We start from the raw sequence: 59,573 nt of genomic DNA on the forward strand, positions 1-59,573 counted from the left end.
GACCTGAATTACTGTGCTGGGCCAGGGTTTTTCCTTGTGTTCTTTATTTAATACAGTCTGCTTCTTTCCCCCAATCAGCTGTAGATGCTCGAGAACACATCTTGCTTTTTTTACTGCTTGTTCAGCTACCCCAATAGATGACAGCAAAAGAGATTTTACTCTCCAGAAAACACCTAAAGAAGATCTGAAATTTCTTGTTGCAAACTCTAAAGAACCTAAACTTCTTCAAGAAACACAGTCTGCTCTGTACCTTCCTGTGTATGGTTTCACTTTTGTCTCTATTTCAGCCTGTTATCCAGAGAAACAACCAATTTACATTCCTCCATCATCTCCACTTCTCCCATGATGGAAATATACCATTTCATTCATAATTTAAAGCTGATCATGATAATGTCTAAAGCATCACAATTTTTTAAATAAAATCAGGATCAAAAATATTTATAAAATAGTTTGATCTAAATCCCAATTTAATAATTATCTGTAGGCTTATAGTTAGAATTCATACAGTTGAGGTGATTTGCAAGAGAGTTCTAGCCTCTACTGGCTTTTTTAAGGTATTGCTGTCCATGTCGGAGGTCGCAGTGTTATTTCACATTTTTCTTTGACCTCCACAAATCTGTGGGCAGCAACATTTCTGACAGTGGAGTCTTGGAGATTAGCACAAGGCCTTTACATTCTTCACAAAAACATCTTTCTGCTCTTTTCCAAGGCTGTGAGCAGAACACATCAGTTGGCCAGAACCTTTTACATGAATGGTGCCCAGCAACTATTGTGTGCTTGGTCAGAATTTTTTAAGTGTGTATGTTTTCTACATGGCTGTATGCTGCAGTGGGAGAGCTCTGTGAGAGTGTCCCAGGAGTTCCACATTTGAGTTTCTCCTGAAGTATGACATTTTCTGGCCAGAAGGAAATTTGTTAATATTTTTTGAAATCTCAAGTAAAAAAAAAACAACTTTGTCCTTTCAAAATATGTACAGTCCTTCATTGTCAATCTGACATGTTTATACAATTAAACCATTAAAGTACCATTAAAGCTCAAAAGTGTTGCCTGTCCCCTTCACTGATTACGAGTGTCACCAAACTTGCTCTGGATTGATAACAAAAGAGCAGAAACTGCAATTTGATACATTTGCTAATTTATTTCACCAGGAAACAGATCATTGGGGGCTGTGAAAATGTGAATAAAAGTAATTCAATTGAATTCAATTCAGTTCTATTTATATAGCGCCAATTCACAACACATGTTGTCACAAGGCACTTCACAACAGTCTGGTACATACATTCCAATTAGTCCTAACCATTGAACAGTGTAGTCAGATTCTGTTATTTGTTCAAATTGGATAAAATGTTTTTCTGTCTAAGGAAACCCAGCAGATTGCATCCAGTCAGTGACTTGCAGCATTCCCTCATACTGAGCATGCATGTAGCGACAGTGGAGAGGAAAAACTCCCTTTTAACAGGAAGAAACCTCCAGCAGAACCAGGCCCATTGTGAGCAGCCATCTGCCACGACCGACTGGGGGTTTGGGAGAACAGAGCAGAAACACAAAGAGAACAAAGAAGCACTGATCCAGGAGTATGTTCTATGGGAAGGAAAAGTAAATGTAAATGGATGTACAGGGGTTGGACAATGAAACTGAAACACCTGGTTTTAGACCACAATAATTTATTAGTGTGGTGTAGGGCCTCCTTTTGCGGCCAATACAGCGTCAATTCGTCTTGGGAATGACATATACAAGTCCTGCACAGTGGTCAGAGGGATTTTAATCCATTCTTCTTGTAGGATAGTGGCCAGGTCACTACGTGATACTGGTGGAGGAAAACATTTCCTGACTCGCTCCTCCAAAACACCCCAAAGTGGCTCAATAATATTTAGATCTGGTGACTGTGCAGGCCATGGGAGATGTTCAACTTCACTTTCATGTTCATCAAACCAATCTTTCACCAGTTTTGCTGTGTGTATTGGTGCATTGTCATCCTGATACACAGCACCACCTTCAGGATACAATGTTTGAACCATTGGATGCACATGGTCCTCAAGAATGGTTCGGTAGTCCTTGGCAGTGACACGCCCATCTAGCACAAGTATTGGCCAAGGGAATGCCATGATATGGCAGCCCAAACCATCACTGTTCCACCCCCATGCTTCACTCTGGGCATGCGACAGTCTGGGTGGTACGCTTCTTTGGGGCTTCTCCACACCGTAACTCTCCCAGATGTGGGGAAAACAGTAAAGGTTGACTCATCAGAGAACAATACATGTTTCACATTGTCCACAGCCAAAGATTTGCGCTCCTTGCACCATTGAAACCGACGTTTGGCATTGGCATGAGCGACCAAAGGTTTGGCTATAGCAGCCCGGCAGTGTATATTGACCCTGTGGAGCTTCCGATGGACAGTTCTGGTGGAAACATGAGAGTTGAGGTGCACATTTAATTCTGCCGTGATTTGGGCAGCCGTGGTTTTATGTTTTTTGGATACAATCACGGTTAGCACCCGAACATCCCTTTCAGACAGCTTCCTCTTGCGTCTACAGTTAATCCTGTTGGATGTGGTTCGTCCTTCTTGGTGCTATGCTGACATTACCCTGGATACCGTGGCTCTTGATACATCACAATGACTTGCTGTCTTGGTCACAGATGCGCCAGCAAGACGTGCACCAACAATTTCTCCTCTTTTGAACTCTGGTATGACACCCAAAATGTTGTGTGCATTTCAATATTTTGAGCAAAACTGTGCTCTTACCCTGCTAATTGAACCTTCACACTCTGCTCTTACTGGTGCAATGTGCAATCAATGAAGACTGGCTACCAGGCTGGTCCAATTTAGCCATGAAACCTCCCACACTAAAATGACAGGTGTTTCAGTTTCATTGTCCAACTCCTGTAGCTCCTTTATTCGTTTCACCTAGAAAGAAAGAACAGATAAACTCTGAGCCAGTTTTCAAGGTTAGAGTCTGAAAAAGAGCACATATAATTAGTTACACTAAAGCTCAGTCAATCGCCATGTCTAGGAGAGAGACTGGGTTAAACACTAAAAGACAGGGCCATGTGGATCATCGGTAGAGGGTGAGCAATAAGTTGTTGCCAGCAGAAGCTTGGACGATGCCCCTCTCCAGAAAGGTGTCACAGAGCCAGGCCAGGTGTAGCTTCTAGCAAGAGAAAAGAGGGAGAACAAAGTTAAAAGCTGTAATGTAATGCTGGGAAGAAATTATGTTTGCCAAGAACAAGCTTACAAAAACTCTGGAACCAGGCCTGAAAAACCAGAATAAGGCATTTTTTTCCTTGCAGGCCTGGGTGTTACGATGGGGTTTTGGGGTGGACCAAAGTGCAGACAAGAGCTTGGAAGCAGCATTTTGAATCAGTCTTCAGTTTTATTTAGCAATTTCAAGACGTAGAAAAACATAACAAAATACACTGAAGGTTCAAGTATGAGATCAATGAAAAACTTACATGAGTTCTCTCACTGCAGGAATGTAGCAAAACACAGAACTTAATCAGGGTTGTGAACGTAGGAACCAGCAAGGAAACTAAGAACAAGACCAACTAAAATACTGAGGGAGAACAAAGGCAGGTAATCAAAGGAACTAAGAACAGGTGTGACAAGGAGGCAGGGATGCTGAAGGGACAGGTGGAACTAATTAACAATAAAGAGAAACATAGACCTAAGCAAAACAAAGCAAAGGCTGGGGACTCGGGGTTAGACTCTTTCATCACCCAGGCTGAAGTCACTGAGGTGGGTAAGAGGTTCCACAGTGGCAGGGCTTCAGGGGAGGATGAGATCCACCCTGTGTACCTCAAGTCTCTGGATGTTGTGGGGCTGTCATTGTTGACACGCCTCCTCAACATTGCGTGGCGGTCAGGGACAGTGTCTCTGGACTGGCAGACTGGGGTGGTGGTTCCACTTCATAAGAAGGGTGACCGGTGGGTGTGTTTCAGCTTAGGGGGATCCCACTCCTTAGCCTCCCTGGTAGGGCCTAGGCCAAGGTATTGGAGAGGAGAGTCTGGCCGACAGTCGAACCTCGGCAGCTTGCCGGGTGTGGTTTGGGGACCAGTGGATTTCATCTCTTCTTTTTGCAGATGACGTGGTCCTGCTGGCCCCCTCTAGCCAAGACCTACAGCATGCTGTGTGGCGGTTCGCAGCTGAGTGGGATGAAGATCAGCTCCTCCAAGTCCGAGGCCATGGTTCATGACCGGAAAAGGGTGGCTTGTCCTTTTCAGGTTTACGATTCAGCTGTTGTCTCCCATCCTTTAGAGAACAATGTTTTTGTAAATAGGGACCCCCAAAGATAATAAAAAGAGAGGTGCGGGCAGATGCTGTTCAGAACGGTGTGGGGTTTGTAACTGAGCACATCTTGACCGTTCTCCTCGCTGTGAGTATATAACTAATTCTTTGTCTTTCTCTTCTTTTTGTGTTGTTATAAGTATTGTAGGTTGTTTAAACCTGACAATGAACTTTGGGTCATAACCGAAAGAACGAGATCCCGGATACAAGCGGCTATAATGAGCTTCCTCCGTTGGGTGGCCGGGCACTCCCTTAGAGATAGGGTGAGGAGCTCGGCCATCCAGGAGGGGCTCGGAGTAGAGCCGCTGCTACTCCACATCGAGAGGAGCCAGTTGAGGTGGCTCGTGCATCTATCCCGGATGCCTCCTGGACGCATTCTTAGGGAGGTGTTCCAGGCACGTCCTACCGGGAGGAGGCCCATGGGACGGCCCAGGACATGCTAGAGGGACCATGTCTCTTGGCTGGCCTGGGAACGCCTTGGGCTCCCCCCAGAGGAGCTGGAGGAGGTGTCTGGGGAGAGGGACGTCTGGGTGTCTCTGCTGAGTCTGCTGCCCCTGCAACCCAGTCCCGGATAAAGCGGAAGACGACGAATACGAGTATGAGTACGAGTATTAGTATTATTATTACCTCCAACTCTATGGCTTCAAATGTCACCTTTCTTATACGGCCACTCTGTTCTCCGATACTCTCCGTGGTGACAGGCAGGAGCACATGCACATGCACATGCAAAATCCTCATTTAAATAGGGAGGTCTGCACCACTTTTGCACTTGTTATCATTTGCACTGGATCACCTGCAACACACCCTCTAAGTGTATGTGCAATTTTTGTTTTGCACATGCAATTTAGCGCTTCTTATTTGGGATATTAGTAAACCAGACCCTAAGATCATGACACTATGAAGTTGTTATAATAAATTTTTTTTAAATATTTAGTAAAATTGGAATGCTCTTAAAAGTAACAATCTTTGGTCTCTCAGTGCGTGGGAGACCTTGAAATACACTGGCTCTGATGGTGATATTCTTGTTTGGCATGTTATGATTTCTCATTCTATAAAAAGAAAAGCAAACGTTTTTGAAAAAATAGTAGAATCTGTTTTTCCTAATATATATAGACATGTTAAAAACAGTCTCCAGACTTCTGTGTGGGTGATGAAAGGAGCTGAAAGTACTGGACCAAGCCTGGAAAAACTTGGTTAAAATGTTACTATTTCACTCATCAAAATTTTCTTTAATGTTTTCCCAAGATATATTTTGAAATTGCTTACCATTTAAGTCGAGGTGAGGGGTCCACCATGCCATTCCATAGCACAGAGACGGCCAGCCAATGGGTGACCTTCCAGGCTGAACTGTGTTGAGGTGACACCGCAGTCTGACATTGGACCAAACAAGAATCTTCTTAGCATCGGTGCAAGATGGCTCCCTGGGAGGTCATTCCTTTAATTCTCTTTCCCAAACTTTTCTTTTGGTTAAGTCAGGTATTGAAAATCCAAATTATGTGTGTAAATCGTGAGTTGGCCTATTCACAGAGAGAACATTTGATAAGGTTAAATCTTTATCAGCTACAGAAATCTGAAGGCATATTCTCCAACACTTTCAGTTTTCCTTTTAGGAAGTTAGATTTTATGTTTGTTTGTTTATTTATGTCTTATTAATTAACAAATCAATATATTAGTGTGATTACTAATAATTTAACTATGTATTCTTTTAGTGACTAGATGATTATTCAAATTCTAATTTAAGTGTTAAGATTGTGATTATGAGAAAAAATATATTGTAAAATATATTTTTCTCTTTCGCTTCCTGAAGTGTGCAGTTTAGGCTCCCTGGAAAAGAGAATTTACAGACTGCTAAAGCTGATGTTTTTATTTAATGAGACTGGAATGATTTTTAATACACACTGGATGCATTTCATACAAACTTTAGTAAGGCCTTTCTCTACAGTCCTATTTCATTACACATCCTAAAGCCTTTAATAACTGTTTTTATGGTCCCTGGTGTTTTGTTGTTTTTTTTTTTTTTTCTTTCATTGCTGGTAATGGAAAAAAAAATCCTACTGTTTTCAATATGTTTAGATTAAATTTACTAATTTATTTATTCACTAAGTATACAAACAAAAGAAAATACAGTCCATAAAGTTAAACTAATTAAGGTTACCTTAATAAGTCCATATTTATTCTGCCAAAATACGTGTATTAATCATACCTAGATAAATAACGGAGCCTTTAAACCTTAAACAGCCAATAGACGGCAGCATTGCCTGAATAACCATACACAAGTTAAAAAATTGTGTGTACAGCACAGTCGGGCACCCTACAGAAGCCCCGAAGGCAACTAAAATAAATCTTATAAGCATCTCTTCACGATTCGTCGGCGCATGTTCTCCGCCTAAACAGCAGAGGCGCTGCAGCCTGCCCCCGCATCTTACTTCACTTAGGTACACGTCACGCAGTGAGCTCTCAGTTTTTGCCACGGTTGCTACTTCGCTGCAGCTTCAAGGAAAATACTGAAGGTAACAAACAATCTTTTAGTTGTTTGTGCTGTTTTTGTTGGTTTGAAAATACAACGTTCATTAGAATGTTTATATAGTTATCGTTACATTTAGGTTTATAAGATAAAAGTTTGAATGATTATGGTTGTTACCAAACTGGTTGGTCCACGTAAGCTTTTCACTTTGATTTGGTGCCGGCTAATATAAGACTTATAGTCTGCTGTTCTGTGAAAAGGTAAAGCAGGATCCGTATGTAAGTGATATTCCAGCTGCTACAGCTTTTATTCAGCCGTCTCTTTATTTTTATTATTCCAGTCCATTGTTCCTAGGCTATTCTCCCGACTGACTGAGAATGAACTGAATGTATCTTTTTCCGGTAGTCTGTAACTTTGTCCAGGATGACCGCGATGCTGCGCGCATGTGTGCTGCTGGTTGTTCTCGCGCTGGGTTCAGGAGAGGAGGGCGCGCGGCTGCTGGCCTCCAAGTCCCTGCTGAACCGCTACGCTGTGGAGGGCCGGGACCTCACCCTGCAGTACAACATCTACAATGTAGGCTCCAGGTCAGTCCAGGGTTGTTGCTACACATAAAGCCGTCCTGGGGCCCTGCTCCCGGCTATGGCATGGGTGATAGTAGTATTCTACGATGGATTTCATTCCAGAGTGCCGTGTTCACAATTACAGGTCCTTCTCAAAATATTAGCATATTGTGATAAAGTTCATTATTTTCCATAATGTAATGATGAAAATTTAACATTCATATATTTTAGATTCATTGCACACTAACTGAAATATTTCACGTCTTTTATTGTCTTAATACGGATGATTTTGGCATACAGCTCATGAAAACCCAAAATTCCTATCTCACAAAATTAGCATATCATTAAAAGGGTCTCTAAACGAGCTATGAACCTAATCATCTGAATCAACGAGTTAACTCTAAACACCTGCAAAAGATTCCTGAGGCCTTTAAAACTCCCAGCCTGGTTCATCACTCAAAACCCCAATCATGGGTAAGACTGCCGACCTGACTGCTGTCCAGAAGGCCACTATTGACACCCTCAAGCAAGAGGGTAAGACACAGAAAGACATTTCTGAACGAATAGGCTGTTCCCAGAGTGCTGTATCAAGGCACCTCAGTGGGAAGTCTGTGGGAAGGAAAAAGTGTGGCAGAAAACGCTGCACAACGAGAAGAGGTGACCGGACCCTGAGGAAGATTGTGGAGAAGGGCCGATTCCAGATCTTGGGGGACCTGCGGAAGCAGTGGACTGAGTCTGGAGTAGAAACATCCAGAGCCACCGTGCACAGGCGTGTGCAGGAAATGGGCTACAGGTGCCGCATTCCCCAGAACTGGGTTACAGAGAAGCAGCACTGGACTGTTGCTCAGTGGTCCAAAGTACTTTTTTCGGATGAAAGCAAATTCTGCATGTCTTTCGGAAATCAAGGTGCCAGAGTCTGGAGGAAGACTGGGGAGAAGGAAATGCCAAAATGCCAGAAGTCCAGTGTCAAGTAGCCACAGTCAGTGATGGTCTGGGGTGCCGTGTCAGCTGCTGGTGTTGGTCCACTGTGTTTTATCAAGGGCAGGGTCAATGCAGCTAGCTATCAGGAGATTTTGGAGCACTTCATGCTTCCATCTGCTGAAAAGCTTTATGGAGATGAAGATTTCATTTTTCAGCACGACCTGGCACCTGCTCACAGTGCCAAAACCACTGGTATCACTGTGCTCAATTGGCCTGCCAACTCTCCTGACCTGAACCCCATAGAGAATCTGTGGGATAGGGAAGGGAACGCTGAGAGACTCAAGACCCAACACTCTGGATGAGCTAAAGGCCGCCATTGAAGCATCCTGGGCCTCCATAAGACCTCAGCAGTGCCACAGGCTGATTGCCTCCTTCCCACTGAGGTGCCTTGATACAGCACTCTGGGAACAGCCTATTCATTCAGAAATTTCTTTCTGTGTCTTACCCTCTTGCTTGAGGGTGTCAATAGTGGCCTTCTGGACAGCAGTCAGGTCGGCAGTCTTACCCATGATTGGGGTTTTGAGTGATGAACCAGGCTGGGAGTTTTAAAGGCCTCAGGAATCTTTTGCAGGTGTTTAGAGTTAATTCGTTGATTCAGATGATTAGGTTCATAGCTCGTTTAGAGACCCTTTTAATGATATGCTAATTTTGTGAGATAGGAATTTTGGGTTTTCATGAGCTGTATGCCAAAATCATCCGTATTAAGACAATAAAAGACCTGAAATATTTCAGTTAGTGTGCAATGAATCTAAAATATATGAATGTTAAATTTTCATCATGACATTATGGAAAATAATGAACTTTATCACAATATGCTAATATTTTGAGAAGGACCTGTATATGCTCTTTGTAGGGGCAGGATGTTACCTTATGGGGTGTCATATATTTTAACATAGAGCCTCAACCTAACACATTCGTTCACTTGACCCGTCACCTTTAATCCCACAACTATCATCATCCTGAATAAACATGTGCCTAACAAATTATGAGCTACTCTTATTAATTGCAGATTAATAATTATTAAATGCTAGAAAGCATTATTTGAACAGAACATAGTCCGGCTTAATACGTATAGCCTACCGGTGAGAGGTTTGGACACACCTTCTCATTCAATGGTTTGGCTTTATTTTTATTAGACTATTAGAAAACCACTTCAGGTGACTACCTCATGCTGGTCATTTAGAGAATGCTAAGAGTCTGCAAGCAGTAATCAGAGGAAGGAGGGGCTATTTTTAAAGAATCTAAAAGATGTATTGAGTTATTTCACAATGTTTTACTTACTGTGTGTCTACAATGTAGAAAGTAATAAAAATAGGGAAAAGCCATTGAATGACAAATGTGTGTCCACTACCTTTAACTGTTTGTGTATTATGATCACATGAAAAATGATAAAGCAATTATAAGTACTGTTCTATTGTGACTACTTATTATTTTCTTTATAGTACTGAATCTTCTAACGTTGCAAGTATTATGTTTACTGTAACCCAACCCAGAAATATCAGTCAGGCAGACTTTAGATCACTTTTCATACAGCCATGTGTAACACATTGTCTTACAGTGGTTAAAAACATGTGCAGCCTTAAAACCATTAGAGACACACAGAAATGATTAAAGTGCAGCATTACTATACCTAAGAGAATTTAAGTGCACCCTTCCATCAAACATTTTGACAGGTGGGCGGGACTTCCGGTGAGGGCGGGACTTCCGGTGGGGGGCATATGGGCGCCATGTGGTTGCCATGTGGGCAGGGGGGGTGTGTCCAAGGGGCGTAACAGTGGATGTTGATTGGTTGTCGTCATTAGGGGCGATACCTTAAATGAGTCAATTAAAACACAGGGGTGTGTTTAAGGGTGTTACGGGGAAGGCCTTAAATGAGCCAATTAAAACACACAGGGGTGTGTTTAAGGGTGTTATTAATAATCTGTATGTTTTTTTCAGGCGTTAATACATCTAAAAAACAAAACAACAAAAAAAAAAGACATGCATCCTTTTATATTTTTAAAGGTATAATCAACTTAATGTTGACCTATCACATGAAATCCTAATAAAGGAACTGTGTAACCTGACAGAATTGTAAGTTAATTTTTGCTTTACAGCAGGACCTATTTGTTGAATATATGAGCCAGTCTAAATCCGTTCAAAATAGAAAAGACCTAAAAAAGTAAATAAAAAAGAATTGTGCTTCACTACATCGATGGAACGAGAAAAACCTTCAGCTTCTGCGTCAACATACTGGAAAAGCAGCTGAAAATAGGTAAGACGAATATCAGATTAACAGAAAAAAAAAAGAACATCAGTATACTGTTTCCAAGTTACAAATTGACTAGCAATGATGTGTTTGTTTTTGAATCATGAGAGACTCCATTTTAGGAAAAAAGGAATGATAATTTAAGTTACCTGTAGCTTTTCTAAAAAACATTTTTACTTTTTCATCTTAGAGTTACAGGGGGTTACAACTGTTAGGGGCGATGTCAGGAAAGGGGCAGTTACGTCTGTTTCTTAGATAACATATCACCTTTGAACTCAAGAAGGGTTTTGGTCTTAAAAACATAGGCAGCTGAAATAGGTAAGACGAATATCAGATTAACAGAAAAAAAAGAACATCAGTATACTGTTTCCAAGTTACAAATTGACTAGCAATGATGTGTTTGTTTTTTGAATCATGAGAGACTCCATTTTAGGAAAAAGGAATGATAATTTTAGTTACCTGTAGCTTTTCTAAAAACATTTTACTTTTTCATCTTAGAGTTACAGGGTTACAGTTATTCTATATCCCAACTGTTAGGGGCGATGTCAGGAAGGGGCAGTTACGTCTGTTTCTTAGATAACATATCACCTTTGAACTCAAGAAGGGTTTTGGTCTTAAAAACATAGTCTTTGCAGTTGAGATAACACTGTCATGTTCTGGTATAAATACTGTGTGTAAATGTTGGGGGCTCTGTTTCACTGGCTAACCTCAGTGTCAGGGTCTTCAAATGCTGAATGTCTTTGAACCATAACACTTGTTACATTGAAAAATACCAGTACTGACAAGAAAAAATGTCGGTAAATATTTCAGGAAACCCGGAAATTGTGGCTTCTTCTTCTGATAATTCACAAAAGCACAATGACATCTTAAAACGTAAGTAAGTAAGTAAGTATCATTAAATGCATGTGAATGTTCTCAATTTTTGTTTATATATATTGTTTATATATATATATATATATATATATATATATATATATATTTTTTTTTTTTTTTGTTTCTTTGTCATAGAACCCACCGCTGATGACCTCGATGATTTCATCTTGACACAATCAGATTATGGTAAGTAAATGTTAAATGCAATAATATATATATATATATATATATATATATATATATATATTATAGTTAACCCTTGACAATGTTTCAATTTATAGATTTGATGAGAGAGGTAAACCCGAATGATCAAGTTGGAGATAATTCGCCTTCTCAATTTAGAGTGTCTATTCCAGCTGCTGAATCCTCCAACTTGATCATTCGGGTTTACCTCTCTCATCAAATCTATAAATTGAAACATTGTCAAGGGTTAACTATAATATATATATATATATATATATATATATATATTATTGCATTTAACATTTACTTACCATAATCTGATTGTGTCAAGATGAAATCATCAAGGTCATCAGCGGTGGGTTCTATGACAAAGAAACAAAAAAAAAAATATATATATATATATATATATATATATATATATATAAACAATATATATAAACAAAAATTGAGAACATTCACATGCATTTAATGATACTTACTTACTTACTTACGTTTTAAGATGTCATTGTGCTTTTGTGAATTATCAGAAGAAGAAGCCACAATTTCCGGGTTTCCTGAAATATTTACCGACATTTTTTCTTGTCAGTACTGGTATTTTTCAATGTAACAAGTGTTATGGTTCAAAGACATTCAGCATTTGAAGACCCTGACACTGAGGTTAGCCAGTGAAACAGAGCCCCCAACATTTACACACAGTATTTATACCAGAACATGACAGTGTTATCTCAACTGCAAAGACTTATGTTTTTAAGACCAAAACCCTTCTTGAGTTCAAAGGTGATATGTTATCTAAGAAACAGACGTAACTGCCCCTTCCTGACATCGCCCCTAACAGTTGGGATATAGAATAACTGTAACCCTGTAACTCTAAGATGAAAAAGTAAAATGTTTTTAGAAAAGCTACAGGTAACTAAAATTATCATTCCTTTTTCCTAAAATGGAGTCTCTCATGATTCAAAAAACAAACACATCATTGCTAGTCAATTTGTAACTTGGAAACAGTATACTGATGTTCTTTTTTTTTCTGTTAATCTGATATTCGTCTTACCTATTTCAGCTGCCTATGTTTTTAAGACCAAAACCCTTCTTGAGTTCAAAGGTGATATGTTATCTAAGAAACAGACGTAACTGCCCCTTTCCTGACATCGCCCCTAACAGTTGTAACCCCCTGTAACTCTAAGATGAAAAAGTAAAAATGTTTTTTAGAAAAGCTACAGGTAACTTAAATTATCATTCCTTTTTTCCTAAAATGGAGTCTCTCATGATTCAAAAACAAACACATCATTGCTAGTCAATTTGTAACTTGGAAACAGTATACTGATGTTCTTTTTTTTTTCTGTTAATCTGATATTCGTCTTACCTATTTTCAGCTGCTTTTCCAGTATGTTGACGCAGAAGCTGAAGGTTTTTCTCGTTCCATCGATGTAGTGAAGCACAATTCTTTTTTATTTACTTTTTTAGGTCTTTTCTATTTTGAACGGATTTAGACTGGCTCATATATTCAACAAATAGGTCCTGCTGTAAAGCAAAAATTAACTTACAATTCTGTCAGGTTACACAGTTCCTTTATTAGGATTTCATGTGATAGGTCAACATTAAGTTGATTATACCTTTAAAAATATAAAAGGATGCATGTCTTTTTTTTTTGTTGTTTTGTTTTTTAGATGTATTAACGCCTGAAAAAAACATACAGATTATTAATAACACCCTTAAACACACCCCTGTGTGTTTTAATTGGCTCATTTAAGGCCTTCCCCGAAACACCCTTAAACACACCCCTGTGTTTTAATTGACTCATTTAAGGTATCGCCCCTAATGACGACAACCAATCAACATCCACTGTTACGCCCCTTGGACACACCCCCCCTGCCCACATGGCAACCACATGGCGCCCATATGCCCCCCACCGGAAGTCCCGCCCTCACCGGAAGTCCCGCCCACCTGTCAAAATGTTTGATGGAAGGGTGCACTTAAATTCTCTTACCTAAGATCAAAAAAAGTGTGCACTAAAGTCTCTGCATTGGACTGGGAGAAAATTGGACTCATGCTGGAAATGTTCTTCGGATGATCATTGTGTGGGGTTTAACGTTATTTGTGAAAGCTAAATTTGAAGGAGTGATGCTGAAATTTTTGACCTGATCTAAAGGAACAATTCTGTTGCTCTATCTAAACATCAGTGCAAATAAGTAAAGTATCAGTTTAGTCCAGATGATACAATCAATATATTACCAGACGTAATCACTGACCCATCCAAATAATTGAAATCAGATGTTCTAATCTCTTCCATGGTCACAGGTGAATAAAATGAGCACCTAGGCATGCAGACTGTTTGTACAAGCACAAACTTAGGAGTTGAGTGAATTCCTGCGTGGTATTGTGATAGGATGCCACCTGTGCAACAAAGTCCAGTCATGATATTTTGTTGCTCCTAAATATTCCATGGTCAACTATCAGAGGAATTATAGGAAAGTGGAAGCAATTGGGAACAGCAGACGTTGCCGAGCAGCTGCATCCAAGCCTTAAATCACCACCTGCATGGCAAAGCCTTGGATGCAGTGGTGTAAAGTACGCTGTCCCTGGACTCTAGAGCAGTGGAGGCGCATATTCTGATAGACAAATTGGGGATGAGTTTGATGTGAATGAGCTTGACTGGCCTGCACAGTCCTGACCTCAACCCGATATAACAACTTGATTATGAATTAGAGCAGAGACTGAGAGCCTGGAAGAATGGTCAAAAGTTCCCATGAACACACTCCTAAACCTTGTAGAAAGCCTTCCTAGAAGAGCTGAAGCTGTTATAACTGCAAAGGGTGGACCAAGGTCATATTGAACCCTATGAATTAAGAATGGGATGTAACCTAGGTTTATATGCAAGTCAAGGCAGGCGAGTGAATACCTTTGGGAGTATAGTTTATATTGAGGAAATTCTCTGCCATCCACAGTAGGTCTGGGGTCTTCAGTAGACGCAGCAACATCCAGCGTAGCTATATCTAACTTACTGCTGCTGGGAACTGCTCTGCTGCACAAAAGCTCTGAGTGATCTAAACATTTGTAAGCTTGATTTTTGACAGGGTCACACCTCTATGAAAAGCTGTTCTGGTCATTAATCGTCTACTTTCCAGCATCACTTGGCCTCCATAAACACAGTAAAAAGCAGCTCCTAGCATTTAGTTAGAATCACTTAATGTTTTATAAAAAGCATCATCATGTGGTGTATTTATGTAATATTGTATTTATTCCAACCATTATTTTAATTAGGATGTATACATATTAAATAACTTGAGATGAACATTATGGTACAACTGTTAAATATCAACAAACATAACAAAAATAAATGTATAATTTCTCAATGAGAAAACAGCCACATAAATTTTAAAGGTATAGAGCTGGAGGTGCTAGAAAGCGTATAATAATGACCAAAATCGTTCTTTATTAGACATGAAAATGTAGTATTATTGCATGGTGCACGTTACTCCGTTACTAGTATTATCACGGTTTTTTATTTAATGTGTCAAAAATATGCAAAGAGTCTCATTACAGTCTGAAGAGGATGGCTAGCAGCAAAAATGTTTATCAGCATTGTTATCATCATTATTATTATTATTAGTGGATTATATATTACATATAGCAAATATGATCGCTGCTCGTTAATAAATGATGTCACAGAGGAATCTGTGTGCAGATCAGCTCATCATTCACACTGTTGTGTTTTTACTAGTAAAGTAGATATCGTTGGCTGTCTTATTTGGCTTGAAAATAGGTGTTGTTAGGTCACTGCGGGTCTTCCTTTAGCCTAGAAAGAGCTGTGTTTCCTGGAAGTATAAAGTGCATATTCTCTGCACCTATGGTAGAGCTGTTGTTCATAATCTAAAAATGATCCCTAAAAGGTTTAATAGTTGCTGTTATCACAAATATTGCTCCGGCTAATTGAAATGCATCGCCAAATGGCAATAAAGTAAAAGCAAAAGGCTGACATATCCGCAGTAAGTTAGAAACATACTGTTGACATGTGAGCACTTAAAAATTTTGTCAAAAACAACATAACTCTGCTAAATATTGACAGACATATTCCTGAGCTTGGTTCTTCCTCAGCCTTCATCACAGGCATGTGGTGGGAAGAAAGAAGCTCAAGATTAACAGAAGTTTGTCTCCATGACGACCAGTGGTATTAGGATTACATCTGATGTGGTCTCTCTCTTTATCTCTCCATAGTGCTGCCCTGGAGGTGGAACTTTCTGACGATTCTTTTCCTCCTGAGGACTTCGGAATTGTGTCGGGAATGTTGAATGTTAAATGGGACAGGATTGCACCGTATCCTTGAAATGAAATGGTGTTTCTTCCCTGGTGCTGCAGCTCCATAGCAGTGATGATAGTTTATTGGGAGAAGATAAACACATTGGTGTGTATCATGCTCTCGCACACAGATGAGGAAAAAATTATTAGCCGCCTATAAAAATGTAATTTAAAAAAAGCAAAGAATTTTGAAGAAAGCTTTTTCACTCATCCTGGGTTTATTGTGTTATGCCTCTGTTACTTTGCACTCATAAATAAAACTTAATCCAACCACAAAATCATAACTATAAGAATTACCAAGGTCACAATGACTAGTGAATTAGCACTGTGATCAGTTTTTATTGTCGGGTACCAGAACAACAGGAAAGCTAAGTTCTGCTAATCTGCTAAGAGAGCCATTAATGGACAACTCGTCTGCCCCAGATATCTTTCACCTGCTGTGATGTTGCAACATGAATGGGATGAATGGGTTTGTAACAAACTGCCTCAAATGAAATATCAACACATTTTTCTTTTAAAATTGGAAACAACTGGAGTGGTATAGCCATGGGGCAGACATATACCATGGCAATTCTATCGTTATGCAGCTGTCTGGAGTTCAGATCCTGACATCAGGAGCATTTCTGCATGTCCTTTTCTTCCCCATCGCTCTCTCTGTTTCTTGTCTGAACAATGTACGTAAAGGTCACTAGTGATGCAAAAACATTGGAAATGATTGAACGGTCTACAAAACTGGCTGGATTGCTCATCCTAGACCTACACTTTTATTAAAAGGAGCCACCATCATGTCGGTTTTCCAAAATAAAATACTTTGCTTTTCTGCTCTAACGGAGGGAACGGTTTGATATTAAACATGGTCTGGGAAATCTGAATGATTCCAAGAAAAAAAAAGACCTTTAACAGCGTTGAAAACCCTCCAGTGTGTCTGAGCTAAAACAACTCTCAATGGAAGAGTTAGCCAAAATTCCTCCACACTGATGTTAAGCCATTACCAATACTCACAGGCCACTGGTGGCTGTTGCTGCCAAATGTGGCACAAACAATTATTAGGCTTAAGGGGCTATTAAGTTTTCTACAAAAAGATACATTATTTTGGAAAGAATATTTTTTCCTTTATTAAAATCAGCCATCATTTGAAAAAAAAAACATGGTCTGGGAAATGTTTTTATGATCGTACCCCCTCATAAAGTTATGGGTTATAAATAATCTGCCTTATCACACCCTGTTGTCATGATGTAATGCAGCTAAGGTGGCATTTTATTTCAACTATGTGGAAGGAAAAAACCCAGACATCTCACTTTGAGCATTACGAAGTTAATCATTGCACAGCAGTGCAATGATTGCTCTATAAAGGGTTAGTTGTAAGGCGGCTAATACTTTTGAACCTGGTAGGTTTTATGAAAGAATTTCATCTGAGTGCAAAGTAAATTAATGTAAACATCCAAAATAAATCCAGAATGTTTGAACAAATCTTTGCTGGACTTATCGGCACATGGGAAACACTTTTAAAACGGGGACATTTTGTCATTAACTGTTTTACAGATCTTTGATCTCTCCATTGAAGCAGCTGAAAGGTTTGCACACCTGAGTGTACAAACAACCGGTGCATGTTAGTATAAGATGGAATGTAATACCAACCGGTTTATTCTGTAGCTGAGCGGTTTCTGCATGCAACAAAGGATTTATGTGTAATACATCTACAGCATCATAACAGACTGCTTTCTGCAAATACAGAGTTTCACATTTCTAGGGAACATTTCTGCATTCAGAATAACTACAGTCATTTTGTAACTGTCTGTTTTCCTACCAGAGTTCAGGATGGATCAACCAGGTTTGAACTACAGAAGTAGCATCACCATGTGCTTTATTAAACCATAAGTTATTACTGCCTTCAGAGGAGTGTGTGGTAGACTCTTAGGTTTTTTGGTTTAATGTTAAAGGTGCATGGATGTTCTTTTCCTTCTTTCAAAGTTTTCGATTTAACTACAAAAATCAGAGCTAGCAATGTCTCTCATACAGTGGTGTTGCGCCCCCTAAAGGCTGGATACTTTAACTTCACCTCAGCCTCTGTCAGCTATGTAGCCCAGGAAGGAGGACAAGTTGTGGTAAGAGCAGCTGATCATGTCAGTACATGACAACATTGATGGTGTAGTATGGTTAAGAAAGCTTATATAAATGAGTTTTATTTATTTGGTTGTCTGATGTTTTGAAGGTGGGCTATACCAGTGCCCCTGGCCAGGGGGGCATCTTGGCTCAGAGAGAGTTTGACCGCCGTTTCTCCCCACACTATGTAAGCTTTACAGGAATTCTTATTTTGTCAGTATACTGTCTTTTTTATTTTGTCTTGATGCTATGTTTCATTTCTGCTTTTGTTAGCTGGACTGGGCTGCATTTGGAGTGATGACTCTGCCTTCTATTGGAATTCCTCTGCTCCTCTGGTACTCAAGTAAAAGGAAATATGACTCGCCAAAAGCCAAGAAGAACTGAGGACCAGTTCCTGGGTTTAAGGAATGGGGAATGATGGGGCATGGGATCCAGCCCCTATTTAGAGTAAAGGTGGAAATGGACAGTACCAAGGAAAATAACTTGATCAAAAAGCAGTATGTGAGTAAGATGAGTCTAGAGCAGATAGAAAAAGGAGGAAATATCAGTGTCTACAATTAGTTGATTTCTAAATGGGTTCAAAAGACACAACACCTGTGGTTATTACTTTTCCAGCTGTGTAAAATCATGTAATTGTTGATGTTGTGATCTGAATTTAATGTAAAAGTTCTAGAATGTTCAATTATAAATAATTGTTTTTTTCTTCTAAGGAAGCCTTGTTTCTGTTTATCAGACTCACAAAATAAGATTTCCTTCCAAATTTGTTATGGAATATCATATCTGGATGTCATTGGTTTGTTGGCCTCCTTTGTCCTGTGTGCCCATTGGGAATGCTTAGCTTATAATACAAACACTAGCAGGAACTCTTTACTGAGCTGTTTTGGAACTGCCGTTTGTAAATCCTACATGTCTCCTGTCCTGACAGCTTAGGCAAACAGTGGTGGGTTTGGGTTACTGTATTGAGCCAGATTTACTCCACAAGAGGGGGATCATTACAAAGCCCCCCCTGGACAAGATGAGGTTTTAGCAGCTTTCTCCTCAAAAGTACTGTGATGTAGCCTCCATTGTAAACGACACTAAATTAATCTTAAAGTGAAATTCCTTCTAACCCTAAACTTTGGAAAACAATGGAAACTGGAAAACATATCTGGTGATTTGATTTTAAATCTTAAGGATATCAACACCACCCAAGGGAGAAAATGCATTTATATAGTGGAAAAAAAAAGAAATATTTTCTAACATGTTTTTATAGGTTCCATGTTTATTTTACAGTCTCTTCACAAAATGTCTTGATTATGTTTTCGGTAAAAAAAAACAGAAGAATTGTTAATAAACAAGCATTCGATCATCCTGTGGAGAGACATAGAACATGAAAAACAGTCAGTACCAAAACTGAAACTCTATTGGTGTACCTGCAGCTTTGTATGATGGTGATTAGGGGGGTCAGCGTGGATTTTACCTGCATTTCCATGTAGGTTCTACGTTTCCATCTGCTCAGACTTCACAAGCAGAAGCTGCTGGTCCAGCCACAGAAGAGAGGAGAATCTAGAACTGATCACAGTGGGTAAAGAGTGGGGTTGGAATGAACAAGCAGACATTTTTATTTGGCTTAGTTATTTCCAAATTTTAAAAAAATTAAGATGCATATTTTTAAGTAGAAATGGACTAAACTTGTATAGTGCTGTTCTAGTGATAGTGATTATACAAAGCTCGTTTACTAGGGCCCCATTAATACAGAGATGTGGAGTTCAGTAGGCTTGACTTGCCCAGGAGGGCCAAGTGGTGGTGAAAGCTGGAATTGAACCTACAACTTTCTGATTGCATTTGGTTACACCCACTGAGGCACAGCCGACCCTTGTCCGTGCGGATTTTGTGGGAGCTTGGTTGTTGAATTTTGTTGAAAACATCAGCTGCTAAACAAGTCCAGGCTTGTGTGGTGCCTCACATAGTCCTACTGCCTCTGTAACAAGCATTCATGTCAGCACTTGCTGAACACAAGCAGGCAGACGGTTCTGTATACTGATACGCATCGACTGACATATGGAAATATTGGAGTGGGAGAGTATGTTCTGAACTTTCAGTCTAAACATTCTTGGCAATCTAAAGTTGTGGGTTTGATTCCTGCTTCCTTTGCTGCCATGCCTTTTGGCAAGACACTTAACCTAAGGGCATGTTTCTTGCTTTGAGTGTGATTGGGTGAGTGTTGCCTAATGTGCTTTGAGTGGTCAGAATGACAAGAAAAAAAGCTGCAGATATTCTAGATATCTAACATTTCAAAAAAATTCCAAAGCTTTCTCAATGAGAACTGCAACAAAGTTACATCTTGCAGTAAACAACTCTTAATAGCAACCATCGTCTACATTCCAACAGGTTGTTAGGGAGGCAGATCAGGAAAAGGCTGTCTGTCCTACCCTCCAAATGTAAACATGGGACTTAAACCGGCTCTAGTCATTTGACAAAGTAAAACATAAATATTTGGATATGTACACAATATTACCAACAGTATTCACTCGATGCCTTGACTTGCATATAAACTTAAGTTACATCCCATTCTTAATTCATAGGGTTCAATATGGTGCTTGTCCACCCTTTGAAGTTATAACAGCTTCAGCTCTTCTGGGAAGGCTGTCCACAAGGTTTAGGAGCATCTTCATGGGAATTTGTGACCATTCTTCTATAAGCACATTTTTTGAGGTCATAGACTGATGTTGGATGAGAAGACCTGGATCTGTCTTCACTAATTAATCCCAAAGGTGCTCTATCAGGTTAAGATCAGGGCAGTTATTAATCCACACCAAACTCTCTCATCCATGTCTTTAAGGAACTTGCTTTGTACACTGGTGCACAGTCATGTTGGAAGAGGAAGGGACCATCTCCAAACTGTTCCCACAAAGTTAAGAGCATAGAGTTGTATAAAATCTTGGTATGCTGATTCATTCAGAGTTCCTTTCACTGGAACTAAGGGGCCAAGCCTAGCTCTTGTAAAACAACCCCACAGCATAATCCACCCTCCACCAAACGTTACACGACACAATGCAGTCAGACAAGTAGCGTTCTACCGGGAAAAGGGCCAAACTCAGACTCGTCCAGATGGAGAAGTGCTATTCATCACTCCAGAATATGCGCCTCCACTGCTCTAGAGTCCAGGGACAGCGTACTTTACACCATTGCATCCAAGGCTTTGCCATGCAGGTGGTGATTTAAGGCTTGGATGCAGCTGCTCGGCCATGGAAACCCATTCCATGAAGCTCTCTACATACAGTTCTGGAGCTAATCTGAAGGCCACATGCTGTTTGGGGTCTGTAGTGATTTACTTTGCTGAAAGTTGGTGACCTTTTGCATGCTATACACTTCAGTATCTGCTGCCCCACTCCATCAGTTTACATGGCTGAGTTGCTGTTGTTCCCAATTGCTTCCACCAGTGCAATTTTTTAGGAGTGAGAAAATATAATGGCTGGACTTGTTGCACAGGTGGCATCCTATCATAGTACCAGGCTGGAATTCACTGAGCTCCCGAGAACAACCCATTCTTTCACAAATGTTTTTAGAAACGGTCTGCATGCTTCGGTGCTTGATTTTATTCACCTGTGGCCATGAAAGTGATTGGAACACCTGATTTCAACTATTTGGATTCAAATTTAATTGAAATATACTTTATTCATCCCAAAGGGAAATTAAAGGTTGTTGTGGCTCATATTATGCAGGTTTCTTTAAAGAGCCGTTGTAGATGCTGATGGCTGTGGGCAGGAAGGATCTGAAGAAGCTTCTAACTGAAGACACACTGCTGTTGTCTCATGAAGAGGATGCTCAGGGTTCTCCATAATGATCATTTTATGAAAAATCCGTCTGTGCTCTATGATCCCCAGAGGTTTCAGAACAATCCCCAGAACCTTCTTTATCAGCTTTTTGAGCTTTTTTTAAGTCAATGGCTCTGATGCTGCTTCCCCAGCAGATGATGACAGAAGAGATCACACTTTCCACAACAGACTTATAGAAGATATGCAGCATATTGCTGCAAACACCAAAGGACCTAAGCTTCCTCAAGAAGTACAGTCTGCTCTGTCCCTTCTTGTAGACGGATTCACAGTTGCGTCTCCACTCCAGTCTGTTGTCCAGGTGAACCCCAAGGTAAATATACTCCTCCACATCTTCTCCCATGATTAAAATAGTGTTTGACCTATTCCTATGGTGATTAATGGCTGAGCACCTTTGGTAATAAAGTGTACCAAATGCTGAGTATTAAGTAGGGCAGAGAATCTCAATCATCTGGACATGTTCCTGCTGCAACATGTCCAGCTGTTTTAAAAATCTTTCCTATTTCATTGAGGTCGGCAAAAGACAGCCAATGGCTCACTGAGTTAAATCCAGTGTGGCGAAGTAGGGGAATTTTCAAAAGCATGCAGGGGGATGTGATTGTGGAAACATAGAAAGTTATCCATGCTTTTCGTGTGACTACTTCCCTGTGCTGTCTGCCAGTAGCCACAGTCTGCCCTAGGGCAGCTATGGCTACAACATAGTGTTTACTGGTGGTTCCTAGAGTCTCGAGAAGTAGAATTGGACGCAGATCCTTTAGTTATCAAGCTCCTCTCCTATGGAACCAGCTCCCAGTTTTAGTCCGTGAGACAGACACCTTGTCTACTTTTAAGGCTAGGCTTAAAACTTTCCTTTTTGACAAAGCTTATAGTTAGAGTGGCTTAGGTTATCCTGAGCTATCTGTAGTTATGCTGTTATAGGCTTAGGCTGCTGGAGGACATAATGACTACTTTCACTCTCTCTGCTACATTCTCATACTACTTTCCAATTTTGAGTTATTTGCTGTTATTTCAGCTTTTAATTTCATGTTCTCTTCCTGTTTTTCTCTTTCTAGAAGCTACATCTGACCTGGCTCTATGTTTAGCTGTGGCACCTTCCTGGAGGGGGGCCATCGGCCAAGCTGCTGCTGCCACAACTTGATGCTCACCTTCTACAGATGCTCCACATGGCCTTGTCTCTGTGTTTAACCCTGTCTCTCCTAGACATAGCTACTGGCTGAGCTTCTACTGTGACTAACTCTATGTGCTCTTTCAGACTCTAACCTTGAAAACTAGTTCAGAGTTCATCTGCTTAGCTGTCTTTCTCTCCTAGATGAAGCCTCTAAAGGAGCTATAACCATTAATATTTCACTTTTCATTCCTATAGAAAGTACTACTGTGTTTTTTTTTTGTGTCTCTCCTCTCCAATACCCTGGCATAGACCTTACCAGGGAGGCTGAGAAGTGTGATCCCCCTGTAGTTGGAACACACTCTCCGGTCACCCTTCTTATGAAGGGGTCACCCTTCTTATGAAGGGGGACCACCACCCCAGTCTGCCAGTCCAGAGGCACTGCCTCCGACCGCCACGCAATGTTGAAGACATTATATACCAGTTGACACCTGGCCTGACTCTGTGTCTACCTGTGACACCTTTCTGGAGGGGGGCATCGTCCGAGCTTCTGCTGGCAACAACTTAATGCTCACCTTCTACAGATGACCCACATGGCCCTGTCTTTCAGTGTTTAACCCTTTCTCTCTCCTAGACATCGCAATTGACTGAGCTTTACTGTAACTAACTCTATTTGCTCTTTTTCTGACTCTAACCTTGAAAACTGGCTCATAGTTTATCTGTTCTTTTTTTCTAGGTGAAACGACTAAAGGAGCGACATCCATTAACATTTACTTCTCCTTCCCATAGAAAGGACTCCTAGATCAGTGCTTCTTTGTTCTCTTTGTGTCTCTGCTCTGTTCTTTCTCTCAAACCCCCAGACGGTTGTGGCAGATGGCCGCTCACACTGAGCCTGGTTCTGGTTCTGCTGGAGGTTTCTTCCTGTTAAAAGGGAGTTTTTCCTCTCCACTGTCGCTACATGCATGCTCAGTATGAGGGATTGCTGCAAAGTCAACGCCAGTGACTGTCCACTGTCTCTACATGCTCATCCAGGAGGAGTGAATGCTACAAGTCACTGACTGGATGCAATCTGCTGGGTTTCCTTAGATAGAAAAACTTTTTATCCAATTTGATTAATAAACTGAATCTGGCTGTTTGATAGTTAGAATTAATTGGAATGTGTGTACCTGACATGAAATCTGTCCGATTTGTTGGAATTGACTTTGTGCCTTGAGACGACGTGTTGTGAATTGGCGCTGTATAAATAAGCTAAATTGAATTGACCTGCAATGGACTGGCGAACTGTCCAGGGTGTACCCTGCCTCCCGCCCATAGACTGCTTGAGATGGGCACCAGCTTCCCCGCGACACACTATGGGTTAGAAGCCATAGAAAATGACTGACTGAATTGAATTGATTGTAGCCTACCACTGTCAGTTTGTGAATGGGAGGATGACTGATTGTAGGGTAATACAAGTGCAGGCCATTCACCATTCTTGGGTTCCAGTTTCAACTCTCATCACAAGCACAACACATTAATTTTGACGTCTGTGTTTCTGGTTTACTTTTTTATGAAATCTTCCAAGTCTTTAAAGGAATTCAGGGCATCTGAGGTGTAGTGATTTGACTTAAATACCAAATATTTAACTGAATAAGTAATGCTAGAGAGAAGCTCAGAGTACACAATCCAATAGACTTTTCCTTTCTCATTCCCTTCTTTTTTCTGCCTCACTACATGAAGGCCTTTTTGGTGCTTGTGTCTAAGTTTTTTTCACCCAGAAAATGTAATCCTTAAAAGATGCCCAAAGATCAGTAGATAGCTTACCCTAGAACCGCTTTATTCATCACTGCATGGTTTCTTTCAATATGGCGGCACATTCAGAATTTACAGAACTTAATGTCAATGTAAACAATATTAATGGCCTTCCATTTGTAATTTATGCAATTTAAAAGTTAAATTATGTTTTACAGAATTTAAGTCAAAAGCCTGAGCTGTACAGCAATCAGTGTGTTAAATACTGATAGTAGTCATTGTAGTGTTGGAATTTAACATGTAACCTAAATGTAGCCTTGGGTCCTGTGCAAACATGGTATTAACATGCTTCATGCTTTACATGCATTAACCATTATTCAGTTAAATTTCCACTGGACCTGTTGATAACGTCATTACATATATAAAACAAACTGCAAAGAGTAAACCGAGTTTCTAGTGAACCCTGTCAAAGTAGGTGGCCAGTGCTGTGAGTTGTGGGTCAGGCCATCTAGACAGACTGCAGTTTCCAGAAGAAAATATTTCACTATTGCATTCATCTGAAGCTCTGAAAGCTTAATCATTCCTTTCTTTGCTGCTTCATTCCCATCCTCTGACATTTTCATAGGAGAACATCAGTACTTTAGGCTTTTGGTGTGGATTTTGTATCCAACTGTGTTGAAGATCATTCCTGCTTGATGGTGCAGCTTACTGGTCCCAGTGATAATCCTGTCAGGTTTAGAACATAGTGCATACACACAGTCATATTCAATAAATTAGAATATTACTGAAAAGTTGATTTATTTCACTAACTTGATTCAAGTAAACCAATATAGTAGTAATAGAGTATTTACACACAGACTGATTGTTTAAAGCCTGTATTTCTATTAATTGTGATTTCTCACAGCCAATGAAAACAAGACATTTAAGACTAGAATATTACATCAGACCAATAGAAAATTATAAAAAGTATGTTTAATACCTGCTTAAAGGTTGTTAGTTTAATTTCTAATTTATTGAACATGACTGTGTGTATATATATATATATATATATATATATATAATGTGCACCTTTTCACAAGTAATATTTTATCGAAAAAGTGCAGCAACTAACCCAACTGTCAAGCAAAATAAATGTCATTCAATCACTTTAAGGAATTACTTATTGACTCACGAGTAAACCATGAAATAAATTGTATTTAATGAACAATGCACAAATAGACGTTGGTGGTGCGTACTGGCTGGTGAAGGTAGGGACCTAAGATCACATTCTGTTTGAGGCCACATACAACCTTATATCTGCTCTGCTTGCCTCCCGCTTACACAAAATAAACACCAAGAATAAGCCATGTCAAATCTTTCAACACCTATTGTATAAAATGACTCTGAGCTTCATTGAAGACATACAGTAGTCAAAACATTTTACATTTTAAGGCACGGTATATTAATACAGTTTTTACAAATCCACTGAAACACATTAGAACACCCCCCCCCCCCCCTCCCCCCATCAGAACCCACTGGGGCTGTGGTTCATTGACAAGTGTCCTCTAGAACAGCATGGACTTCATGGTGCACATCCTAACAGTTCTAGGAGCTGCTGCTGAGTCTTCGGCGCAGCAGAGAAGCAGGGTTGCTCTCTGAATCCTCTGTGTCACTTTCACATTGTCTCTGCAGAAAAGTACAGTTTGAGCAGAATCTATAATATTGTTTTTAACACTAGCAGAAGATAGACTAACAAAGTACAAATGCAAAAGACTTCCAATCTCAAATAGTTTCCTTTATTCAGTTATTTTAAATAGAGATGGTTTATCAACCAGAAATCCAAATCCCCACTATATAACAGCGGGGGGGATGAAAGCTTAACTCCAAATATCAGTCAAAACTATTTGTTTTTCATAGAAAATCAAAGGCAAGATTTTGCATGGAGCTTCAGACTGAGGGTGATTGTCATTCATTTTCATTTAATATTTGTCAAATTTCTGAATGAACAGCTGACTGTGTGCCACATGGGAACACAATCAATATGTGAAATTCTGGCTGGGTTAATGGGTTAACTTAATGAAATGTTTTAAAATACAAAAACCTTTTATTATGCATTTTTCGGGTGTTTTGCATTGAAAATCTGCTTCAGTTAAAATGAAACCAGCATAAAAATAAATAAAAAGATGAGACTGCTAAAATCATAACTTGAAATATTACGATAACATGCATTTTCTATATAACAGAAAAATATGTCAACAGAGGGCAAGAAATTCAGTAAGTTGTGGCAACTCATGACACAGCAATGAGGTGATGGGTCCGTGATGCTGTTTAGAAACAGTCAGCATAGCTGTTATCAGGCCGAACAGTGAAATCAGACAGAATAGAGATTTTAGTCAAACATGGTCTCACCTGTAGTGGATCTGGGTTTGAGCTGCTCTTACAAGGCAACCTCAGATTGACGAGCCGGTTACACATCAACACCATGTTGTAGGACATCTGAAGATGGGTTAGAATTTACAGTTAAGGCATGTTTGAAAATCATGTGCAGCATTTTGCATTATATAGGGTGTAGTACCATAATGTTGCACTTTCTTCTGAAGTAAAAATAACTTTTTGGTTTAGTGAGGAACTTAATCAGCATCAACCTTTTAAGCCCCAACCCCCAGTACTATTGGAGGAATTTCACTTTTTGTTCTACTTTCACTACTCTAAGTTCGCTTTGTTAAACATTAACTTGTGTGGTATCTAGACATCAGAATCCTGGCTAAAAACTGACTGAAACCATTTCTTTGAACATCAAACAGTGAAGACTACAAGCAGTTAAATCAGAAAGTAAAACTCCACAAAATGGCGCCACTGCCTAACTGGGTCTCAACACAAATTTCGCCAAAACCCTTTGGGGCTTAAGAGGTTTAAGTACGGTAGGTTGCCTTAAATTAAGAGATAATCAGTGTTAGCCTAACAAAAATATTTCAGGAAGATACAGATAATAATTCGATGATTAATCTGCCATAGTGCTATACTTATATGAACTACTTGAAAACACCAAATGTCTGTAATTAGGTTGAACATTGTTACCCAAGATAGTGTGGTTTGTTGTTACTACATTAAATGTGACGGTGCAGCTTTTATTCTTATACACATTTTCATCGTGGTAAAACGTGGTCCTGCAGAGAGCTGCTACAGTTTGAACCCCAAATGGGATTCAAAGTACTTTAGTCCTTTTGCAAAATGTTAACGACAGCTCAAAACAAAATTTAAGATTATGTCTGAAGGAGAGATGAGCACAGTGCATTTATTTATTGATGCTGTTGTCACTTTGCTTGTTTTACTTCATACGTGGAAGAACACTTCACTGCAGAACCTGGATGTCATTTGTTTTAGAGAACCATAGCTTAAATAAATACAAAATAATTTCCACCCACTGCTAAGCTCTTAGAAGATAGCTGTAGAGCAGCTGACCAAGTTGTTACAAAAGACAATGCTGTTCAGATGTTCCCATGTGATATTGCAACGTATCCTTCCTAGTTTTCCTGCTAACTGCCTGAAACCTTGCTTTAATGTAGCATTTAACCAATTGTAGTAATGTAGTAGCTCAGCTTAGATATGGTCCTATACCTCCAACTTGGCCCTCTACAGGGGAGGATGGTATGCCTTAATCTTAACAGACACATTTAAATAAATAATAGGCAAACTTTTTTAGCTGCCCTTACACACTTTACAGTTTAGACACTGCCAAAGGAAACACAGGTTTCATTGGGACCACTTGCAGTTCTGTTATTATTTCAAAAAGAGGCTCCTTCCTGGCTTTCAGCAGCCCCGATGTTGGAATCTGCCTCATCCTAAAACACTTCAGGCACTGTTACCCAGCAAAGTAAACTAATGGTTTACCATCTGGGTGATGCCTGTTACCAGATACAGCAGCCAACACAATTAGTATTCTTGTACTTTGTAGTTTAATTTTTAAGTTGACCAGTGTCTACGTGTGCAAATTAAAGTGAGACAGATTTGTGCTGCTCCTTATAAATAAAAAGGAAATGATTACAAGAAAAGAGAAACTGACCTAAAATTGCCAATGTCAAAGGGATGATTAAAAACGTTTAGAACAGGAACTCCACCTACTGTTTCCTCATTTCACAGATCTCTCCATATTAGACAACCTAGCAACAAGTGGCATCTTTCCAGGATATGTTAAATAAAGCTCTGGGATCTCTTCCAGGAAACTGATAATAGGCCAGCAGTAGACATTTCAGCAGAATCAAAATCCTGATTATTGGCCAAATGAACACAGAAAAGGTGCAGCTGATGCAGAATATGCCTTTTTCCATGACCATCTTAGTCCACATAAAACTTGGAAAGGCCAAAGATTGTTCTCACTGTATGCTCCAAACTTGTGGACAAGAAGAAGATAATGTGCTGTCTTTTTGGTAAAAAGGTGGTTGTACAAAGTATAAACAGCAGGAGTGCTGAAAGCTGTGGTGCCAAAAAATGATTTTTTTCTACCCAACTGAATAAAAGAAATCAAATAAATTTGAATTAAATGGTTAAACTAGAAAAGCACTATTTGGGCCTGATCTTCAAGAGGTTTGCGTGTATAAAACCACATGCACAAATCTGATCTACAGACCAGGTGCGAATCAAATTACGTGTGTAATATCAGCGGAACAGCGGGCACAAACATTTTAGCGCTTTTGCTCTTACGAATATGAAAAACATCATATAATGACCCAAAGGCACCAGTTTATTTGAGGAGGATATGCAAATGTAATAAATTACCATCTGCAATGCGATTCACCAAACTTGAAACGGGGCTGTTTTTGCATCTATATTTAGCACGTTTGAAAGGCAGGTGCCAACTGGGACGCAAAAGAAAAAAGTATTTCAAAAACTCTCTTGTGCGCTCCTTGTACGCAAGAGAGATTATTCGATTTTTTTTCTTCCCTTAATATTCCTTTACGGTTTTGTACAAAGAACATTCATGTTGTAATTAATCATTATGGGCATGGCAGCTCATGTTTAGCTGCCACACTGAAAACTAAAACAGCTAATGGACTAGGTCATAACCTCCTGCCACAGATATGACCACTGCTCCAACCATTTCTAGCACCATAACATGAGTGAGGTTTTATTTTGAGGATATTACCTAAAACAACAGAACACACTATAGTGGAAGGGAGGATTGGTTTCTCCATCCCTCCCTCCATCCATTAATTCATTCACTGACTGGCTGGGTCAAAGGGTTAACAGTTCCAGAATGGATATAGTCCCTCCAACTTGTGGGGAAAACCCCCAAAGGGAGGTGCAGAGGAGTCATCTTGATCAGATTCCCAAACCAACTCAAATGACCTCTTTCAATACAGAGGAGCAGTTACGCTATTCCAAGCTCCATCCAGATGACGGAACTCATCACTCTGTCTCTTGGAGCGAGCCTGGCCACCCTACGGAGGAAGCTTATTTCAGTTGCTTACATCTGAGGTCTTGTTCTTAAGGTCAGAATCCATGATCCACTGACAAATATGTGTTGTTTCTAAACAAAATGTTGTTCTTTCCCTGTGACTGTATGCTTGATCCAGAAGACTCTGTTCCAGAACCACTTCTATGGTTCCAGAGAACAAGTAATAATGCAGTATTGATTGAAACAGGAGAGACTCCACAAGAGTAAAGGAGGGAGAAACCTTCACATGCTGGATTAGGTTAATGGGAATTGAAGAAGAAAAGCCAACAAATAAGGTACTAAGATATGAAATGGATATATTAGAATTCACAAAATTCTATTCAATTGGTACTGTTATATCCAGATGTCAAAATGGACTTTCTGGGCCAATTTCTATGGTTCCAGAGAAATAAAGATAAGGAAATAAAACGTTTTCTACGAAAATCAAATTGTTTTGACTGATATTTGGAGTTAAGCTTTCATTCCCACCCCTTCTCATGTATTGTATTTTCTTTATGTTAGACAAGCATAAAATACTAAGGAAAAATCTTTAATGGTCATATTTCACAATAAATCTTTAAACACACCTTCCATTTCCTTTTGGCATTAAATGTCTTAAAGTTCTTCATATTGATTGAGGATCGGTCCCTTTTGGCTGCTTGAATGCGAGTGATGGGCTAAAACAGATAACAACAAATACATCAATGACTGAACTCCTAGCTTAAGCCATCTATTTAATCCATTAAACAGTGCTTATCTGAGAATGAAAGACTTGTTTAAACCTTTATCCATGGATGAAGAAGACATTCTTCAGCTGTCAGTCTTTCACTGCAACGTACAATAACACAAAATCATAAATAATCTGTCCGTCCGTCCGTCCATATAAACTCCTGTCCGTCCCAGTCAAGACATGGTGCATTTCTTTTTAATTGGTCGGTTTCCTGACACAGGCTTGGCCTTTAAGAATAGTCCAAGAATTTTCAATTGTGTTGAGGCTGGTAGCCATATAATGTTGCAAATTGGAGAGGTGGTTAATTTTTTTTCTCTATTCCTAACCCCTATGGAGTTAAATTTGTCTCAATATTATTCAATCAAACAAAAAAGTAATCTCAATATTAAAAAAAATACTAATCTCAATCAAAAAAATAATATTCAATCAAAAAAAAGTAATCTCAATCAAAAAATATTAAGTTGTGATCAAAACTTTCAGAGTTTTTCCTCACAAAGAGAAAAAAGTTATTTGCAAAACATAAACTTTTATTTGCGCATGTCAAAAATCATTGGTTACGAGTCTCGCTTTTTTGGTTTTGACGCTCTCTGTTTTGGTTGAACTCAAAGAATTTTGAGTTCTGGAAAATATGAACATCCTGGGCGGGGCCTAAAGACGAACGCTGTAAGACGTTTCCCTATTGGTTAGCGCTGACTAAAGCAGCAGACTCTGATCCCCCGCATCTCTGAACTTCTGCTCGAACTGCAGGGCTTGCAGCGTCGCTTCAATGAGGAGACATCAACTGTACAGAAGAAAACTGCGGTCAAGTGAGCCGACAGTCAGAAATACGCGGTCCTGCCAGCTGGCACCAGCTCTCTCTTAAAGATTAGCGTCGCGCATACAAGGCGCATTACGGTAATGGAGCAGAAAGGACGCCGATCCTGGCAACGGTTGAGAAAATAAGAGGAAAACAGAAAAGTAACCTTCAGAACATTTATAATAATTACATTTTGACAACTTTCACATTCATGTTTTATGTAAAAGAATATTTAATATTTTACTGTAGTTTTGGAGAAATACACAACTCAATGTACCTCAAAATGCTCAACCATTATATGCATTTGTCCCACCTTCAGGAATTTATTTCTCCAAAACCATGAGAGGTGACAACACAATCTCTTCAGATTTTATCAGAGGGTTATGTATATTATAACCAGAATTAATATTTCATAATTTTACTGTAAAGGTTTGGAGAAATACACAACTACCCCAAGTGTAGTATAAAACAGAGTCCATGTTGGGCAGATGGCATCCCATAATCCTGTGTGTTGTCCTCACAACCCGTGATACTTCCTCTCCTGTGCAGTTCCCTCACCACACTGTCATGCTGAGACACAGAGTGCTTTCCACCGTGGCCCTGTAGACATCTGTAAGCAGCTGAGGAGATGAAGAAGAGCTGTTGTTGTACCTTCTTCAACAGGTGAGGGCCGTTTCCAGTCCAGGAGAGGTCAGAGGAGATCTGGATGCTCTTGCACTTTAAGTTGTCCAGACCACTTCCCAGGATCTCATCAACCTCACCAAAAAGAAGCGTTTGTGGTACTTTGTTGGGGTAGTTGTGTATTTCTCCAGAAACCTACAGTGAAATTATGAAATACTAATTCTGGTTATAATATAGATGACCCTCTAATATAATCTGAAGAGATTGTGTTGTCACCTCTCTTGGTTTTGGAGAAATAAATTCCTGAAGGTGGGACAAATGCATTTAAAGGTTGAGCATTTTGAGGTATTTTGACAAGATATTTCTCCAAAACTGTACAGTAAAATATAAAATATTTATTCTTTTACATAAAACATGAATGTGAAAGTTGTAAAAATGTAATTAATATAAATGTTGTGTAGGTTACTTTTCTGTTTTCCTCTTATTTTCTCAACCGTTGCCAGGATTGTCATCCTTTCTGCTCCATTACCGTAATGCTCCTTGTATGCGCGACGCTAATCTTTAAGGAAGAGCTAGTGTCGGCTCACTTGACCGCAGTTTTCTTCTGTAGAGTTGATGTCTCCTCATTGAAGCGACGCTGCAAGCCCTGCAGTTCGAGCAGAAGTTCAGAGATGTCGGGGGATCAGAGTCTGCTGTTTTAGTCAGCGCTAACCAATAGGGAAACGTCTTACAGCGTTCGTCTTTAGGCCCCGCCCAGGATGTTCATGTTTCCAGAACTCAAAATTCTTTGAGTTCAACCAAAAACAGAGAGCGTCAAAACCAAAAAAGCGAGACTCGTAACCAAAGATTTTTGACATGCGCAAATAAAAGTTTATGTTTTGCAAATAACTTTTTTCTCTTTGTGAGAAAAAACTCTGAAAGTTTTGATCACAACTTAATATTTTTTGATTGAGATTAGTTTTTTTTTTATTAAATATAATTTTTTTGATTGAGATTAGTTTTTTTTGATTAAATATAATTTTTTTGATTGAGATTAGTTTTTTTTTTATTGAGATTAGTTTTTTGTTTGATTGAATAATATTGAGACAAATTTAACTCCATAGACCCCTGAATGATAGCACAAATAAGTTCAAACAATATATTTACGTTTGTGCCTTAAATTCCTTTATGCATGTTGTTTTTCTTGTGTAGCAGTACTATTTATGCTTATAAACTCCTGCATGTGTCAGCCCTCTATTGTTATTGTAGACTGGGGTTGTGTGTATTATATCTGTAGTTTTAGAAATAGATGTTAAATATTAATCAAAAGCCTACATGCAGTAATAAGGAAGTATGACAAATCATTCACGTCAAACCACAAATACAGTGACAGTTCAAGTAAGGGAACACTTAGTGTGCCTCTGACTTGTTAAGGATTTAAAAACACTAGTGTAATACTAGTATTACACTATTGTTATAGGTTTTCATATAACTATCTTTACTGTTGGTAATGTCTGGTGTCTATAGAGTTTTATGCATGCACAAGATGAATACTGTACCTATATTACATACTTGAGATTTTTTATCAACAGCTTCATGATGAAATCTTTGGCCATGGAGCTGGTCATGCTGAAGTACTGCTTATCAAACTGATAGTTGGTAGCAATGATGTTTTTCAGAGTTTCTTCATCAGTGTCACCTTGGAATGGAGACAAACCACTCAATCTGAGGAAAGAGAGCACAAGATTCCAGACAATGTATTGTGTGCATTTTTCAGTTCATTCATTCGGTGTGTCTGTCATTTTATTTATGAGCATCTTCCTTGGTCACAGAATGTGACTTACAGAGTTCACATCTCAGAGCAGTATTCTAGCCTTGTTGTCAGGGCTCTAAGGCAGGGCAATCTTTTTACTGAGGGAGAAAAGGTGAATAGCGTAAGACCAGAGTGGATGAGGTTCATAATTTTGTCCTTTGTTCTGGTAAAACATATGTGGTGTAAATATTCTTTAGAAAAGGAATGTTGCTGTTGGTCATGTTTAAAGTGAGTCAACCACTCTCTGCAGCGCCTTTACAGAGAAGTTTTAACCAGTGAAAAAAGGTCAGCATAGCAGCACTGAGATCAGCATGTTTTAGCCACTTTTATCATGATGGTGAAGGATAAGAAATGAAACCTTGCAGACTGTAGTCCACTTGTCAAAACATCTCAAACCAGGCTGTGTGTCAATAGTTCCTATAGACAAATGGCTGAACTGCAGCGCTGATATCCACAAGCACCAAAAGCCCTGGGCCCAAAAGTGAGTAAATATAAAAGGTTCGATCCAAAGACTCAAAGTGGATGTTGTGATGTCCTTAGTCCTTACCTAGCGGTTACCTAGCCAGTGAGTCAGTTCCTCCTCATCCTTCCGTTGCCCACCTTCTGACCTCATTGTTGTTCTGTTCGCCTTGTGTCTCATTCACAATTAGGCTCTTCTTTAATAAATTATCACCAGGATCATTAGACTGCACCTGGACCCTCCCACCTCAAAAATGGACACTGCTTCAGTCTATTACCTGACCATAATACTTTAGCCGTAATTAGCTATTAGCTGAAATCCGAGCATTCAGCAGACGATCAGCTGAAGAATGATGCATCTCTGAGGTCCTGTGTCTGGATTTTTCCGGATTTTTTTTCCAGCTTCATAAAGACATTTATTTCAAATACGTTTGATCTGCTGGAAATGCTAAATAAAAAGCTACTGATCAAGACTGATTTTAAATAATACAAAAATGTCTGGCTTATTAAGAGAAAACTGTCAATAAATTAGCTCTGGTAAAAAATGTATTTATGTTTTCTTTTGATTTTTGTCATCTTTTTTAAACTGTTTTGTTATGCTGTTTTGTTTGTTATCCATGATATTTTCTTCATCTGCAGAACATAAGAAATGGCATGTTTGAATCTATCTTGTAAAGTTACAAGAACTTAAAAAAACAAAAATTGGGAAAACACCAGACATTTTTATCCAGAAACTCTGCCGCTATAACATAACTCCATCCCTATCCATACAGGTCTTACTAATTTAAATCCACAGCTCTGCAGAACTACACTACAACGACCTTCTCAGTGTGTGCCGATAACCACACTGCCCAGTTTATACACCGAGTGGGATGTTGTGAATCAGTTGCTGCTTGTATGAAAACTATTCTGTTTATGCAAAAACATTAACCTACCAGACTACCTCCAGAGGTTTAAAGCATGAGCTACTATTGTTTTAAAGAAAACAATAATGCACTCTACCACGTGACCTGAAATACTGGGAGAACTTAGTTAGGGCAGATGAGACCAAAACTGAACTTTGGACACCCTCATACACAACATGTTTGGTTGTACTGCATCCCATCCTAAAAACACCCTACCAACAGTGAGGTTAACAGTTGGGAACATTATAGTGTGGGGCTGTTTATCAGCATACAGTACTGGCAGACTTCATCCAGCCTAAGGAAGAATGAATTCATAAATGTACCAAGATGTTCTTGATAAAAATCCGCTGCCATCTACCAGGATGATGAGAATAAAATTAGCCAGAATGTTTCAGTGAGAAAATGATCCCAAACACACACCCAAGGGATATATGAGTTAGTTTCAGACAGAGAAGATAAAGCCAGCCAATCACCAGACCTTAAATGTATACAACGTCTGGAAAGAACTAAAGGTCTGAGTTCATGGAAGGGGCCCATAGAACCTTCTGGATTTGAAGACAGTTTGTATGGAAGAATGGGCTGGGAGGCGTCTTAAAGCTGGGATCACCCACAAAGACTTTTGTACCAAGTATTATATTAATTTCAGTAAGCATGTTCAATTCTTTTTTTCTGTGTTTTTACATTTCATCACACATAACCCTAATTGATGGACATTTATGGTTTGATTTATTTGTGTGAAGTAGGTAGGTTGTTGCTATCTGGTGAGAATTTCATGTCAATTGCAACTTTAAAATATATTTATCTTACTTATTTACTTTTCATTTTCTCTTGTTGCCTTTCTCCCTGTTCTCCATGGTCTCTGAGTCTGACTGACAGGAGGAGCCTGAAGTTAGCATCCTATTCGTAGCAATTTTACTGCTTTTAAAGAATCTGAAGTATGTTTGATCAGCTCTAGGTCATGATCTAGGACAAGTCCAATCCTGGAGAGCTACTATCCTGCAACCTTTAGATGCATTCCTTCTCCAGCGCACTCGAATCAAATAAATCACTTATTACCAGGCCTCCACAGAGCTGAATGCCATTTATTTCAGGTCTAAACTAGGGATTAACTAGGACCTGAGCATCCTCTTCATGAGACTGTCCTACAACAACAGTCTTCAGTCAGAGGCTTCTTCAGATCTGCTGTAAGACGGAGCGCTACAGGAGATCCTTCCTGCCCACAGCCATCAGCATCTACAACGGCTCTTTGAGGAAACCTTCATAATATGAGCTATAACAACATTTAATTTCCCTTTGGGATTAATAAAGTATTTTTGAATTGAATTGAATTATAGTTTAATCTGATGACATGAATAGGATATCTTCTCCTATCTGGTGATGTACTGTGTCAACTGTCATCAGATTGATGTGATTTCTCAGACTGTGCCCTGTGCCATGTAAAAACAATGGAATACAGGTAGTAGTACAGTATTCAGTGCCTGCAGGTACTTACAAGTCACCCACTACAAAGACTCACAGTATATAGGTAATAACTCCAATGCTCCTGAAAAGACAGAAACACAAGATACAGTCAATGGTTTGGAGAGCAACAAGAAACTTCACTTACTTCACAATACTATTATTGATAACAATAATAGTAGTAGTGGTATGTCTAAACCTTTCCACAATTCTATTACAAATGCACTAAAGACCCAAACCCCCTACACATACTGGAAAACAGGTCATTCAGTGTAGGGTTCTCACCACATGTCTGCTGCTGTGCTGAGAGGCTCACAGTTTATCACCTCAGGCGCTAAAAGAGAAACAGAAATCTCAGTTAAACTGGTGAAAGCTGAAGTACAGTAACACTAACCTTCCATGCAGTAAGAAAACTGCAACAGCTCTTCGCAAGGGGTTTTTAATTATGTATTTTCATAGTCTGATTCCAAATAGTCTGAGAGTGAGAGATTAGTGAGCTACTGTCATCTACACACGTTGAGAGCGTCCTAACATTCCACCTTGCTGCATTGTTTGATTACTTTAGATGTAAATGTAACGGCAGAAAAACAAATTGCTTTCAAAACAAGAAAAAAAGTGGGAACTCCCTCTCCCCAAACATGGACACACCCCTTCACTGACAGAAGCAAGAATGTTAGAAGAATTACTGCAGATAGCTCTCTTGATTTTTGCACTTAGTTTTAGTTTGTGAGGTGCAACAGAGCCCATCTGGCTAAAATATTGTTCACTGTTATTAGCATTCTCAGTTTGCTAAAATGAACAACCAATAGTGACGAATTTAACAGATATTCCTTATTTGTAACTTTGTGTTTTTGCTATTTGTGCTTCTTCCATCTTTCATTTTGTTTTGTCTGTTCGTGAGCCAAAGAGCATGTTCCACTCTGGTGGACAATAAAGATACATTCTATTCTATTCTATTCTATTCTATTCTGTGTTTTTCAGTGATCAATCTACAACGACAATAGTTTTCTGGTTCTCCTGCTGCTCCAGTGAAGAGGACACAGTGTTCCCTTGCAAGTTGCTGCTTGTAAATTTTTTTAAGGTGTCTGAACTGCACAGTCAATAGTGGGTTTTTCTATTTTTCAACGTGTTTGTTAAGAAATGCTGTTGCCTACAGCCGAAACAAGAAACAAGAAAATAAATGAATAACTGATGAAGATTTAGCAGAAAACAATTCCCTAAAAGTTGCTGTGAAGCTCAGTTAACACAGGGCAGGAAAATACACCTCTTGTCATATGGAGTTGGAATGACTACAACTGGTCTAAACTCATACTTGTACTCGTCGTCTTCCGCTTATCCGGGACCGGGTTGCGGGGGCAGCAGATTCAGCAGAGACACCCAGACGTCCCTCTCCCCAGACACCTCCTCCGGGTGGAGCCCAAGGCGTTCCCAGGCCAGCCAAGAGACATATTCCCTCCAGCGTGTCCTGGGCCTCCTCCCGGTGGGAACACCTCCTGAGGAAGGCATCCAGGAGGCATCCTGTATAGATGCCCGAGCCACCTCAACTGGCTCCTCTCAATGTGGAGGAGCAGCGGCTCCACTCCGAGCACCTTCCGGATGGCCGAGCTCCTCACCCTATCTCCCTTAGAGATAGGGTGAGGAAGCTCATTTCAGCCGCTTGTATCTGGGATCTCGTTCTTTCGGTCATGACCCAAAGTTCATGGCCATAGGTGAGGATAGGAACGTAGACCGACCGGTAAATCGAGAGCTTCGCATATCGGCTCAGCTCTCTCTTCACCACAACGGACCGGCACAGTGCCACCATTACTGTGGCAGCTGCACCGATCCGTCTGTCGATCTCCCGCTCCATTCTTCTCTCACTCATGAACAAGACCCCAAGATACTTGAACTCCTCCACTTGAGGCAGGAACTCCCTTCCAACCTGAAGAGGACAAGCCACCCTTTTCCGGTCGAGTACCATGGCCTCTGACTTGGAGGAGATGATCTTCATCCCAGCTGCTTCACACTCGGCTGCGAACAGCCACACCGCATGCTGTAGGTCTTGGCTAGATGGGGCCAGCAGGACCATGTCATCTGCAAAAAGAAGAGACGAAATCCACTGGTCCCCAACCCAGACCCCTCCAGCCCTTGGCTGGGTCTAGAAATCCTGTCCATAAAAGTTATGAACAGGACCGGTGACAAAGGGGAGCCCTGCCGGAGTCCAACTTGCACCAGGAAGAGGTCCGACTTAGTGCCGGCAATGCAAACCAGACTTCAGCTACGCTCGTACAGGGACCCGATGGCCCCCAAAAAAGGACCCCAGGTTCCATACGCCTGGAGCACTCCCCACAGGGCATCACGAGGGACACAGTCGAATGCTTTCTCCAGGTCCACAAAACACATGTGGACTGGTTGGGCAAACTCCCATGAACCCTCGAGTACCCTGTAGAGGGTATAGAGCTGGTCCAGTGTTCCACGGCCAGGACGAAAACCACACTGCTCCTCCTGAAGCCGACGTTCGACTATCGGCCAGTCTCTCCTCTCCAATACCTTGGCGTAGGCCTTATCAGGGAGGCTGAGTAGTGTGATCCCCCCAAGATGAAACACACCCTCCGGTCACCCTTCATAAGAAGGGGGACCACCACCCCAGTCTGGCAGTCCAGAGGCACTGTCCCCAAAAGCCACGCAATGTTGAAGAGGCGTGTCAACCATGACAGCCCCACAACATTCAGAGATTTGAGGTACTGAGGGCGGATTTCATCCACCCCGAAGCCTTGCCACCACGGAGCTTTTTAACCACCTCAGTGACTTCAGCCTGGGTGATGAAAGAGTCCAACCCCGAGTCCCCAGCCTCTGTTTCCACCAGGGAATGCGTGATGGCAGGATTGAGGAGATCCTCGAAGTACTCCTTCCACCGCCCGATAATGTCCTCAGTCGAGGTCAGCAGCCTCCCACCCCCACTATAAACAGTGTTGGCGAAGCACTGCTTCCCCCCCCTGAGGCGCCAGATGGTTTGCCAGAATCGCTTCGAGGCTGTAGTCCTTCTCCATGGCCTCACCGAACTCCTCCCAGGCCCGAGTTTTTGCCTCTGCTACAGCCCGGGCTGCAGCACGCTTGGCTTCACGGTACCCGTCACCTGCCTCAGGAGTCTCACAAGCCAACCACAGCCGATAAGACTCCTTCAGCTTGACAGCATCCCTTACTGCCGGTGTCCACCAACGGGTTCTGGGATTGCCGCCTGTCTTTACAAATGGTATCAGTGGTATTAAGAGCTCACTTTCCCAAGTGTGAGCTGTAATCAGCACCATGGAAGAAGACTGCATCTGAAGTGGTGCCATGACAGTAAGGCATGAAGTGATAAGGAAGGGTGCGCTATCATATTCAGTAATGAATCTCACTTCTGCTTTAACACAAATACAGAGGTTGGACAATGAAACTGAAAAACTTTCCATCAGATCATCTTCTCCCAGCATTAGAGAAACAGAGGAGGAATGAGAAGATCGCTACATTGTTTTTATCAACAGTGTCGTAAATCATATTATGATAGTTTCAACCTACAGGGGTTGGACAATGAAACTGAAACACCTGTCATTTTAGTGTGGGAGGTTTCATGGCTAAATTAGACCAGCCTGGTAGCCAGTCTTCATTGATTGCACATTGCACCAGTAAGAGCAGAGTGTGAAGGTTCAATTAGCAGGGTAAGAGCACAGTTTTGCTCAAAATATTGAAATGCACACAACATTATGGGTGACATACCAGAGTTCAAAAGAGGACAGATTGTTGGTGCACGTCTTGCTGGCGCATCTGTGACCAAGACAGCAAGTCATTGTGATGTATCAAGAGCCACGGTATCCAGGGTAATGTCAGCATACCACTAAGAAGGACGAACCACATCCAACAGGATTAACTGTGGACGCAAGAGGAAGTTGTCTGAAAGGGATGTTTGGGTGCTAACCCGGATTGTATCCAAAAAACATAAAACCACGGCTGCCCAAATCACGGCAGAATTAAATGTGCACCTCAACTCTCCTGTTTCCACCAGAACTGTCCGTCAGGAGCTCCACAGGGTCAATATAAACGGCCGGGCTGCTATAGCCAAAACTTTGGTCACTCGTGCCAATGCCAAACGTCGGTTTCAATGGTGCAAGGAGCGCAAATCTTGGGCTGTGGACAATGTGAAACATGTATTGTTCTCTGATGAGCCCACCTTTACTGTTTTCCCCACATCCGGGAGAGTTACGGTGTGGAGAAGCCCCAAAGAAGCGTACCTGCATGCCCAGAGTTAAGCATGGGGGTGGATCAGTGATGGTTTGGGCTGCCATATCATGGCATTCCCTTGGCCTAATACTTGTGCTAGATGGGCGCGTCACTGCCAAGGACTACCGAACCATTCTTGAGGACCGTGTGCATCCAATGGTTCAAACATTGTATCCTGAAGGCATTGCCGTGTATCAGTATGACAATGCACCAATACACACAGCAAGACTGGTGAATGATTGGTTTGATGAACATGAAAGTGAAGTTGAACATCTCCCATGGCCTGCACAGTCACCAGATCTAAATATTATTGAGCCACTTTGGGGTGTTTTGGAGGAGCGAGTCAGGAAACGTTTTCCTCCACCAGTATCACGTAGTGACCTGGCCACTATCCTGCAAGAAGAATGGCTTAAAATCCCTCTGACCACAGTGCAGGACTTGTATATGTCATTCCCAAGACGAATTGACGCTGTATTGGCCGCAAAGGGAGGCCCTACACCATACTAAAAAAATATTGTGGTCTAAAACCAGGTGTTTCAGTTTCATTGTCCAAGCCCTGTACAAACATTGTGTTTGTGTGTGTGTGTGTGTGTGTGTGTGTGTGTGTGTGTGTGTGTGTGTGTGTGTGTGTGTGAACCTCCAGTGTGACACTGCAATTACTCCAATAAAGTCACATGGCCTTCCGAAACGTCACTCTTGCTGGAAGATTCACTACTGAACCCAGTGTAGTTTTTAATATCATATAAAATATAAAATCTGGTTTATTTCTCCTTACCAATGTATTGAGGGGTTCCACTTGTGCTTCTGTACTCCTCTCCCTGGTCAAAATGATAAGCCAGGCCGAAGTCGATAAGCTTAATGTTGGGGTGTGGGGAAGCTTTGTCTGACAACATGATGTTTTCAGGCTAAATTTGGAGCAGAACACAATATTTGTAAGATGACACAGTAATGAAAAGTGGTGTTTCAAAGCAACAGTTGCTGTTACCTTCAGGTCGAAATGGGCAATGTTGTTCCTGTGCATGAACTTCAGTCCCTCCAGGATTTGCTTTAGAAACTCAATGGCTTCACACTCCAAAAGATTCTCCTTCTCGGCAATGAAATCAAACAACTCTCCTCCACTAACACTAAAATGTCAAACAGACACTGTGTTACAGTATTTATATTCAGTCTACTATTACTTTTTGATAAATCTGTAGTTCTGTCTACATACGAGAACATATTTTTTTTCCCCTTTAGTTTACCTGTTTTTCTTCCACAGTACAAGTAAGGCCAGATATTTTCATATACAGTATAAAAAACACATAACTTGCTTTGTCACTGTCTGACATCATATTAGACCTCATTTTTCCTGTTTTACCTTAGTTAGTATTACCAAACATATTTCCATTTGATGAATGCTAGAATAATGAGAGGAAGATTTTTTTAAATCTTTTTAAAACTTTCTTCAAATTCAGAAGTCCTACCTCTCCTTAGTACTTGGTAGAATTCCCTTTAAACTGAATGACTTGGGTCAAACGATTTGGGTATCCTTCCACAAACGTCTCACAAATGTTTACTATAATTTCGGCCCATTCCTCCAGACAGAAATGATGTAACTGAATCAGGTACTCAAGCTGCCTTGCCCACAGAAGCCTTTCAGCTCTGGGCACAAATTTTCTATGAGGCTGAGGTTAGCACTTGGTGTTGGTCACACTACATCCTTTTGCCCCCAATGTTCATCTTCCTGGCTGATAGCTGGCTGATAATGTAATGTTCTTTCCCAATGAAGCCATCTTTAGTTGGGGAGGGGGTAAAAGTAATAATGGTTATTACTTTTACTCTTTACTGATCAACCCCTTATTCTATATTAAACGTGCTTCCCTGTGGACAGGGACATTGGGGTTCCAGCAACGTCCAGTTTATAACTGAGTCTTGGAGGTTACTGGGCTGTTCCTGGACTTCCTGACAAATGTCTCTTCATTTCAGGGTGACATTTTGGTTCAGGTGATTGAAACGTGGACAGAATTGGGTCTTCCATCAGGACAATGATATCAAAACTGTTTTTATAGTGAACTATTCAGACGTCTGAAACGGCCCTCCCAAAGCTCTGACCTCAACCCTTTCAAAAATTTGTAGACTATGCTTAAACGAAGGGTTGCTTCAATAATTCTACATAATGTTATTTCCTCATCAGGCAGTGCGTCCTGATGAATGAACCAGTCCCTCCTTCAGGAAAACAAAAGATGAGGCTACCACCCATGTACTTCATAGTTTCTCCTTTTTCCTTAATCTAATAATTTAGAGTATTCTGTTTTGATCAGTCTCATTTTCTGGCATTATGCAAAAAATAATTTTGGTAATTCTAAGTGACCTAAAACAGTAAAGGTTTAGTCTAATTTAAGGTCATGGGTCTTTTTAAACAGTGTATGTAAATTTATGTCTTTAACTATATGTTATTTATTAGTCTTTATAATGTTTTGAACGTAGATTTTAATGGTGCTTCAGAAAATATAATTTATATTGCTAAAAGTATTGTGTCCCACCACCAAATCAAGAATTCCAGTGTTCCGATTACTTCCATGGCTGCAGGTGTATAAAGTTTGGTGTGATATCAGCCATTGTGATATTATTTTCTGTTTTCCAGTAGATTCCCTTCACTCTATTTTTTTAAATTAGCCTTTCAGGTCTAAAACCTATAAACACGTGTCCAAAAAAAAAACTTGCCATGCATTCTAGGATGCCAATATTTTTCATTAGTTAGATGCTTGCAAACAGCTGAGTATGATTTACAATGTCATAATTAAAACAGTATCTCTAAAACTAGGATCATTGCTGTGTAATATGTAGCGTAACTCTTTGGTTATAATGACACCTTGGTTTGTCCTCAATGGGATTGTGTGAAGTGTTTGCATATAGCCAGTGCATTATCTGCAGTAGAAAGAGTTAAAAGTGGCCACATGTGGTTCCTGACATGACTGGCATGGCTCAAAGCCCAGGGTTGCATCTTGTCAGAGAGTGTGATGAGGATATGTAAAAAATAATTTTGTCAAATGCTCCAGGAATTAGTTTTTTATAGTTTCAAGGTATGTCCAGCTGTTAGTATAAAATAAATTTTAAACCTTAAATATTTCCTTTCCTCTGTGTGTTAAATATAAGAACATATAAAAATACAGCAAACATAATAGTCTAGCAGAAGAAGAAAACAATACAAGCTGATAAAAGTAATAACCGAAATGCAGACACTTACAGCTCGAGAATTAACACCACCTCTGATCGACTCTCAAAGACATCTTTGAGGGCCACAATATTTGGATGGTGTAAAACCTGTAGAATCTCCACCTCTCGTTCCACACTGGTCCTGTCCAGACCCAGACGGCTGCAGGCATTTTTTCGAATCTTCAGGAACTTGCCAGCCCAATGAGTCCTCGATGTCCTCTCACGGACCTTTCGAACCTGACCAAAATGCCCACTAAATGGGGCAAGAATAGATTTAACAATACATTCATAGAGACTTTCTACAGTTTGTGGAGATTGATTGGAGATTAGGAGATTGGTGGTCTAATTGATAAATAGATGGAAATGATCCATTCAATTCAGTTTTATTTATATAGCGGCAATTCACAACACATCGTCTCAATGCAGTTCACAAAGTCACTTTACTTTCTCAAGTCAATTGAATTGAATCATACAGATTTGAAGTCAGGTACATACGTTCTAATTAATCCTAACTATCAAACCGTGCAGTCAGATTCAGTTTATTATGCAAATTGGTTAAACGTTTAATTATGTATAGAATAATTAAGTAATTATAGAATGGTTTACATTTTCATTGGACTCCTCCAAAGCATATAGCTAAAAGCACTCAAGCAGAAAAAAGCATTGAACTATTATAAGATGGCCTGCCATGAGCCATACCTCTCCTATTTGAACATTGATGAAAATATTTAAATAACCGTCGAGTGGAGTGTTGGTAATCCAACCCAGCCACATGGAGAACAAGGACTGAACTGCACAAAGATAACATAAGACACTGGTAAAAACTCTAAATCTCAGATACCACAGTATTAACCCATTTTCAAGACAGCTCCCAGGAAGGAGTTCCTTACAGCTGGAATTCCCGTGACGTCATGGGGGTATTCAATTCAATTCAAAAATACTTTATTGATCGCCGAGGGGAAATTAGAATTTCAACCCATCCAGACACAACGCATGACACAAGACAATGGGGGGACGGGTCACCGAGGCTTTGCTGCCCACTCACAGGTGTTGCCCTTGCTACATGAGAAAAGAGGCCACATTAGGTAAGTAGAGGGAAAAAAATCATATTTCACACTTTATCCTTTGCAGGATACAGTTTGAGATTGCAAAAAACCAACACATATACAAAACAACATCATGCCGGGATCGGTGAAGGCGGTGTGAAGGGGTGCATATGTTTATCTTGGACATGTGTGTGTGTGCATGTGAGTATGTGCAAGTAAGTCCATGAAACACTGTCACAGAGACCATTGTCCTTGATGGTACGTTGGAATGTTCATCAACCGGCCGTTCTGAGCAGGTCCACAGATGTCCTCAGGGAAGGGAGGGGGCAGAGGGAGCAGAGCATCTTGTTTATATAACATCCAAGAGAAATTGAAGATAGCCGGGCATCCAAGGACATACAGGGGAGCCAGATTCAAATAACAACAATTGTTTTGGGTCAGGCCGACTCTTAGTTTTCCGTCTGCCTTGAAAGTCTTGCTGGTGCTTTTCAATTGCGAATCCAAACAGCCTAACTCCAGGTCCTTTCCGCCAGATGCGAGTGACCAACTTTCTCCAAGATTTATCCCATTTCACCCCTGAGTCCAGGAACCGCAACCTGCCTGCGATCCTGTGTAAGGATCAAATCCAGTCTGCGGTTCAGCTCACATAACATCTCAGTCTGCGTGTTGATCGCTCTGCAGATACCATCATACATGCCAGTCAGCCTTACAATGGCCAGAACAGCTGCTGACATTTTCCGAATTTCTCAATATGCCTGGTAACTGCCGACTCCAAAAAGCAGAAATCCTGTTATCAAACATCCAATTGTGTACACATCTTCGACATCCTCGACTGACATTATCGTCAAACACACAATCCTCCACTTCTGCCAGGAGTCCATCGTGTATCCGGAGAAAAATGTCCCATCTGGACAAGATGGTTCCCCTTCACCCTGTCTTCTCGTCAAGAAAATTCGATCAATTGCATTGAGAGACCAGCTGACCAAATCCATCACTCAAAATTTTGGAAGATATGCAAAGAGAGGCTCCAAAAGGAAAGACAAGATAGATATGGGAGGGTGCGGGAGACAGAGAAAAAGCGTCCTCCTCCACCGAGAGCACGAGCTGAGCAGAGCAATGTTCTTCCTCTTTGCCTTAAAGCTCTGCACAGGCTGCATTGGAGGAGGACACGTCCCGAGTAAAAGATTGCATGACTGAAACCTTGGATCCACAGTAAACTACGGTCAGCTGTCTGTGTTTTTGGTGACTGTACCCTGCCCGAAAATAAGACTAGCTGCCTGGTACTGGCTGTCTGAGTTTATGCGGGAAAGAATCTGAGCCAAAGATTTTGGAAGAAGACACGTGTTATGAAGTGGTTTTCCTTCCACTCCCCTGACCGCATTTGAAAACCTCAGCTCTGCACATCTGTTGCATGCGCTAGTCTGAAAAGATTCTCGCCCCAGCCGCTAGACCAAGAGCGGTTGCCACTTCTTCTCCGTTTATCTAACTTGCTCAACTCAACGTGCTCTCCTGTTCATCAGAACGGTTCACAGTAAGAGGTTGTGTCTGGGCAGAGAAAATTAGTTTAGGAAAAAAGCTATTTAAATATTTATTTCATTGTGTTTTGCTTTCTACTGATTCTTAAACTGTGTTGGGCTGAAGTAAGCAGGAGCTGAGGCAATCAGTGATTCAAACTTTATCTCAAAGAGTAGTTTTAGCTCTAAACACAGTAGCACTGTAGAGTGAACCTGTTCTGTTTTATCTGTGTTTTCCCTTCCTCTCCTTCACTAACTAGCATAAAATATGTCAGCATAGTCCTTAAATGTGCTAAATTGTTTCTCTATTAGTGGTACTCAAAGTAAATACATATGGCACAAAGTAGTGCCGCAGCCCCTGTTTTCTTTGTTGTTAGCTGAGCCGCTAATCCTGGATGTGGCGTCGCTATGTCTACCATTCATCAACTAAAATGTGAGTTCATATCAGTTTTTCCAAAAAGCCATTCAATCCATCACGATGATAACTAATTAATAAAACATTGAGAATCATATGCCCAAGATCTTATCAATTTCTAATTTAGAAAGCGATTAAAAAATATGTATATTAATAAAATAGTTTTTTATTTTCCCTTTTCCCTTTCATTTTAAACTGGTTATTCTTTGTTAGCTAACTGTGATAACACTGCATCATTATATTAGTTATTGGTGTGTCAGTATCATTCTTATTTGTTCCATTTTTATGAATCTTTTCCCATAATTTATTAGATTTGCTTTTTTTTTTTCATTTTTACCATACTAGTTTAGTTAAAGAGTTTGTTAGCTGAAGCATTTTGTTAACAAATTCTTGTATTTTGTAGTAGTTCTTTGTGTTTATTAACATGTGTGCAGGGCTTGCTGTTTGAGAACACTAGTGCACAAACTGACTCCTTCATCTACTGGTCTATAATAGCAAACCTCACCAGGCAGGTATTCATAAAGCAATAACTGAGAGCTGTTTGGTTATTAATTGCTGATAATCAGGTGAAGTCCTGTCTTGTTCATTTTAAAGAAAAATTCCCAACTTTGTTAATAATTTATATTAACGTTTATATTTAAGCTCATAGGTTTGATATTTATATACTGGTTGAAAATAGCCCTGTGAGAAATTCATAAGAAAATTCATAAAATATAAGTTCATAGCATTAAAATTTATAGAAAGGTTCAGGGTAATTCACCCTGAAATAACTCTGGTTAGCTATCTAATGTAAACCTGTTCTCACCATGCCTCTTAAAAAAATTGGAATTGAGAATCGCTAGGAACCGGAATCAAAATTTGGAATCTGAACTGGAATCGTTCAAATTCAAACTATGTCCAACACTAAGAAAGAGCCCAGACAAGAAATATAAGCTTTCTATTTACACTTCTGTCTACACTCTGACTCTGACATATGGGTCTTGAAGAACAAAATATCGAGGCACGTGACGTCGCCCGGTACAGCGGAGCCGGGGTCCCACCCTGGAGCCAGGCCTGGGGTCGGGACTCGTCGGAGAGCGCCTGGTGGCCGGGTTGCTCCTCGCGGGACCCGGCCGGGCCAAGCCCGAACGAGAGACGCGAGGCCATCCCCCAGTGGGCCCACCACCTGCAGGGGGAACCGTGAGGGACCGGTGCAAAGAGGATTGGGTGGCGGACGAAGGTGGAGACCTCAGCGGCCCGATCCCCGGATGCTTAGGCTAGGGACGTGGAATGTCACCTCGCTGGGGAGGGAGGAGCCTGAGCTTGTGCGGGAGGAAGCAGTGCTTTGCCAACACTGTTTATAGTGGGGGCGGGAGACTGCTGACCTCGACTGAGGACATTATCGGGCGGTGGAAGGAGTACTTCGAGGATCTCCTCGATCCTGCCATCACGCATTCCGTGGTGGAAACAGAGGCTGGGGACTCGGGGTTGGACTCTTTCATCACCCAGGCTGAAGTCACCGAGGTGGTTAAAAAGCTCCGCGGTGGCAGGGCTTCGGGGGTGGATGAGATCCGCCCTGAGTACCTCAAGTCTCTGGATGTTGTAGGGCTGTCATGGTTGACACGCCTCTTCAACATTGCGTGGCGGTCGGGGACAGACTGCGGTGGTGGTCCCCCTTTATAAGAAGGGGGACCGGAGGGTGTGTTCCAACTACAGGGGGATCACACTCCTCAGCCTCCCTGGTAAGGCCTACGCCAGGGTATTGGAGAGGAGAGTCCGACCGATAGTCGAACCTCAGCTTCAGGAGGAACAGTGTGGTTTTCGTCCCAGCCGTGGAACACTGGACCAGCTCTATACCCTCTACGGGGTGCTCGAGGGTTCATGGGAGTTTGCCCAACCGGTTCACATGTGTTTTGTGGACCTGGAGAAGGCATTCGACTGTGTCCCTCGTGATGCCCTGTGGGGGGTGCTCCAGGAGTATGGAATCGGGGGCCTTTATTAGGGGCCATCCGGTCCCTGTACGAGCGGAGCAGGAGTTTGGTCCGCATTGCCGGCACTAAGTCGGACCTGTTCCCAGTGCATGTTGGACTCTGGCAGGGCTGCCCTTTGTCGCCGGTCCTGTTCATAACTTTTATGGACAGGATTTCTAGACGCAGCCAAGGGCCAGAGGGGGTCTGGTTTGGGGACCAGTGGATTTTGTCTCTTCTTTTTGCGGATGACGTGGTCCTGCTGGCCCCCTCTAGCCAAGACCTACAGCATGCGCTGTGGCGGTTCGCAGCCGAGTGTGAAGCGGCTGGGATGAGGATCAGCTCCTCCAAGTCCAAGGCCATGGTACTCGACCGGAAAAGGGTGGCTTGTCCTCTTCAGGTTGGAGGGGAGTTCCTGCCTCAAGTGGAGGAGTTTAAGTATCTCGGGGTCTTGTTCACGAGTGAGGGAAGAATGAAGCGGGAGATCGACAGACGGATCGATGCGGCTGCAACAATAATGGGGGCGCTGTGCCGGTCCATTGTGGTGAAGAGAGAGCTGAGTCGAAAAGCAAAGCTCTCAATTTACTGGTCGGTCTACGTTCCTACCCTCACCTATGGCCATGAACTTTGGGTCATGACCGAAAGAACGAGATCACGGATACAAGCGGCTGAAATGAGCTTCCTCCGTAGGGTGGCCGGGCACTCCCTTAGAGATAGGGTGAGGAGCTCAGCCATCCGGGAGGGGCTCGGAGTAGAGCCGCTGCTCCTCCACATCGAGAGGAGCCAGTTGAGGTGGCTCGGGCATCTATACTGGATGCCTCCTGGACGCCTTCCTCGGGAGGTATTCCAGGCACGTCCCACCGGGAGGAGGCCCAGGGCACGGCCCAGGACACGCTGGAGGGACGATGTCTCTTGGCTGGGCTGGGAACGCCTTGGGCTCCCCCTGGAGGAACTGGAGGAGGTGTCTGGAGAGAGGGACGTCTGGGCGTCTCTGCTGAGTCTTCTGTCCCCGCGACCCGGTCCTGGATAAGCGGAAGACAACGAACGAACGAACGAACATATGGGTCTGAAATATAGAAGGCGACCATAGGAACAAAATCATTCATACAAGTGGCCAAAATGAGCTTTCTCTGTAAGGGTTGCTAGACTCGGTCATCCAGGGAAGGCGGCTCCTCCACATTTAAAGGAGCCAGGCATCTGATTATGATGCCCTGTGAGCACCTCCCTTTGGAGGTTTACTGATCACGTCTCAATTGGAAGAGACACCTATAAAGACCTAGAACTCGTTGGAGGAACTACATATCCCTTCTGGCTTGGGAAGACCTTGGGAACCCCCCAGCAATGAACTGAGGCCCTGTTTATATGAGAACAATCCACTGAAAATGAGATTTCCTTTTCTGTTTCTGTTCATCTACGTGACAATTGTTTTTTACAAACTTTGTTCACATGGCAACAGTAAAGACTTACCCTCTAGCGCCACTAGTTGGGGGTATGTTCTTCGAACTCAACAACATGCACAAACACTTCCTGCTTACAAAACGGGAAAAAATGAGCACTTTGTTGAGCACTATCTTTAGATTCAAGAGTCAGCAGCATAAGCAAGCACCCTGCAATCCACCAATGTTATTACACTCTGGAAGCCATTCTTAAATTGTGCTATTTTCAAAGAAAACGTGTGCCATTGTCGTGTAAACAAACAGTAGAAACACAACTAAACTTTTCAGTTGTAATCAGAAGACAAGTTAACTTATTCCTTCCTCAACAACACTTTGAAGAAGACCTTGACAAAGCTTAAGATCCCACTGGAGGAGCAACAAACAGATTTTCCTAATACGATTGAAGACCTGAGTCATAGCAGGTTTGCTATCCAGGTGGGAAAAAATCCAACTGAGGATTTTTCCGAGGAGATTATCCTACCTTGCTTGTTTTTATTTTAGTCGACTGGCCATGGCTAACCATATCCTTTCCCTTTTTGCTGAAGGAGGAGAAGCTGACCGTTTCTCAGCCGTTCATGAACGTATGAACGCTCGCACCTTCGTACCTGTCCAGGAGAAGACATCACTCAAATAAATTTGTTTCTTGGTCCTTTTTTTTTTCTTGTAGTCTGAGCAGGATAAAGTAGGTTAGAAGTAAGGTGATCCAGGATCATCAGTGTTTTAATTCAATGTATTTCAACTGTACACTTCTATGCAAACTTTTATTGAATGTTGGTGTTTTTTGAGTTTAATACAAAGTACCTTGAAAGACGTGCTCAGCCATCCAGCTGAACAATCCAAAGCAAAGTTTTATCGAATGTCGGTTTCACTGTGTTTTGAAGGTTAATCTGCGTTTTCGATTAGCTGATCCTAAATCAGCTGCGAGTTAAAGTTGTATTGTTGAAGCTATTTGAAGTAAGTCAGAGCTTGCCAGTGGATCTGATCATCCCATTCCCCTACCCATTTTGTTGCCTTTGTTCTTTCCACTGGTTTCCCCCGTGGGTTTTTATGGGTCCTTGTTTTAATCAATTAGCCATTAGCTGGAAGCAGCTAGGAGCTAGGCTACTGATCTGAAGGCCTCATCTATGTGGATAAAGACTCATCACTGTTCATTGTTTCCATATTCCAAGTCAACCCAAAGCTTTGATTAATCCAAACATTCGTCCATAAATTGCTGCTTTGATCTACATTAATACTCAGTGTGAATTCTGTAAAAATTGATCAAATGTAGTAGTTCAGTGTGTGTTTTAGTTAGGTGCAAATAAATAATAATACATTTTCCCAAAGATAAAGAGAAGGTGTTTGTGTTTATTTTGTATAAAAGGGATTTTCTGTCAACTAAGGTTAGTGCTCGTATCACCCTTTTTGGTTAATGGCTTGATAATACAGTTACATTTAGTGTGATTTGGCTAATAATTATTGATGACAGTTAATTAATTTCAATTATTAAGGGCTATTAGCCTAATAATCACAATCAAATAGTGTCCTTCTAATATCTATTGGTTGTGAATGATTTTTTTTAGGAAATATAAATTATGATTTTTTGATTTAAAAGAATTAATAAATATTAACAATAAAATAATCATAAATCCAAAACAAGACCCATTTAAGTCAGTGCAAATTGTAATGATTATTTTTAAGAAGTTCAGGTGTCAATGAAACAGTAAGTAAGAGAGAGTAGCAAACAGTATATATAAAACATAACACCAGAAACCGCAGCTGGTAGCATAACAAGAAGAGATGAAAGACGTACAGGCAGGCTTTTAGCTAGAGCTAAACAGAAAATACATCGCTAAGGCTTGAAGGAAAAAAGAAAGTAATTGTTTTACTATGTAGTGTAGTTCTTTTTATAAACACATTTCAACAGATGATTGTTTGCCCAGAGCTCCCAGCATACAGAGCAAAATAGCAAACCTACAACCATTTCAGGGTAAGTCAAATAACAGCCTATATGTACTGTGGTGCCAGAAATGTATAGAGCTTTAAGCAAGCAGACCTCATCAAGAAGCTTTATTCAAATTAGTCTCACTGACATTCAGACATGACTCTTACTTTGGTGGTTAGGTCTAAAATTTCATCAAAAACCGATAATTATCTGCAAACTAAAACCTGAATGTCACAGTGTTAGTTTGAATAGTTTTGGCATGTTCTAAAACATCCAGCAGGCTCAAACAGAAGGCTGAACATTGTGAGACTGCAGGCGGTGACATTAGCTTATTAGTTGCACTCTGTAAGCTGCTCAGTCTGTGTTTTCTTTTTTTTAATAGTGCATGTTGCAATAAAATGAATCCATGTTGAAATTTGATTGAAAATTTAAAGTGACTGCAAAAATAGTCACAATAAAATACCAGTGATGCCAAATATCAAGTGATAGTCCTTAGGCTTAGACATCTAAACCTTCAACTTGTATGTTAGACCAATCCCAGCCAAAAAGGTTTTTCTCTCCACGGTCACTACATGCATGCTCAGTATGAGGGATTGCTGCAAAGTCAACGCCAGTGACTGTCCACTGTTTCTACATGCTCATTCAGGAGGAGTCACTGCTACAAGTCTCTGACTCGATGCAATCTGCTGGATTTCCTTAGATAGAAAACATTTTAAACAATTTTGAATAAATAACTGAATCTGACTGCACTGTTTAATAGTTAGGATTAATTGGAATGTATGAACCTGACTTCGAATCTGTATGATTTGCTTGAATTGACTTTGTAAAGTTTCTATTCCGGTTCACAAGAGGAAATTAGAGTACAGGAACAGAAACAGCTACAGAAGAACAAGAACAAAGCATCAATTATGTGGTTTCTTTCAATGTTTAAATAGCCTTTAATTGCATTATGAATCTCTTTATGATGTTGTTTTAATCAGCAAATGGTGGTATTTAGACAACCTTTGTCTATGTACTTCAGATAATAGACAAACAAAAACTACTCAGCGTTATCCCCCTAGGTTTACTGCTGTGGAAGGTGGTGGTTAGATGGATGGCCACTATGGTCATCCATCCTTGATTTTTAATATTTTCTGAATGTCTTTGATGTACCCCTACTGAAACAAACTTAATTCCAAAAAAACAAATTGTGATCCTAACGGTTTATAATCAAGTCCTGCACAAGCCTGTTTATTTTACAATAATTAAACTATCTTTGTTGAAGCCCAGAAACCTCAAATATGTCAGGATTCAGAAACCAGAACCTGGAAGAGTGCTTTAAATAAATAACATGTGTTTCTTATGTTTCTTATGCTGAGAGGCTGTTTCTTACCCATTAAACGGGGTCTGTAAAGGTCCAGTGAGTTCCTAATACTTGATACACATTAATAAATGAGAACTGCTTGACAGTAAACTCAACTTACAACTCCTAAACATTAAAACACTTATAGTATGTATATCAGTACCTTCCTAGAACTTCCTCGATCTCATAGAAGTCTTCCACATTCTCAGGCTTGAAAAGGGCCATGTTGAAGTGCTTCACATAGGTCTTCTTTGTCCACTGTAGAAAATAAAGATATATATATATTATGTTCTTCAAAACCTAGACTTTAAACTTTAAAAAAGGCTTTAGGTCCTCTGGGGATTTGAAAACCAAAATGTTAACAATAAATGGACATGTAATTTCAATGCATGTGGTTCACGGAGAGGTCAGCCATTTTGCAAAAACATCGTATGTTATGAATGAATATGAATAACGTCTGTTTAAAGCTTACACACAATGCATGGGTAGTATCAGTATGTAGAGAAGTGATGAGCCTCATCATCTCCTGTAATTCACTGACTACTTTATTATATTTATACTGTATATTGAAAAATTATCAGTCTCAGTAAGAAAAAAATAATATTTCCCAACTTTCAAACAATAGACCTAAGTCTTCTTTGTAAAGGAGCCTACATTTCACATTTCATAATAGGAACAAAAGGAATACATTATGAACATGGATTTATTCTCAGAACCACAACGTTAACTGCTGCTTTATGCTGCATAGTGACAGAGTTGTTAGCACTGTTATTTTGCAGTATGAAGCTATGGAATGGTTATAACTCCAGTCAGTCATTTTCTATTCCGCTTCTTCCATAGTGGGTCACAGGGGAGCTGGTGCCTATCTCCAGCAGTCTACAGGCAGGAGGACTGGTCGCCAGTCCATCGCAGTCCATTACACTTAAAAAATGTCGAAGCTTAAAGGATCTGTCCATATGTCATACTAATTTGGGCCAATTTTGTCTTTGCTTAAAAATCTGGGTTCATATATTTCTGTAAATGTCTCACGGCACTCTGCATAACAACATGGGGGGGGTGTGCTGTGTTCTGTCAAAGTGTCAAAAATGTATTTTTAATTGCTCTGTGAATGACAAAGTTCATGAAAATTCTTCCTCGTGTCCTCTGCATAATGTTGTTTGTAGCTTTTGAGAAATACAAAGAAAGTTGGGCCAAAAATGGAATTGCTGTAAGAAGAGACTTCCTCTTTAGGTGAGTTATAACAGAAAACACTGAGCTGCAGTTCCCCTTCTAAATTTAATGATCTGAAAAAGGTGACTAATGGCTCAGTCACAATGTGATCTGGAACTCTGATGTTCAAGATTTTACAAATGAAATAATTATCCACTAAAGTTTCTACTTGAACAATTGTACAATTGATTTTATGGATCATATGAGGTGTGTTTGATCTCCTACAATTTAATATAAAAACATATAAACATTCGTCCTTTTAGTTGTATAAACACCTACCTCTTTTTTTGTAATATTTCTTTATTAGAAATGGCCACTCACCTTGTTCCATTAGAAAAAATGTATGTGATATTTTCCTTTAAATGTAAAAATATTTCATTCATGCAGAGATGAGAACCGTTTATATTTTATAACTATGATGAAACTTGTCATTGGTCCCTAGAACTCAGAATCCCCTCAAAAAACATACTGCTCAAGAAAAAAAGTTTCAGGTGCACTGGAAGTAAACATGGAAGTCAAAACCATTACTGAATAACTGAATAACTACTGCTATGGAGTATATGGATTAATCAATAAAACACACAAACTACCCAGTCCCCCCAAAACGCATTACACACACATACACACACACACACACACACACACACACAAAAATCTAGAAAAACAAATGCGCAGATCTCGCTGGCTTAAATGCGTGATAATGTCTGGATGGCAACCAACATCCCTTGACATGTTTAATAACAACTATTCAAAATGTAGCAGTTTTTTTTTTTAAAACACGACATAAAATAATCCTTTCTCGCGTTCCCGTCCCACCTAACCCCCACGGCTCTCTGCCACACCCGCCGTGGAATGCTGCTAAATGTGAACATTTGGAGCAGTTTTTTCCCTCAGTTTCAAAAAAGGCCGTGGGCAACATCTCGGGAATTACATATGTTAAATGGTCAATTAATATAATAATAATAATAACACTCACCGTCACAGACCCAGTTGTTCCTGCTCCAATGTTCCGCCGAACGTACTATTATCCCATGTATGACCAGAAGCTCCCACCCAGCAGCGCGTTGGTTCTGGCCCGGCTGTGGAGCTGCGAGCAGGGCGAAGAAGGAATGCGGAAAACGGCTGTCTTCTTTTCGGCTTTAGTGGCCCCTTATAAACAACGAACTGCTGCATTAGCTCCACCAGTTGGTAGTAAAGGGCTGCAGAGGCAGAAAAACGTGTATGAGAAAACGAAACTGCATATATCTCAGTCACTTTCCATTAGTGACGTTATTTTTAAAACGCCTTAAAATACGTGTTGTATAATGCAGATGCGCACACGTAAAGTTAAAGAATCTCCAACTTTTAATTCATTCATTTGTGAAAAAATCCCACGTGAGCAAAATTTCCCCTTTAAGATTATTACACATCTGCTAGTAGAAAACCTTTATTTCACAACACTATGGCATAGAGAAAGCTATGACCTTACCTCATTACAAAGTCTACACACGCACACGCAAGCAAAGGTAGCACTTAGAATGAATGTACTGAAATATGCACACCATGAAACTCTGAAAAACATCATTGCTACCAACTATCAGTTTGATAAGCAGTACTTCAGCATGACCAGCTCCATGGCCAAAGATTTCATCAAGAAGCTGTTGATAAAAAATCCCAAGTATGTAATATAGGTACAGTATTTATCTTGTGCATGCATAAAACTCTATAGACACCAGACATTACCAACAGTAAAGATAGTTATATGAAAACCTATAACACTAGTGTAATACTAGTATTACACTGGTATTACACTAGTGTTTATAAATCCTTAACAAGTCAGAGGCACACTAAATGTTCCCTTACTTGAACTGTCACTGTATTTGTGGTTTGACATGAATGATCTGTCATACTTCCTTATTACTGCATGTAGGCTTTTGATTAATATTTAACATCTATTTCTAAAACTACAGATATAATACACACAACCCCAGTCTACAATAACAATAGAGGGCTGACACATGCAGGAGTTTATAAGCATAAATAGTACTGCTACACAAGAAAAACAACGTGCATAAAGGAATTTAAGGCACAAACGTAAATATATTGTTTGAACTTATTTGTGCTATCATTCAGGGGTTAGGAATAGAGAAAAAAAATTTAACCACCTCTCCAATTTGCAACATTATATGGCTACCAGCCTCAACACAATTGAAAATTCTTGGACTATTCTTAAAGGCCAAGCCTGTGTCAGGAAACCGACCAATTAAAAAGAAATGCACCATGTCTTGACAGGGACGGACAGGAGTTTATATGGACGGACGGACGGACAGATTATTTATGATTTTGTGTTATTGTACGTTGCAGTGAAAGACTGACAGCTGAAGAATGTCTTCTTCATCCATGGATAAAGGTTTAAACAAGTCTTTCATTCTCAGATAAGTACTGTTTAATGGATTAAATAGATGGCTTAAGCTAGGAGTTCAGTCATTGATGTATTTGTTGTTATCTGTTTTAGCCCATCACTCGCATTCAAGCAGCCAAAAGGGACCGATCCTCAATCAATATGAAGAACTTTAAGACATTTAATGCCAAAAGGAAATGGAAGGTGTGTTTAAAGATTTATTGTGAAATATGACCATTAAAGATTTTTCCTTAGTATTTTATGCTTGTCTAACATAAAGAGAATACAATACATGAGTAGAGGTGGGAATGAAAGCTTAACTCCAAATATCAGTCAAAACAATTTGATTTTCGTAGAAAACGTTTTATTTCCTTATCTTTATTTCTCTGGAACCATAGAAATTGGCCCAGAAAGTCCATTTTGACATCTGGATATAACAGTACTGATTGAATAGAATTTTGTGAATTCTAATATATCCATTTCATATCTTGGTACCTTATTTGTTGGCTTTTCTTCTCCAATTCCTATTAACCTAATCCAGCATGTGAAGGTTTCTCCCTCCTTTACTCTTGTGGAGTCTCTCCTGTTTCAATCAATACTGCATTATTACTTGTTGAACATACACAAACACAAAAAAACATTTACAGTCGCCTGTTGACATATGTCATCCTAAGCCCAATAAACACTAAGTAAAAATGGTAATAGAACATTTTTATAAACTATTACAGTTATTTGAAGTCAAATAAAGGAATGCCAGAAGCTATCAGAGGAGAGGAGGTGTTCGTGGCCCAGTGCTGACTTGGTATTGATTGGATACCAAGTCAGCACAGGGCTAGTATCGCCAATACCAATAAGTTTTACTTGAAATGTCATGATCATTGAATGATTTTGTGATTTTGCCTTTAGTTAGTTGATCATGATTATGATAAAACACAGGACAAAGATTTTAGGCATATAAACATTTTATTAACTACAACAATATAAGAATAATGTAACAGTATAAAAACACTACAATAATTCCAGTAATCCATGGCTCTTTGTGTATTATGTAGGTGAAATAACAAAATGATCAAGATTATTAAGTCTGTAACTGTAGCCTAAACAGAAATACTATTTTTCCTTCAGCATTTAACACAAGGGGGTTATTATATTCAGCCATATTCATATTTCAGGTTTGAGGCATATGTCATTGTATGTGTATATTCTGAGTCCCTGTAAACAATGGAGATTTTTTCAACTGGCTGATAGTATGATAATAGTTTAATCCTCCTGCATAAATTGCACTTCTGATCATCAACTACACTGTGAAAAACATGACTATGCTCTAGATTACCTGGATGTTTCTGGCTGAGGAGTTTCTGCCAACAGATAACTGACATCACAGGTCCTCAATCATCCCACCCTGCGGGTTTTTCTGCTTCAACGTGTTCAGGTGTCTTAATCAATTTCCCCAAAGGTCATCAATTTATGCAGCAAAGTGCTAATGCCTGAGTGTGTTGAAGTTGGAAAACATAAAACAATATGCAGAAAAGTTGCATTTTAGAAACATGAATGGTTTCACTCGTTATGTTTGCTTCTCTCTTGCCATACTGGGTATCCCTCCTCCCTGCTCTGCTTGTGTCTGCCTCCTTGTACTCTCTGCATGGGCTTCTCTTGTGCTCTACTCACATGAAAACAGACTCCTCTGAGGTGTAGTGACATGAAAGGAAGGCCAGATAGTACTGCTTGTGAGAAGCTCTGAGTATACATTCCAATCAACATCCTTTTTCATTCCTGATTGTAGTTTTTCATAACACTGCTCCTTTTCCTTTTGTTCCAAACTGTTTGGCTACAATTTGGTGCTCTTATTTGGGCATTATCACTAAAACCATCTGAAACTATTCTAAAATAAATCCAGTAGTAGCCTAAAACCACTTAACTAATAACCCTGAGTATTTCCAATATGGCCACACGTTCAGGACATTTGGAATGTGATGACTTCAGGGAAAACACACTGTATTCTTTTAAATCCTTAGAGATTGGATTTATTTTTTGTAGCTCTAAAATTTTTATTTCTTTACTTTTCTAGAGAGACTGTGAAATGTATTTGATCTTATGCCCTGACCCAGAATTAGCAAA

At 40.3% G+C, this 59,573-nt stretch overlaps 2 protein-coding genes across 2 annotated transcripts; one reads left to right on the forward strand and one right to left on the reverse strand.

The window, feature by feature from the left end:
- The first annotated feature begins 6,652 nt into the window (after positions 1 to 6,652).
- ssr2 (signal sequence receptor, beta) lies at positions 6,653 to 18,696 on the forward strand. The gene is made up of 6 exons (XM_047383037.1): positions 6,653 to 6,792; positions 7,152 to 7,330; positions 15,804 to 15,902; positions 17,881 to 17,989; positions 18,097 to 18,174; positions 18,261 to 18,696. The coding sequence occupies exons 2-6, from the start codon at positions 7,170 to 7,172 to the stop codon at positions 18,369 to 18,371; spliced, it is 558 nt and encodes a 185-aa protein (XP_047238993.1). The 5' UTR covers positions 6,653 to 6,792; positions 7,152 to 7,169; the 3' UTR covers positions 18,372 to 18,696.
- Positions 18,697 to 26,177: 7,481 nt separating this feature from the next.
- On the reverse strand, positions 26,178 to 56,284 carry si:dkey-240h12.4 (death-associated protein kinase 2). Its single transcript, XM_047384020.1, has 12 exons — positions 56,052 to 56,284; positions 54,030 to 54,124; positions 44,275 to 44,496; positions 42,034 to 42,172; positions 41,824 to 41,953; positions 37,098 to 37,146; positions 36,871 to 36,897; positions 33,750 to 33,902; positions 30,834 to 30,879; positions 30,639 to 30,728; positions 27,027 to 27,113; positions 26,178 to 26,303 (listed from the first exon to the last, which is right to left on the reverse strand). The coding sequence occupies exons 2-12, from the start codon at positions 54,089 to 54,091 to the stop codon at positions 26,223 to 26,225; spliced, it is 1,086 nt and encodes a 361-aa protein (XP_047239976.1). The 5' UTR covers positions 54,092 to 54,124; positions 56,052 to 56,284; the 3' UTR covers positions 26,178 to 26,222.
- Between the last annotated feature and the right edge of the window lie 3,289 nt (positions 56,285 to 59,573).

This window comes from Girardinichthys multiradiatus, chromosome 13 (assembly GCF_021462225.1).
Source record: "Girardinichthys multiradiatus isolate DD_20200921_A chromosome 13, DD_fGirMul_XY1, whole genome shotgun sequence".
NCBI classification, from domain to species: Eukaryota; Metazoa; Chordata; class Actinopteri; order Cyprinodontiformes; family Goodeidae; genus Girardinichthys; species Girardinichthys multiradiatus.

Excerpts from the sequence above, each read along its gene's own strand:
- si:dkey-240h12.4 (XM_047384020.1), bottom strand. The coding sequence starts at position 54,091 with ATGGCCCTTTTCAAGCCTGAGAATGTGGAAGACTTCTATGAGATCGAG. Across the intron at positions 41,954-42,033 it reads TTGCCCATTTCGACCTGAAG|CCTGAAAACATCATGTTGTC; the intron begins GTAACAGCAACT and ends CTCCAAATTTAG. Across the intron at positions 27,114-30,638 it reads ATGCCAAAAGGAAATGGAAG|ATGTCCTACAACATGGTGTT; the intron begins GTGTGTTTAAAG and ends ACCCATCTTCAG.
- ssr2 (XM_047383037.1), top strand. The coding sequence starts at position 7,170 with ATGACCGCGATGCTGCGCGCATGTGTGCTGCTGGTTGTTCTCGCGCTG. Across the intron at positions 7,331-15,803 it reads ATCTACAATGTAGGCTCCAG|TGCTGCCCTGGAGGTGGAAC; the intron begins GTCAGTCCAGGG and ends ATCTCTCCATAG. Across the intron at positions 17,990-18,096 it reads AGGAAGGAGGACAAGTTGTG|GTGGGCTATACCAGTGCCCC; the intron begins GTAAGAGCAGCT and ends GATGTTTTGAAG.